Source organism: Martes martes (assembly GCF_963455335.1).
Source record: "Martes martes genome assembly, chromosome: 12".
NCBI classification, from domain to species: Eukaryota; Metazoa; Chordata; class Mammalia; order Carnivora; family Mustelidae; genus Martes; species Martes martes.
The window spans coordinates 31,714,396-31,786,484 of NC_137900.1; the positions used below are offsets into that span (position 1 = coordinate 31,714,396).

The 72,089-nt window shown below is 39.1% G+C and overlaps 1 protein-coding gene across 1 annotated transcript; it reads left to right on the top strand.

The window, feature by feature from the left end:
* Nucleotides 1-14,331: 14,331 nt before the first annotated feature.
* Nucleotides 14,332-38,217, top strand: ZNF658 (zinc finger protein 658). The gene is made up of 5 exons (XM_080819870.1): nucleotides 14,332-14,518; nucleotides 16,834-16,892; nucleotides 21,965-22,091; nucleotides 22,422-22,517; nucleotides 34,187-38,217. The coding sequence occupies exons 2-5, from the start codon at nucleotides 16,878-16,880 to the stop codon at nucleotides 37,093-37,095; spliced, it is 3,147 nt and encodes a 1,048-aa protein (XP_080675996.1). The 5' UTR covers nucleotides 14,332-14,518; nucleotides 16,834-16,877; the 3' UTR covers nucleotides 37,096-38,217.
* The last annotated feature ends 33,872 nt before the right edge of the window (nucleotides 38,218-72,089 follow it).

A 72,089-nucleotide genomic window follows, 5' to 3' on the forward strand; every position in this document is an offset into this window, starting at 1 on the left:
GCTTCTGCACAGCAAAAGAAACAGTCAACAAGACAAAGAGGCAATCCACGGAATGGGAGAAGATATTTGCAAATGACAGTACAGACAAAAGGTTGATATCCAGGATCTATAAAGAACTCCTCAAACTCAACACACACAAAACAGACAATCATATTAAAAAATGGGCAGAAGATATGAACAGACACTTCTCCAATGAAGACATACAAATGGCTATCAGACACATGAAAAAATGTTCATCATCACTAGCCATCAGGGAGATTCAAATCAGAACCACATTGAGATACCACCTTACACCAGTTAGAATGGCCAAAATTAGCAAGACAGGAAACAACGTGTGTTGGAGAGGATGTGGAGAAAGGGGAACCCTCTTACACTGTTGGTGGGAATGCAAGTTGGTGCAGCCACTTTGGAGAAGAGTGTGGAGATTCCTCAAGAAATTAAAAATAGAGCTTCCCTATGACCCTGCAATTGCACAACTGGGTATTTACCCCAAAGATATAGATGTAGTGAAAAGAAGGGCCATCTGTACCCCAATGTTTATAGCAGCAATGACCATGGTCGCCAAACTGTGGAAAGAACCAAGATGCCCTTCAATGGATGAATGTATAAGGAAGATGTGGTCCATATACACTATGGAGTATTATGCCTCCATCAGAAAGGATGAATACCCAACTTTTGTAGCAACATGGACAGGACTGGAAAAGATTATGCTGAGTGAAATAAGTCAAACAGAAAGAGTCAATTATCATATGGTTTCACTTATTTGTGGAGCATAACAAATAACACGGAGGACATAGGGAGATGGAGAGGAGAAGGGAGTTGAGGGAAATTGGAAGGGGAGATGAACCATGAGAGACTATGGACTCTAAAAACAACCTGAGGATGGGGCGCCTGGGTGGCTCAGTGGGTTAAAGCCTCTGCCTTCGGCTCAGGTCATGATCCCAGGGCCCTGGGATCGAGCCCCGCATCGGGCTCTCTGCTCCGCAGGGAGACTGCTTCCCCCTCTCTCTCTGCCTGCCTCTCTGCCTACTTGTGATCTCTGTCTGTCAAATAAATAAAATATTAAAAAAAAAATCTGAGGGTTTTGAAGGGGCGGGGGGTGGGAGGGTGGGGGAACCAGGTTGTGGGTATTAGGGAGGGCACAGATTGCATGGAGCACTGGGTGTGGTGAAAAAACAATGAATACTGTTACGCTGAAAATAAATAAAAAACTTAAAAAAACAAACAAACAAAAAACCTCTAGAGAACAAAAGCCTGAAAAACTGGTTTCCACAGAGCCCAGCCCCTTGATAGGGGGCAGAAGGACTCAACCCAAGCAAGACTGACTCAAAAACAACGTGGCAGGCCCCTCCCCTAGAAAGCCAGCCAAAAGAATGAGAGGACAACCACCACCGGGTCCCCATAAAAATGTGAAACACCAATATCAGGGGAAAACAAGCTATTAAGCTCCCGGTATTACCCTAAAACCTGTATATTTCATAAATACAACTTTTATTTTTAATTCATTCTTTTTATTTTTTTAACCTACTTATCATTACAACTAGAGATTCAATACAACATATCCCATAATAACCTTTTAACTTGAACTTTTTTCATACATATACCTGTGTTTTTCTTTTGCTTTTCTATTTTTTTAAATATATATATAGATATAGGCTTCAAGGTAATCCTCTTTCCCTAATCAATACTACCCCATATATAAACCAGTTTTAATCTCCCTTTATCTCTGGAAAGTTGAGTCTTTTAACAAAGATAACAAGATACAATCAGGAAGAATCAAAATAACCTTCCTCACCCACATCGAGGATTTATAACCACTGTCCCATCTTTTTCTTCATTCAGTGTTTCTGCGTTTTTGTTTTTGTTCTGGTATTATATAAATCTTATCCTTGAGGTTCATTTTGGCTGGGTTCTTTTTTTTCTTGTCACTCACTTTTGTCAGTCTTTTTGTTTGTCCATTTTTTATTGTATACCTTATAAATCTTACCTGTGGGGCCCATTCTAACTGGGTCTTCTCTCTCTTTCTCTTTGCGTATGGGTTATGGCAAAGGCAGTCCTAAGGGGGAAATACATAGTCATCCAAGCCTCAAAAAAAAAAAAGCAAAATCCAGAATGCACCAGCTCCCTTTATACCTTAAAGCACTGGAGAATCAACAACAAATTAAGCCAACCCCACACACAAGAAGGGAAATAATCAAGATTAGAGCAGAGATCAATGAGATAGAAACTAGAGATATAGTAGAAGACATCAACAAAACTAGAAGTTGGTTTTTTGAAAGAATCAATTAGATTGATAAACCACTGGTCAAACTAATCCAAAAGAAAAGAGAGAGGACCCAAATTAATAAAATTATGAATGAAAAAGGAGACATCACAACTAACACCAAGGAAATAGAAAAATCATCAAAAATTATCATCAACAGTTATATGCCAATAAGGTAAGCAACCTAGACAAAATGGATGCATTCCTGGAAACCTATAAACTTCCAAAACTGAATCAGGAAGAAATTGACAACCTGAATAGAGAAATATCTAGTAACAAGATTGAATCAGTGATCAAAAACCTCTCAAAATAACAAGAGCCCAGGACCTGACGGATTCCCTGGAGAATTCTATGAAACATTCAAAGAAGAAATCATACCCATTCTCCTGAAGCTGTTTCAAAAGATAGAAACAGAAGGAAAACTTCCAGACTCTTTTTATGAAGCCAGCATTAATCTGATCCCCAAACCAGGCAAAGACCCCATCAAAATAAGAATTTCAGACCAATATCCCTGATGAATATGGATGCTGAGATTCTCAACAAGATCCTAGCTAATAGGATCCAACAGTACATTAAAAAGATTATCCACCATGACCAGGTGGGATTTATCCATGGGATACAAGGGTGGTTCAACATTTGTAAATCAATCAGTGCGATAGAACAAATCAATAAAAGAAGAAAGAGGAACCACATGGTCCTCTCAATTGATGTAGAAAAAGCATTTGACAAGATACAGCATCCGTTCCTGATTAAAATGCTTCAAAGCATAGGGATAGAGGGAGCATTCCTTAACTTCATAAAATCTATCTATGAAATATCATCCTCAATGGGGAAAAGCTGACAGCCTTCCCTTTGAGATCAGGAACATGACAAGGATGTCCACTCTCACCACTATTGTTCAACATAGTACTAGAAATCCTAGCAACAGCAATCAGACAACAAAATGAAATTAAAAAAATATTCAAATTGGCAAAGAAGAAGTCAAACTCTCTCTCTTCACAGTTGACATGATACTTTATATGGAAAACCCAAAAGACTCCACCCCCAAACTACTAGAACTCATACAGCAATTCAGTAATGTGGCAGGATACAAAATCAATGTACAGAAATCAGTTGCTTTCTTATACACTAACAATGAAAATACAGAAAGGGAAATTAAAGAATCGATTCCACTTACTATAGCACCAAGAACCATAAGATACCTGGGAATAAACCTAACCAAAGAGGTAAAGGATCCGTACTTGAGGAACTATAGAACACTCATGAAAGAAATTGAAGAAGACACAAAAAGATGGAAGACCATTCCATGCTCATGGATCGGAAGGATAAACATCGTTAAAGTGTCTATACTGCCTAGAGCAATCTATACTTTCAAAGCCATCCCAATAAAAATTCCACCAGTATTTTTCAAAGAGCTGGAACAAACAATCTTAAAATTTGTATGGAACCAGAAGAGACCCCAAATTGCTAAGGAAATGTTGAGAAAGAAAAACAAAACTGGGGGCATCATGTTGCCTGATTTCAAGCTTTACTACAAAGCTGTGATCACCAAGACAGCATGGTACTGGCACAAAAACAGACACACAGACCAGTGGAACAGAGTAGGGAGCCCAGATATGGACCCTCAACTCTATGGTCAAATAATCTTCGACAAAGCAGGAAAAATATCCAGTGGAAAAAAAGACAATCTCTTCAATAAGTGGTGCTGGGAAAATTAGACAGCTATGTACAGAAGAATGAAACTCAACCATTCTCTTACACCACACACAAAGATAAACTAAAAATGGATGAAAGACTTCAATGTGAGACAGGAAGCCATCAAAATCCTAGAGGAGAACATAGGCAGTAACCTCTTTGACATTGGCCACAGCAACTTCTTGCTAGACACATCTCCAAAGACAAGGGAAACAAAAGCGAAAATAAAATTTTGGAACTTCATCAAGATAAAACATCCGCACAGCAAAGGAAACAGTCAACAAAACAAAGAGGCAACCCACAGAATGCGAGAAGCTATTTGAAAATGATACTACATACAAAGGGCTGATATCCAAGATTTATAAAGAATTTCTCAAACTCAACACCCCAAAAACAGTCAAGTCAAAAAATGGGCAGAAGACATGAACAGACACTTCTCCAAAGAAGACATACAAATAGCTAACAGACACATGAAACAATGTTCATCATCACTAGCCATCAGGGAGATTCAAATCAAAACCATGTTGAGGGGTGCCTGGGTGGCTTGGTGGGTTAAACCTCTGCCTTCGTTTCAGGTCATGATCCCAGGGTCCTGGGATCGAGCCCCGCATCGGGCTGTCTGCTCAGCAGGGATCCTGCTTCCTCCTCTCTCTCTGTCTGCTTCTCTGCCTTCTTGTGATCTCTGTCTGTCAAATAAATAAATAAAATCTTGAAAAAAAAAGTTCTCTTTAAAAAAAAAAAGAAACCACATTGAGATACCACCTTACACCAGTTAGAATGGCCAAAATTAACAAGATAGTAAAGAACAAGTGTTAGAGAGGATGTGGAGAAAGGGGAACCCTCTTACACTGTTGGTGGGAATGTAAGTTGGTGCAGCCACTTTGGAGAAGAGTGTGGAGATTTCTTAAGAAATTAAAAATAGAGCTTCCCTATGACCCTGAAATTGCACGACTGGGTATTTACCCCAAAGATACAGATGTAGTGAAAAGAAGGGCCATCTGCACCCCAGTGTTTATAGCAGCAATGGCCACAGTTGCCAAACTGTGGAAAGAACCAAGATGCCCTTCAATGGATGAATGAATAAGGAAGATGTGGTCTGTATACACTATGGAGTATTATGCCTCCATCAGAAAGGATGAATACCCAACTTTTGTAGCAACATGGACAGGACTGGAAGAGATTATGCTGAGTGAAATAAGTCAAACAGAGAGAGTCAATTATCATATGGTTTCACTTATTTGTGGAGCATAACAAATAACACGGAGGACATAGGGAGATGGAGAGGAGAAGGGAGTTGAGGGAAATTGGAAGGGGAGATGAACCATGAGAGACTATGGACTCTGGAAAACAACCTGAGGATTCTGAAGGGGCGAGAGGTGGGAGGTTGGGGGAGCCAGGTGGTGGGTATTACGGAGGGTACGTATTGCATGGAGCACTGGGTGTGGTGCATAAACAATGAATTCTGTTACACTGAAAAGAAATTAAAAAAAAAAAAAGATTTAGCCACACACACACACACACACACACACACACACACACAGGAAATAATCTCACTTACAATTTCAGTAAAAACAATGAAATATCTAGGAATCAACTTAACCAAAGAAGTGAAAGACATGTACTCTGAAAAATTACAAAACACTGATGAAAGAAGTTCAAGATGACACAAAAAAATGGAAAGGCATTCCATGCTCATGGACTGGAAGAACAAATGAATTCCACATATGAGTGAAATCATATGGTACTTGTCTTTCTCTAACTGACTTATTTTGCTTTGCAGTATACTTTCGACCTGCATCCACATAGTTGCAAATGGTAAGATTTCATCTTTTTATGGCTAAATTATATTCCAGTGTATATATATACACCATTCCTTCTTTATCCAACTATCTATCCATGGACACTTGGGCTGCCTCCATGATTTGGCTATTATAAATAATGGTGCTATGGGGATACATGTAACCCTTTGAATTAGTGTTTTGTATTTTGTGCAATACCTGGATCGTAGGATAGTTCTATGTTTAATTTTTGAGGAAACTCCATACCTCCATACTATTGTCCATAGAGGCTGTAGCAGTTTGCATTCTACCAACAGTGTACAAAGCTTCCTTTTTCTCCACATCCTTGCCAATGCTTGTTGTTTCTTGTATTTTGGGTTTTAGTCATTCTGACAGGTGTTAGGTGATATGTCATTCCAGTTTGATTTGCATTTTCCTGATAATGAGTGATATGCAGCATCTTTTATTGAGTCTGTGGGTCATCTGGATGCCTTTTTTGGAGAAATGTCTCTTTGTTTCTTCTGCACATTTCTAATTGAATTATTTGGTTTTGTGCTATTGAGTTATATAAGTTCTTTATATATGTTGAGTTACATAAGATATATATATGCACATATATACATACACACACACATATATATGCATGTATGTATCTTTATCAGATATATCATTTACAAACATCTTCTCGCATACTGTAGGCTGCCTTTTACTTTTGTTGATTGTTTCCTTCACTGTGCAGAAGGTTTTTATCTTGATGAAGTCCTAATAGTTCATTTTGGCTTTAATTTCCCTTTCCTCAAGAGACATGCCCAGAAAAATGTTGCTATGACCAATGTCAAAGACATTATTGCTTAACCTCTCCTCTAGGATTTTTATGGTTTTAAGTCTCACATTTATGTCTTTAGTCCATTTTGGGTTTATTTTGGGGTATGATGTAGAAAGTGGTCCAGTTCCATTCTTTTGCATGCAGAAATGAGTTTTTCCAACACCATCAGTGGAAGAGACCATTCTTTTCCCCATTGTATATTCTTTCCTATAATTTACTATAATTTTTAAAGCATGTGTTTTAATTTTAAAATTTCAGTAAAAGTTGATTATCTAATATAAAGTAGAAATACCTGTATTTATGAGTCAGGAATTTCAGTTTCCAAGTTTACTTTCCTTTATATTTAATACTTTTATTGATGATATAAATTGTGACTCAGCTTGTATTCAGACCTCTTTCTATTTCATGAGTGTATATATCCAAATGTTATTAAATGTTTAAATGAAAAAAATATGAAAAAGCTTTTTTCTAATTACAAATTGATCATATAGAAATAGTACACAAGATGTAATTCTGAGACAAACAGGGGCACTTTTTTCTTGTCACTTTAGTCTTTTGTGTTAAAAAACTTCAGTCTTTTGTGTTTTGTTTCTTGGCACTTTAGTCTTTTGTGTTAAAAAACTTTAAAAATGTACTTAAAGGAGGCCAAGTAGCCAATCTTTCAGCCTCAATTCCTGTTTTAGTTTATATTTGAAGACAAATCCCTTATTTTTGTTTTTGTCATTTTGTTGCATGGGTATTTTTCTGTGTGCTGGTTCTAGGGTATCATTCTAATTCTAAGGCATTATCATTAGCATAAAACAATGACAAAGTATTTAATCATTTCCTTCTCCTAATAACCACAGAGCTATCTATACCAAAAATACCAGTAATGATAAAAATACTTTATACTACTTTTTTGAAATATGGAAAGTTAAGAAAAGATACCCTGAGAATTACTTTAACACTTGTAAAGTAAGCACAGAGCATCATCTGTAAAGTCTGACTAAATTTCAGATGATATATTCATATAACTTAAGAGCAATAAACAAAATGCAATGTTTATTGCTTGAAAATTCAATAAACAAAAATAAACTTCTGCTTTCTGGTACATAAAGAACTTGGCAGTCATCACTTACATCTTTACAATAAGAATAAAGCTGAACAAGGGTGCCTGGGTGGCTCAGACGTTAAGTGTCTGCCTTCAGCTCAGGTCATGACCCCAGAGTGCTGGGATTGAGCCCGGCATTGGGTTTTGTGTTTGGCAAGAAGCCTGCTTTTCCCTCTCCCACTCCTCCTGCTTGTGTTCCCTTTCTCGCTGTGTCTCTCTCTGTCAAATGAGTGAATAAAATCTTAAAAAAAAAAGAATAAAGTTGAACAAACTGAAATCCAAACTCTCTTAGACTCATCAAAGAATTGAGATCATAAGACAAACTATTGTCATGGAAACTGAAGAAACAGACAGTTATAGAGAACTACAACCTAATAAGGCACAGAAGCCCATAGCCTAAGTCAGTATATTTAAAGTGTAATTGATGAATTTCTGGACTCTCTCTGTGGACTAGATTAAGATCTTAAAACTTGGAAGGAGCACACTCTTAAGGAAGTGCCTGCACTTTCCATAGATTTTCTTGAAACAACCCTACCAGTTTTTTACTATGAATATCAGAGAAAAATCCTGTAGTGCTTCCCACAAGGGAAGAAGAAAACTAACCATTTTCAAAAAAATATCTAGAGCATTCTTCCCCTTAAACAAGGCCTACCCTCAAAGAAATTATTCTACCATAGCCTAACATAAGAGGATTTTTACCAAAACCTAACCAGTCTCGGGAAGGAAACACCCAAGTCCAGCCCTCTTTAGATTTTGACAAAGAGAAAGGAAAATACATAATTCAGCCCCACTAAAAGACTAAAACCTAATTATAGGACTGCAAAAGGCCTGCTCTCTCCTATGCATTATTACCACATTAATTAGGCTCCTGCACAATAGCAGGGGATTAGAGCTGAAAGAATTGAAACTCTCAGACCATATTTATGGAGTCTATTGATAACCAAAGACAAAAGAGGAGACAAAAACAAGGACAGAAAAAGAAATTTTAGCCTCTAACATCACAGCTACAGCAAATAGTAAACAGTCTTACTCTTAGCCAGATAAACATAAAAGCTTACACTAAAGACCAATCCACCTCAGCATCTTTCATCTACTATAAGAATAATAATTTTATATATATATATATATTTACTGTTAAAAAATTACAGGCAAAAATGGTCTGATGAAACAAAGTAAGCATCTGAACTAGACTCACAATGGGCAGAGATTTTGGAATTTATCAGACTTTGAGTTTGGTTAACATACTAATGGCTTTAATCAGTAAAGTTGAACATATGCCAATAGAAACTTCCAAAAGTTAAATGCAAAGACATAAATGAATAAAAACAATGGAATAGAATATACAAGAACTGTGGAATAATTACAAAAGGAATAACATACACATAATGGGGATATTAGAAGAAGGAAGAGAGAACAAATATTTGAAGAAATAATGACTCAGAATTCTCTAAATAACAGACACTTTAGATCTGAAAGCTCAGAAAACATCAACTATGAAACATGCCAGAGAATGTACACGAAGGTGTATTATATTCAAACTTCAGAAAATCAGAGGCAAAGAAAATATCTTGAAAGAAGTCAGTGGTAGTGATGGTGAATGTGAAACCTTAGATATAGAGAAATAGGGTGGGTATTAAGGAGGGCACGTATTGCATGGAGCATTGGGTGTGGTGCAAAAACAATGAATTCTGTTCCGCTGAAAATAAATATAAATAAATAAATAAAACAAAACAAACAAACAAACAAACAAAAAAAGAATTACTTTGGACTTCTCTTCAGAAACCATTTAATCAAGAATAAAGTAAAATGAAATATTTAATATTGAAAGAAAAACCTCACCAAAATAGATTTTGCATATAATATACAACTTTATGCCTACAAATTTGATAACCTAGATTCAATGAACCAATTTCTTAAAAGGTGCATTCATTAAACACACACAAAGATAAATATATAATCTAAATAGGCCAATATCTATTAAATTAATTAATCAATAATTAATAATCTTTCCAAAAACTGCTCCAGGCCAATATGGTTTCACTGGTGAGTTCTACCAAAAAAATTATGGTGGAAATGACACCAATTCTATACAATCTCTTTCATAAAATACAGCAGAGAAAATAATTCCTATCTTGTTCTCTGAGGCCAGCATTAGCCAACTAAAATCAGGCAAAGACATTACAATTCAGAAAAAGTACAGAAAATGTGAATGTAAGTGCATGATCCCCTTAACAAAATACTAGCAAATTGAATCCAAAAATGTATAAAAGAAATTATGTGTCATAACCAAGTGGGATTTATGCCTAGTATGGGGCGACTTCAATATTGAGAATCAACTGATGAAATCAATGACATTAACAGGTTAAAGAAGAAAACCATACAATCATATCAATAGATAGATAGGGTGCCTGGGTGGCTCAGTGGGTTAAAGCCTCTGCCTTCAGCTCAGGTCATGATCTCAGGGTCCTGGGATCGAGCCCCGAATCAGGCTCTCTGCTCAGCAGGAAGCCTGCTTCCTCCTCTCTCTCTGCCTGCCTCTCTGCCTACTTGTGATCTCTGTCTATCAAATAAATAAATAAAATCTTTAAAAAAATAGATAGATAAAATGCATTTGACAAAATCCAACATGCATTCCCACACAAAAAACTCTCAGGAAATAAGGTATAGAGGGGACTTCCTCAACTTAATAAAGAACATCTATAGACAACTGACAGCTAACTTCCCACTTAATGCTGAAACTAAATGATTTTTCTCAAGAACTGGAAGTCCCAGCTAAATGCATCAGAACAATCAATCAATCAATCAGTCAATAAATGGCACATAGATTGGGAAGGAAGAAATAAAGTATCTTTTTTCATAGATACTATTATTTTCTGCATCCAATAACTGACCAAAAAGAAGCATCTGGAACTAAAAAGTGAATATAGCAAGATTGCAAGATACAATGTTATTACATAAAGCTTAATTACCCAGGGCGCCTGGGTGGCTCAGTCATTAAGTGTCTGCCTTCAGCTCAGGTCATGATCCCAGGGTTCTGGGATCAAGCCCCACATCGGGCTCCCTATTCAGTGGGAAGCCTGCTTCTCCGTCTCCCACTCTCCCTGCTTGTATTCCTTCTCTCGCTGTCTTTCTCTTTGTGTCAAATAGACACAAATGTGTCTATATTGTGTTGTGTTAAATAAATAAAATCTTAAACACACACACACACACACACACACACACACACACTTAATTACCCTCCTAAACCAGTAATGAACAACTGGAATTTGAAATGAAAAACACAGGGGTGCCTGGGTGACTCAGTCAGTAAAGTGTCTGATTCTTGGTTTCAGCTTTGGGTGATGAGATTGAGCCCCATTTCGGGATCCACTTGAAACTCTCTCTCCTTCTCCCTCTGCCCCTCCACAACCCTCCCTTTAAAAACCAAACACCAAAACCCAAAAACACACAGTAGTATTTACAATGAAATACTTAGGAATACATTTAACCAACTATGTACAACTATGTACAAAATCTATGTGAAGAAAACTACAATATTCAGATGAAATAAATCAAAGAACTAAACAGATGGAGATATTCCATGTTAATAAATATATAATTCTCAATATTGTTAAGATGTCATTTCCAACTGATTTGATCAATAGATCCATTCAGTCTCAAACGAAATCACAGAGAGTTATTTTGTAGATACCACCAAATTGATTCTAAAATTTATATGGAAATGTAAAATGTCCAAAATAGTCAACCCAATATAGAAGAACTAAGTCAGAAGACTAGCACTTATCTAAGGCCAAAAATTGCTGCAATGCTACAGCGATCAAGCCAGTGTGATGCTGGAGAAAGAATCAACCAAAAAATTAATGGATCAGCATACAGAGCCCAGAAATAGACTCATACAAACATTGTCAACTGATTGTTGGCCATGGAACAAAGACAATTCAATGAAGAAAAGACAGTCTTTTCAACATTGTTAATAGAATATTTAGACAACCACATGCAAAATACATTATATATTTGTATAAACACACACACACCTTACACATCTCACGAACAACTCAAAATGGATCATAATTCTAAAAACAAAATGTAAGCTTTATATAAAACTTCTATATTATAACATGAAAGGCAATCTAGGTGATTTTGAGTTTGGTGATGAATTTTTAGAAACCTCAAAGCACAATCCATGAATGAACAAATTGCTCAGTTTGACATCATTAAAATTAAAAACTTCTGCTATGTGAAAGAATGTCAAGAGAATTAAAAGACAAGTCACAGACTGAGAGAAAATATTTGCAAAGGTCATATCTAGTAAAGGAATTTTACCTAAAATAAACAAGAACTCTTAAAAGTCAACAATAAGAAAATAAACAATCCAGTAAAAAATGGATGAAAGAGTTGAACAGATACTTCACAAAATAAGATATACTTATGGCAAATAGGTATATGAAAAGAAGCCCAGCATCACATGTTATTACAGAATGCCAATTATGAGATGCCACCACATACCTATTAGAATGGCCAAAATCCAATGCACTGACCACATCTAACGCTGGTGAGGATATGGAGCAAGGGAAACTCAGTCATTTTAGGTAAGAATGCAAAATGATACATTCACTTTTAGAGGACAGTTTGACAGTTTCTTATCAGCTTAAACACAATTTCCACTATATAATCCAGCAATTGCTCTCCTTGCTACTTACTCAATTGATTTCAAATCTTATGTTCATACAAAAGCCTACACACACACACACGCACACACACATGCACACACACGAGTTTTATTTTGTGATTGTAAACACTTGAAAGCAACCAAGATGCTTTTCAATAGAAGAGTGTATAAACAATCTGTGTACATCCATATAAAGGAATTTTATTCAGCTATAAAAAAATAAATGAGGTATTAAGCCACAAAAAGGGAAAAAGCTTAAATGCATGTTCTAACTGAAAGAAGTCAGTCTAAAAAGACTAATCACTATATGATTTTAACTCTATGACATTCTGGAAAAGGCAAAACTATTGAGACAATGGAAAGATAAATGGATGCCAGGAGTTCAGGAGGGGAAATTCAGAAGGGAGAGGCACACATTGTTAGGGCAGTAAAACTGTTCTTTATAGTTTAGGGCTATGAGACTGTGATGATAATGTAATAGTAGATGACATTATTCATTTGCCAAAATCCATAGAACTGTACAACACAAAAAGTGACTGCTGGTATCAATGTGGGCTTTATGTAGTAATACTATATCATTCATTAATTGTAGAAAATGTACAACACTAATGTAAGATGTTAATAATAGGGGATACAGTGTGTGGAGTGATGAGAAGGGATATATGGGAACTCTGCTTTCTGCTCAATTATTTTATAAACCTAAAACTACTCTTAAAAAGTCTACTGGAAATTTTTTTGTGTCCTTAGGTCTCAAATTTCTTAAAAATGTGAGGTATGCATGCATTAATTTTGAAAGGAAATTTACTGGTGGAACTCCAAAATTAACAATAGTGATTTTCTTATTTCGGGTTGTATGTATTTTCATGTATTAGTTGTGTAATTTTGAGCAGCTAGCTTACCCCACCTCTACTCCCCAGATAAACTCTGCCAAGATATGACTCTTACGTTAATTCTTGCTCCATTTTCTAGTATTTGTTATATTGCACAAGCAGTATTCACAAGAGATACTTGTGTGTACCCGGGAAACTTTATTTTAAAAGGTATACTTCTGGAGGGGCAGTTAATTCTCCCTAACCATCTTTCCATCACCACCACTACCACCTTGCTGCTCCAGTTTTTATACTACGCATTAAAAATAAACTCAAACATTCAGAATACTAGTAAAATGAACATCATATACATATTACAACAGTTTTAACAGTTCTTAACTTAGCCATATTTTTTCTAATTGTTTTGCTGAATTTTAGAAAGTAAATTATAAATATGATTTAATAATCGAATATTTATTTTTAAAAATGTTTTTAAGTTTTTATTTAAATCCGGTTAGTCAACATATAGTGCAATACTGGTTGGAGGAGAAGAATCTAGTGACTCATCACCCACCCACACCCACCCACCCTTCCCCCAACACGCAACACCCAGTGCTCATTACATCAAGGGCCCTCCCCAACACCCATCACCTATCCAGGCCATCTCCCGCCCACCCCTTCCTCGCCCCCGCCCCCACCCCAGCAACTCCCAAATCTGCTCTCCATACTCGAGTCTCCTATGGCCTGCCTTCTCTCCCTTCTTCTTCTTCTTTTTTTTTTCCCCCTTCCCCCGTGCCCTTCAAACTCCACATGATATTTCTGTATGTATCTTAAAAAATAAGAACAATTTCCTCCATCCTCCAAAAATTAAATACACTAACCAAAGTAATGGTAATTCTCTTCTGTATTTCTAATATCTAGTCTATATTCGCTTCTCCAATTGTACTCTCTTGCAACTGTTTTTTCCCCACTAGCATCCAATCGAGAACCATGCATGCTTTGCAATATGTTGTCATGTCATAAGGTTAAAGTCTAAACCACAACATCTGAGGATTCAGGAAAAGTTTCCAACGTTCAGATCTCATTGTCACGTCCCAAATCACTAACTGAGGAGGAAACGCTTCTAATATTACTTCCTGCGGTCTCAAAGTTTTATGGGAAATGTAGTCTTAAATGTCATGGGCCTACCGCACAGCACTCTGGGAACGGGACCTGGGCTTTTTCTGCGCAAGCGCATATCCAACCTTGTTTCTTTCGGCCCGTCTTCTTCGGTTGAAAAAGGATACGAACTGGGCTTCTTTGGCTGTCTTCGGGAGTGGAGGCTTCGCACTGGGGGGTGGGAGCACTGGGAACACGGCTCCGGGAGGCCTGGGGCCCTGCCAAATCCGGTAAGTTTGTGTGCAGCTTGCGCGAGAGGGAAGTCCGGGAATTTCCGGGCGGATCCTCCCCTCCCCCAGTCTCTGTGTGCTTGGGACGTCGGCTCCCGCTTGCTTCCGTGGCGCAGGTGGGGCTGCGGCCCCTGTCTGGGGAGGTACTCCTCGCGGACGCCGAGTGCGAAGACTGCAGGCAGTGAGAAGGGAATCCACCTTTATAAAAATGTTTTCGACGAACATGAGGCTACTAACAGCTTTTGGATTACTCTGAGAAATAAGGTGTCATCTGCAAAGCTCTTTGTCAAGTGCTTGTAAAAATCGGTGTGTAAACTGCTATCACAAGACATTTTGTTTCCCTTGGTATTTTACTTAAGCCTCACAATTTCCCTTATAATTATGCCGTTTTAAAAAGTGAAAGTTTACTGGAGGCCGAATAATATACACCAGGGCACAAGCTAGTAGGTGGGAGAGGTTGGATGTAATTACAAGTAGGTTGTACTCCCTACAAAGTCTTGCTCTTCCCAGCATCCTTTCTGGCCCAAACCCAGATTTGCAACCTTCGGAGCTCTTAGAAGCATAGCCTGCCCCTAGATTTCCAGAGATGTGATTGTGAAGTGAATATGGACAGAATCTCACAATGTGGTAAAATACATCCTGGGATTTGTGGATTCTTTTTAGAGTCCTTGGGTCAGAGACCCGGTGGTAAAATATATTCTGGGATTTGTGGATTCTTTTCAGAGCCCCTGGTCGAGAGATTCTTGAACTTTATGGCACCATGTAAGCTGTCTCCATCCTCAAAGGCACAGTCTGATAATCTAATAATGCAGTGCTGGCCAATAGAAAGATAATGGAAACTATAATTTTAAAAAACTTTTCAGTAACAACAATAAAAAGAAAGAGATGGAATTAGTTCTATTGATGTGTTTAACTCAGTATATCCGATACATTATTATCAACCACACTTCAGGTGTAGTAGTTGCATTCAGCTAATGGCTACGTTACTGGGTAGTACACTTGTAGTGGATCCCAAAGTCAGGTTTAGAGTGCTAAATGGAAGTTTCAAATATGGTGAATTTGTTTCTCAGGCCCAGATCCCAGCCCCTCTCTAGTAAAGTAACTTAAGACTTGAAAAAAGGGCCCTAAGAACAACCATCGTTTAGAAGAATAGCTCTTCTGACAGATTCCTCACTGGAGGTTCAGAGCAGAGGTAGAAATTTCAAGAAAGGCACAGGTCCTGACTTGCTCCACCAGAAGCAGTTTTGATCCCTGTTAAGCATGAGATGAGTCAGACTTGATGATCACACACAGAAATCATCACAAACTGTGTGACAGTGGGCACTGGACCAGCTTGCAGAAGGTGGTAACCTGAGGTTGAAAGGGATGGGTGGCTCTCAGTTTGTGCAGGAAAAGGCACTTCACTGGATGGCAGGTAAGGACATGATGCCCAGGGAAGGTATAAGCAGCCAGAGCTGATGAAATCCTAAACAGCACCCAGTTTCCTTCATTCTCCCCTCATTCTTTCCAGATTCTGATCTGCCGTCATACCATGTCCATTACCACATGTGGCATCTAGAGTTACACTGATGCTCCCTCTTTCCTAAGTTTAGGGAATGACAAAAGGATAGTAGAACAAAAGTTTTCTTTTCTTTGGAAGCTCAAAATTTTGGGCCTGAAATGAATGATTTTTGTAAAGAAACCCAGGGTAGAATTAAGCACTTAAGCACAGTCCTGTTTATTTACACAGGTAAGTACTATAGGCATCTTGCTAAGAAATCTGTTTTAGAATTTGCAGCCAAGTTAGAACAAAAGGTTAGGAAAAATATTTCTTTCATAAAGCATCCCATCTTTATTTTGAAATTTTCTGGGGAAGCTCTAACTCAAGGTGTAAAGACAACACAAATTTGATTAACAATCGCATCTAATGGGTTTTTTTTAAAAAACAAACAAACAAACAATTAGTTTAAATGAAGGTAGAAGGTTTTACCTTTGTATACCTGAATTTACTTAACCAATATCCTCTTGTTTTATTTTGTGTTTTTTGTTTTTGTTCTTACTTAGTCAGAAGGGGACATAAATTGTTAATTCATTGACTTACGAGTTTCCCTGCAGTGAAAATGCAAGGTCAAGCCTCTATAATCATATCGCAGATGCAGTTGTTCAGGTATTACCTCTGTGTGGTCTTTCTTGTTCCCTCTCAAGAATGTCAAAAGGATATTCTTCTATAGGGAAACCTTTTTTCCAGCTGATGTTATGAGATTTTTAGGTAAATGAAAATAGTTGTAAGGCAGACCAGGTTTCTTATGACCCTATTTCTCCTTCCTCTTTCCCAGCTGAGCCTTTTCATTTCTTTACATTCTTCAAGGAGCAGCAGAAAATGAACATAGTGCAGGTAAGTTCTATTTTTAATAATCTGTTTTATAGTGGATTTTATAAGGGTTTTAGAGTCTATTAACGTGAAAAAGAAATAGAAATGAATCAGATGCATTTAGTTGCAAAGGTGGCGTGTGGATATGAAATTGGAGCTCCAGATTTATTTCTGAATTTTGGTAGCCATGTCAGACAGACTGTACTGCTTTAAAGGTTGGCATGGATGAGAAGATTAAGCAAACCAATACCTCATAGAATGTTAAAACATTTCAAGTTAAAAAAAGATCTCTATTTTTTGAGTAGGTGATTTAATTAACAACTTTTCAGTAATAATTCTAAAATAATATAGAACATTGTCTCTACTTGTTCTTCAATAAAAGTAGATGCAATGCTAAATGTGAACTTGGTCAGTTCTTTGTTTTCCAGAAACTCAAACATTTCTTCTGTTGAATCAGCTGAATATCCCTTAAAATTACTCTCCATAAATATTTTGAGTGCCCATGATATTCAGGTTTCTCAGGAGTTTAAAATCATGATGCTTTGGTTTCTCTCCCCACTTGCCTGTTATATCTGGTGACCAGAGACTTGATTATAAGCAACTCCATTGGGTCTTGTCTAATTATTTCTGTACCTGACATCTCTGTAGCATTTGCCTCTACTTCTCACTCTGTCCTTCTAGCAAGTTTCTTTGTTAGTGACTATGATACACTCCACTGGCCCCATCCTTACAGTGCTGATATCTTTTTGAAGTCATCTCTTTCCCTTGTCATTTTACGTGGATCATTCCCAGTTTCTGACCTTGGCCCTTTAATCTGCTCTGTTGGTTTCATTGTCTTTATTTTTTTTAAGCTTTATTGAGATTCAGTTCACATGCCATGCTGTTCACCCATTTAAAGTGTAGAATTCAGCAGTGTTTTAGTATACTCACAGACTTGTGCAAATACCACCAGAATCAATTTTAGAACAGTTTCATCATCTTAAAAAGCAACTCTACATTTTATCACCTCTCATCTGCTCATTTCCTCCAAGCCCCAAGCAACCACTAATCTATTTTCTATCTGTATAGATTTGCTGAACCACTCCCTGTATTATTTCTTATAGGGCAGTTCTGCTGTGATAAATTTTATCTGGGAAGGTTTTAATTTTTCTGTTTTTGCTGGATATACAGTTCTTGGTTGACAACTTTTTTTCCCCAGCACTTATTTATCATATATTTATCATATATCATTTCACTGTCTTCTGTCCACCATGGTTTCTGATTAGTAATCTGCTTTTAATACTTCTGTACGTGATGAGTTACTTCTTTCATGCTGCTTTCAGTATTGTTTCTTTTTTTTTTTTAATTAAATTTTTTATTTATTTTCAGCGTAACAGTATTCATTGTTTTTTCACCACACCCAGTGCTCCATGCAATCTGTGCCCTCCCTAATACCCACCACCTGGTTCCCCCACCCTCCCACCCCCACCTCTTCAAAACCCTCAGGTTGTTTTTCAGAGTCCATAGTCTCTCATGGTTCACCTCCCCTTCCAATTTCCCTCAACTCCCTTCTCCTCTCCATATTGTTTCTTTGTCTTTATTGCTTGATACTATCCCATATTTTATTTTTTTGTCATTATTTTTCTTTCTGTTTTCTCACACTATGTAATTTCAATGGGCATATTGTCCAGTCTGTTCATTCTTTCTTTCACCTGCTCAAATCTGCTGTAGAATCCCTTTGGTGGAATTTTGATTTAGTTATTATTGTTATCAACTCTTGAGTTTCTATATAATTTCTATTTGTTGTTAAAATTTCTGTCTCTTTATTGATACATTTAGTGAAATATATTTTATTTTCCTTTAGTCCTTGGACTTTTTTTTTCTAGATATTTGACCATATTTAATATGGCTGATTTAAGGTTATTGTCTAGTAAATTCAGTGTCTGCTTCCTTAAGAGCAGTTTCTATTGCTTATACCTTTTCTGCATATGGGCCTTACTTTCCTGTTTCTTTCCTTGTTTACTAAACTTTTTGGTTGAAAATAGGACATTTTAAATAGAAGAATGTGCCAGTTCTAGAAATCAGAATTTCTCCCCTCCACTGGGGTCATTGTTGAAATTTATTTGTTCAGTGACTTCTTAAAAAATTCTGTAGAGCCTGTGTTTCTTTCATCTGACAGTTGAAGTGTCTACAGAAGTTTCTCTAAATGCCTAGAACCAGTGAGTCTCCCAGTCTTTGCTAAGGGGCTCTGTGCCTGTCAAGGAATTCTTCAACAGTGAGACAGATGGTTTATAACTCTGCATTAGCTTAGACTTCCTTCTAAGGACAAACCTCAAGGTCACCTATGGGTGACAGCTGAGAGCCTTCTCATAGCTTTCTTGAGTATGCTCATAACCTTAGGCATATGCACAGCCCTTTGCAAGTTTGCAGCCTCCTTGATTCTCAGGAATATATCAGAGCTTTTCAGAAACGTTTATGGACATCTCGTTGTCCAACTTTTCCTTTCAATCTTCTTGGTTAAGTCATTATTTGCTTCAGCTGTTATCTACCACCTCAGGTAGCCATTAAGTTAAACAAATGCCTTTAGTTTTTGACAAATGATGAGTGAGGATAAGGCTTTTCACACTGAGCTCTGAGTTAGCTCAAATAAAGGCATCCTGATAAGTGGGGTCTTTCAGGAAATCACCAAACTGGCCAAATAATGACAGTTTTCTGTGAATGAGGCTTTGATGGGTCTCCAGTCCAGTTCTGCTGTTGTGATTGCCAGGCTGCTGGCTGCAGACCATTGGTTGTCAAACTATTGGAGAGTTGGAAAGAGAGGGATGGGAACAGGGTATCACCATTCTTACTATGGTTCAGCTGTTTTGTTTTTGTTTGTTTTTTATAAATGTTTTGAAGATAGCCTTTGTTAATTTTTGTAATTTTTGCTAGTTTCTTTTTAAAGATTTTATTTATTTATTGAGAAAGCAAAAGAGTGTGTGAGTGTGGGGGGGCGGGGAGGGGAAAGAGAGAGAGAATCTCATTGCAGACTCTGCTCTGAGCATGACATGGGGCTTGATCCGACAGCCCCGAGATCATGACCTGAGCCAAAATCAAGAGTTGGACACTTAACCAACTGAGCCACCCAGGCACCCGTTTTTGCTAGTTTCTTCATAGTTTTTATGAAGGAGAGAATTTTTTGGATCTTTACTTAACCAGTTTGATTTATGTCACTTGTTAGCTTTTTTTTAATCTGATTGATCTTATTAAGTCATATATTAAAGAGATAAAAATGAAAGCAGTGCAACTTTTCTAATTTTTTTAGTTTTGGAGAATATAATTACCTTTTCTTTTTATCTTTTTTAGATTAAATTTTATAAGAGATGTTCCTGTTCTTTTATTTATTTGTTTTAGTTACCAGCTACTACTACTGAGTTTCACATGCAGGAGGTACTCACTTAGTAATACTGAAGACATGAATGAACAAATAATTGGATACATAACATTGAGGGGAAAAAGAAACTTGTTTCTGTCCTATTATCTCTTGGTTTTCTTCCCTTTCTTTTCTACTTTTAATTGTGATAAGAATACTTAACATCTACCCTCAGCACATTTTCATGTGTATAATACTGTACTGTTAACTGTAGGGATGATGTTATACAGCAGATCTCTGAAACTTAATGACTTTGCATAACTGAAACTTTATACCTGTTGAATAGCAACTCCCCAATTCCTCCTCTTCCTAGCCCCTTTGAAGTCTTTTGTTGTGGAAGTTTTCCCTTTTTGCATTTTCCAAGATTCTACCCTTTCCTGACTCTTACTACTTTTCAAAAAGCTTTTTCTTTGGCTTTGTGGCCTATCTATACTTTTTCTGCCAGCCTCTTTAATATTCATGCTTCCCTGAATGCTTTTTGGTATTTTCTTTCTTCAGTTCATATAGGATGTATAGCATGTAGCTCGAGTTGCTGTCTGATTGCCTCTTAAAATTTTACCACCTAAATTGCTAGTAATTCCTAAATGCTTGTCTTCATCCTTAGACCTCCCTTCTGTAGTCTAAAACCATATGTATATTAGTTTAAGGGATGGTTCCAGCTTTATGTTCACAGACCATTCAAGAGCAACATGAACAGATCTGTCTCACTAGAACTTCTAACACATTTTTTTTCCTTTTGTTTCCTAAATGTCAGTGTTTGGCATCAACATTCCAGAAGCTGCTCATTTAGTTAAACTGGGTGGTTGTACAGGAAAGTAATTATAAAATTGTACAAATTGTAACAGTTGTACAGTTGTACAACTTGTACAACTTGTACAGTTGTACAAGTTGTACAAGGAAGTAGTAATCAAATTGGTTGCTGCTGCTACTCTGTAATTAAAGCCCTATCCTTATATTCATTGCTGTTACTTCAGTGTAAATAATATCACTTATATTGGCCTCTGTAATTCCAAATCCTTGGTAAGTTGTTCTTTGCTCTTCATGAGCTCTAGAGTTATATATCTTTATATATGTATTTATACCTTAGTTTGATCATGTAAAATATCTCCAAAGCTTACATGTGTCTTCTTTGTCTCCCGTTATTTACAATGATGATGTCTGAGGAGGGAGTGAACATCTTAGAATTCTCTAGAATACCCACAGTACCTTGGGATGAAGAGGAAGAGTTGTAGGAACACTTTACATTGAATTTTTTGGTCTTAAAAAATCTATAGTTCATAAACATATAAGGAATTAATAAACATATAAGGAATTATAGTACATTAAAAACCTTTTTTTTTTTTAATTTATTTATTTGTTAGAGAGAGAGCGAGCAAGCACAGGCAGACAGAGTGGCAGGCAGAGGCAGAGGGAGAAGCAGGCTTCCCGCCGAGCAAGGAGCCCGACGCCGGACTCAATCCCAGGACGCCGGGACCATGACCCGAGCCGAAGGCAGCCGCTTCACCAACCGAGCCACCCAGGCGTCCCCGTTAAAAACCTTTTTAACTGAGCACCTCCCCAGTTAAAGACAAAATTAGGTCAGAAATAGGTGTATTTGATAACCATATCTTTTAGAGCTTAAGAGTAAACAGGAAAAGTAGTTGTTCTCAAAGATATTTTCCTTGTCATATGATTCTGAATCTTTGAACAAACTGTGTTGTTACAGGGATCCATGTCATTTGGGGATGTGATTGTTGAATTTACCCAGGATGAATGGCAGTGCATGAGCCCTGCTCAAAGGACCCTGTACAGGGATGTGATGCTAGAGAACTATAGCCACCTCATCTCAGTGGGTAAGCAGACCTTATTATGGGACTTCGTCTAAATTAAATTTCCATTTTTTAAGTTATCAAAATACATGGACTCCTTGTAGAGATTAATATTGTACTGGCTTTTGAGCAGGAGGTCTAAGGTACCTGAAGCCTTTAGGAAATAGACCCAATGTTTATGTTATTATTTTCCCATGGGGTACTTCAAATATGCACATTTATTTTGCTGCTCTTGTTGCTATATCTTTCACCACTTTTAGAAACCAAAAAGCCCATGGATCTGGTGTGTGTGTGTGTGTGTATATATATATATATATACATATATATATATCTCCTCAATTGTCACATTTACAGGGTGTTGCACCACCAAACCTGAGATGATCTTCAAGTTGGAGCAAGGAGAAGAGCCCTGGTCCTTAGGGGACGAATTCCTAAACCAGAGGTACCCAGGTGCGTGAGCACTGACAGAAGGAAACACTTGGGGTAGTTAAACTTTTAGGGGAATACCTTTGAAAGTTTTGTTTGGTTGGTTGTTTTACCCTTTTAAACAGCTCTATTGAGATACTATTTACATATCGTACAATCCACCCATTAAAGGGTACAATTCAGTGGCTTTTCATGTATTCACAGATATGTGTAAATATCACCACACTCCATTTTCATCACCTCAAAAAGAGACCTCATACCTTTTAGTTATTACCTCCATATCCTCCCTTCCTCTGCAGCCCCATCAATCACTAATCTACTTTCTGTCTTTATAGATGAGCCTGTTGCAGACATTTCATGTAAATGCAGTCACACATTATATGGTCTTTTATGATAGGTTTCTTTCACGTAGGATTACAAGGTTCTTATATATCAGTACTTGATTCATCCTTTGTATGGCAAAATAATGTCTCATTGCATGTATTTGCCACATTTCTTTGTCCATTCTTCATTCAGTTGACATTTAGGATTCTACCTTTTGGCTATTGAGTAATGCTGATAGAAACATTCATTTACAAGTTTTTGCACAGATTTTTTTTTTTTTTTGACCTAACGTTTTTATTTCTCTTATTGAGTTGTACTTGATTCAAATGGCTGGGTTATGTCATAACTGTTTCAAGAATTTCAAGACTATTTTCCACAGTGCCTGCCTATTTTTTTTCATTCCTAGTGACAGCATATGAGGGTTCTAATTTTTCTACATCTTCACCAACACTTAGTATTATCTGACTTTTTTATTCTAGCCATCTTAGTAGATGTGAAGTGGTATATCATTGAAGTTTTGATGTGCATTTTTGTACTAGTCATTTGGCCTGGCATAATAAATATCATAGTCTGGGTGGCCTAAATAGTAGAAATTTATTTCTCATAGTTCTGAAAGTTGAAAGTCCAACATCAGGCTGCCAACATGATTAATTTCTGGTGATGCTTCTTCCTGTCTTCTACTGACCATGACCCCTATGGCCTTTCCTCTGTGCTTTCATGGAGAGAGAGCTGTGGTGTCTCTTCCTATTTCAAGGACACCAAGCCTATAAGTTCATCAAGCCCCACCCTGATGAACTCATTTATCCTTAATTTCCCCAAAGGCCTTACCATCAAATACAGTTACATTGAGGGCCAGGGCTTCAACATAGGCATTTGGGGGGGAGGTATAATTCATTCCATAACAACATACCTGGTCACTAGTGATGTCAAGCATTTTTTCATATACTTTACTGTTATTTTGGTGTAAACTGATAAATTCAGGAACTTCAAAAATTAGAGTTTCAAAGAATTCTTAGAGCAAAAGAGTGAAATCATCCTAAATGTGTTTACTGAAAGTTTTTGTTGTGAAGCTGTTGAGCCAGACAGCATAATTTTTAGATTAAGCATATTTCCTAGTCAGTGTATATAAATGATTTGATCGTATTGGTTGCCTAAAAGAAATAAGTATGTTTGAAAGATTGCAGTAAAAGAATAGTAAAGTTATTAAGTCAAAAATGAAATAATTTAGAGTTTCATGTTATTCAGGCTTGAATGTAGACAGTACATGCAGTAACTTAGGAGTGCCTGGATGGCTCACCAGTTAAACATCTGCCTTCAGCTGAGGTCATCCTCTCAGGGTCCTGGGATTGATCCCCATGCCAGGCTCCCTGATCAGTGGGGAGCCTGCTTCTCCCTCTCCCTCTGCCCCACACCTTCCTCATGCTTTCTGACTCTCTCTCAAATAAATAAATAAAATCTTCATAAATAATAAACAAGTAAATGCATTAACTTAAAAGAAGGCCCTTTTTTCAATAGCACAGGTGAAAGTAAACTCTTAAGCATTTGAATGACTGCACCAAACAGTATCATACCAGCTATCATAAAACACAAAATAATGAGGTCTAAGAATTTAAAATTCACCAGGGTTAGGAGATAATAATGTACCTCATCTGATTAAAGATACTATGAACACTAAGTAAGTATGCCTATATGGGATGTAAATGATATTTATATTAGAGTGAACCCGGGGTGCCTGGGTGGCTCAGTCAGTTAAGCATCTGCCTCTGGCTCAGGTCATGATCTCAGGGTCCTGGGATGGAGCTCTGTGTTGGGCTCCCTTCTCAGCAGGGAGTGTGCTTCTCCCTTTCTCTCTGCTCCTTCCCCATGCTCCTTCTCTCCCTCTCTCTCAAATAAATAAAATCTTAAAAAAAAAAGTGAACCATGTATTTGTACGTGTATCCTGATCAAAGAACAAGCCTTTCACCTTCCCATAGGTTAATCATAAGATAGTGAAAATGTATTGTTAATCTATAAAGAAAACCAGTTAAGTTTAGAATATAAGTTTAGTTTAGAATCCCATAAGTAGTATTCTCAACATATTTTGATAAAGCTAGAAATTAATAAGATGAGTAAACAAAAAACTCTTAACATGGATATTTTTAAGTTATCTCTTTTAAACAATGTATAAAAAAGGCCATCAAGTCCAAAATTGTGTGACATTTATAAAATAAATGTGTGCATTATAAACCTTAGGCTATAGCTAAGTTAGTGAACAGAGTTAAAATGGTAGTCTTGTAATTAAGCAAGAACAATAAAAATATACTAACACAAGGAGAATTTAAAAGTGAAGTTAAAAATTAATAAACTGGAAGACTGAGAAATTATAGAATGTTTCTTAGAATAAAAAAAACAGTGAAAGGGATGAAATTTTAGCTAACCCTAACAGACAAAAGAAGCACTTATATAATAAATTCAAAATTATAAATAGTTAATTATTTGATATTCTTATCAAAGAAAATTTCATTCATAGGAATGTTGTAGTAGGATTTGCTCTATCTCATATGTAAAGCTCTGAGAGTTAAGTAGTATGGAACTGGAAGTGGGACAGTTTAATAAATTAGCGAAACAGAAAAGGAAGTTCAAGGAAAAAAAATATACTTCATAGATAATTGGTCTTGTTAGATGGCACTATCCCCACAAAACAGGGGAGAAGGAATCGCAAAGTAACCTTATGGGTCTAAACGAAAAATGGGATTCAGGTGGCTTAAAGGCCTGATTTTTCTTCAAAGCAAAACTAGAAATATTCTATAGGATAATAAGGAGAATGTGTTTGTGACTCTGCTTGGGGAAGGAATTAATAAGATATAAGAGTATTAACCAGGGGAAGGATGGAGTGAATGTATTCCATGTTAACTCTCCACTAAGTACAGCTAAATGTGTGTGTGTATTTATGTGTGTATTTATATATGTGTGTGTATTTATATATATAAATATATATATGTATACATATGTATATATATGTATTTATATATATGTGTATCATGTCAATACATATGGTGCCTATATATAGAATAAATGTAATATTCTGAAAGATTACAAAACAAAGAAGGTGAGCTAGGGACCGTGGTACCTGATGAAATACAGGGTGGTTACTGTTAGGAGAAGGATGGTAGGGACCCTGATATCTCACCCCTCCCCATTGTTAATTTGGTAGCCTACTCCTCCAATTCCCAAAGGTGTCAGTGGAGGTTTAGTGGGGAATGTGGACTTTTGTCCACCCTTGGCAGTAGTGAAACTGCATTGCACTTCTTTTATTGGCGTGATTTCAGAGGAGGTTGGCTAAAATTGAATGTTAATTTTGATAAGTTCAATTTATTAATTTTCTCATAAAGATCATGCATTTGTTGTTTTGTCTAGAAATATCCAAACTCAAAGTAAGACAGATTTATTCATGTTTTCTTCTAGAAAATTTTACATTTCACATTTTACATTTTGTGATTCATTTGGTTTTAGTTCTCATAGACAGGATGGGATAGTTGTCAAGTTTAAATTTTTGAAAAGGAGAGTCCAGTTATTCTAGAACCATTTATTGAAAAGATTATTCTTTCTCTACTGAATAGCATTTCCATTGTTCTTAGAAAATGGGTAAATTTATATTTTGTATATGGTACCTAAGTTTATGTGTGTGTGTATATTTGTACTTATATTCTATACATGTGAGACTATATTTCTGTGTTATCTGTATTTTTAAATTCATCTACCTATCCTTATGTCGATACATTAACTTTATTATTATAAGTTCTTTTTTTTTTTTTAAGATTTTATTTATTTATTTGACAGAGATCACAAGTAGGCAGAGAGGCAGGCAGAGAGAGAGGGGGAAGCAGGCTCCCTGCCAAGCAGAGAGCCAGATGCGGGGCTTGATCCCAGGACCCTGAGATCATGACCTGAGCCGAAGGCAGAGGCTTAACCCACTGAGCCACCCAGGCACCCCAGTTATTTTAAGTTCTTAATTAGACCTTGAAATCAGCTAATGTCCACCAACTTTCTTCTTTATAAATTTTAAAATGAACTTTTTGCTCTTTACAAAAAGCATGCCAGCTTTTCAACTGGGATTTTATTGATTATAGATCAAATTAAAGAGGTTTAACATCTTTTTTTTTTTTTAAAGATTTTATTTATTTAGTTGACAGATCACAAGTAGGCAGAAAGGCAGGCAGAGAGAGAGGGGGAAGCAGGCTCCTTGCTGAGCAGAGAGCCCGATGTGGGGCTAAATCATGACCTGAGCCGAAGGCAGAGGCTTAACCCACTGAGCCACATAGGCACCCCCAGAGGTTTAACATCTTAAAATCCAATCCATAAAGAAGTGCACAACTCCCTTTATTTGTAATTTATTTTATTCCTTTTATCAGTAGTTCTTGGAATATAGATACCACCTAATTTGGGGTTTGTTTTTAGCACCATGGTAAATTATATTCTTTGTCTGATTTAAAATTCCAGTGATAATTGTTTGTACATGATTGGCTTTTGTGTATCAGCTTTGTATTTTGCCTTTGTATTTTGCCCTTGCCTTTGTATTTTGCTACTTATTAAGGAGCTTTTTTGAAGATCTTTCTGTGGTTCTCTCTATAGATTTTGTATCTTTATTTCTATTCTTGCCGTACTGCATTGGTGGGAAGTTCCAGTACAGTCTGGAATAGAGGTGCTGAGGCTAGACACCCATATTTTTCCAATCTTAGGATTTAAGTATTCAAACTCTCTCTCTTTTTTTTAAGATTTTTTTTTTTTTTTTTATTTGACAGAGAGAGATCACAAGTAGGCAGAGAGGCAGGCAGAAAGAGAGGGGGAAGCACCTCCCTGCCGAGCAGAGAACCCAATGTGGGGCTTGATCCCAGGACCCTGAGATCATGAGCTGAGCTGAAGGCAGAAGCGTAACCCACTGAGCCACCCAGGTGCCCCAAGTATTCAGTCTCTTAACCATAATGTTAGCTATAGGCTCTTTTTAAATTCCCTTTACAGTAGGTTAATGGATTGATTTTGAAACTTGTGAAATATCTTTGCCTTCAGTTATCTGATTATGTGGTTTTAATTCTTTAGATGATTAATATGGTAGATTACGTTGACTTTTAAATATATCAACAGTTTGTATTCTTGGTATGAATCCCCCTTGATCCTGATATATCATTTCTTTTTTACATCTTCTACATTGCTCTATTGTTTTTTTAAATTAATATATAATGTATTAGTTACCCCAGGGGTACAGGTCTGTGAATCATCATTCTTACATAATTCACAGCACTCACCATAGCACATACCCTCCCCAATGTCCATCACCTGTCCACCCCATCCCTTCGCGCCACCCCCCCACCCCAAGCAGCCCTCAGTTTGTTTCCTGAGATTAAGAGTCCCTTATGGTTTTTCTCCCTCCCTGGTCCCATCTTGTTTCATTTTTCCCTCCCGTCCCCACATGAACCCTGACCCTGCCTCTCAAATTCCTCTTATCAGAGAAATCATATGATAATTGTCTTTCTCTGACTGACTTATTTCACTTAGCATAATACCCCCTAGTTCCATCCACATCATTGCAAATGGCAAAGTTTGGGTTTTGTGTTTTTTTTAAAGACTTTATTTATTTACTTGAGAGAGAGAGAGAATGAGAGGGGAAGGTCAGGGGGAGAAGCAGACTCCCCGTGGAGCTGGGAGTCGGATGCAGGAAGCGACTGCCTTCCTGCAGTCAGGATCATGACCTGAGCCGAAGGCAGTCGCTTAACCAACTGAGCCACCCAGGTGCCCTGTGGTGTTTTTTTAATTGCTGCATAGTATTCCATTGTGTGTGTGTGTGTGTGTGTGTGTGTGTGTGTGTGTGTACATTCATTTTCTTTATCTTCTTTATCCATTCATCTGTTGATGGACATCTAGATTCTTTCCATGGTTTGGCTATTGTGACACCTGTTGTTTCCTGACTGATTAATTTTAGCCATTCTGACTGGTGTGAGGTGGTATCTCACTGTGGTTTTGATTTGTATTTCCCTGATGTGGAGTGATGTTGAGCACTTTTTCATGTGTCTGTTGGCCATTTGGATATCTTTGCAGAAATGTCTGTTCATGTCCTCTTCCCATTTCTTGATTGGATTATTTGTTCTTTGGGTGTTGAGTTTGATAAGTTCTTATAGATTTTGGATTCTAGCCCTTTATCTGATATGTCATTTGCAAATATCTTTTCCCATTCTGTCGGTTGTCTTTTGGTTTTGTTGACTATTTCCTTTGCTGTGCAAAAGCTTTTGATCTTGATGAAGTCCCAATAGTTCATTTTTGCCCATGCTTCCCTTCCCTTTGGTGATGTTTCTAGGGAGAAGTTGCTGTGGCTGAGGTGTGGTGTTTTGTTTTGTTTTGTTTTTGTTTTGTTTTTGAGAATTTTTACATTTATGCTATGAGAGATATTGGTCTGTAGGTTTCTTGTATTTTCCAGAAGAGATTATTTAACATTGTTTTTTTTTTTTTTTTTTTTTAAACATTTGGCAGAATTCATTAGTTACTGCCTTCTAATCCTGGAGCTGTTTCTTGGTGCAATGTGTTTGTTGACCACATAATTCAATTTCTTGAATAGATACTGATCTGTTATATCTTATATCAAGTTATATCTTTCTTCTTGAATGAATTTGGTAGTTTTTGTTTTTTTAAAGAAATTTGTCCATTTCACTTTAATAGTCAATATATGGGCACAGAGTTTCCCCTAATATTCTTTTATTATCTTTTTAGTATCTGTTGTATCAGTATTTATATCCTGTCTTCTATCTTTTCTGATATATATACTGTGTGTCTTCTCTTTTTTCCTCTTTTCATTTAAATCATTAAAAAAATCTTCAGTGAACTAAGCTTTGGTTTGATTGAGTTTTCTCTGCTTCCCATTTTCAATTTCATTTTCTTTAGTTTTTATTATTTTCTTCCTTCTGCTTTTTTTAGATTTAATTTGTTCTCTTTTTCCACTGGATATTTTTTCCTGTTTTGTCGAAGATTATTTGACCATAGAGTTGAGGGTCCATATCTGGGCTCTCTACTCTGTTCCACTGGTCCATGTGTCTGTTTTTATGCCAGTACCATGCTGTCTTGGTGATCACAGCTTTGTGGAAAGCTTGAAATCAGGTAACGTGATGCTGCCAGTTTTATTTTTGTTTTTCAACATTTCCTTAGCAATTCGGGGTCTCTTCTGATTCCATACAAATTTTAGGATTATTTGCTCCAGCTCTTTGAAAAATACAGGTGGAATTTTGATCGGAATGGCATTAAAAGTATAGATTGCTCTGGGCAGTATAGACATTTTAACGATGTTTATTCTTCCAATCCAAGAGCATGGAATGGTCTTCCATCTTCTTGTGTCTTCTTCAATTTCTTTTAGGAATGTTCTGTAGTTCCTCGAGTACAGATCTTTAACCTCTTTGGTTAGGTTTATTCCGAGGTATCTTATGGTTCTTGGTGCTATAGTAAATGGAATCGATTCTCTAATTTGCTTTTCTGTATTTTCATTGTTAGTGTATAAGAAAGCCACTGATTTCTGGACATTGACTTTGTATCCTGCCACATTATTGAATTGCTGTATGAGTTCTAGTAGTTTGGGGGTGGAGTCTTTCGCGTTTTCCATATAAAGAATCATGTCATCTGCGAAGAGAGAGAGTTTGACTTCTTCCTTGCCAATTTGGATGCCTTTTATTTCTCTTTGTTGTCTGATTGCTGTTGCTAGGACTTCTAATACTATGTTGATCAAGAGTGGTGAGAGTGGGCATCCTTGTCGTGTTCCTGATCTCAACGGGAAGGCTGCAAGCTTTTTCCCATTGAGGATGATATTTGCTGTGGGTCTTTCATAGATAGATTTGATGAAGTTCAGCAATGTTCCCTCTATCCCTATACTTTGAAGCGTTTTAATCAGGAACGGATGCTGGATTTTGTCAAAAGCTTTTTCTGCATCAATTGAGAGGACCATGTGCTGCTTCTCTCTTCTCTTATTGATTTGTTCTATCACATTGATTGATTTGCGAATGTTGAACCATCCTTGTAACCCAGGGATGAATCCCACCTGGTCATGGTGGATAATCTTTGTAATGTGCTGTTGGATCCTGTTTGCTAGGATCTTGTTGAGAATCTTAGCATCCATATTCATCAGTGATATTGGTCTGAAATTCTCCTTTTTGGTAGGGTCTTTGCCTGGTTTGGGGATCAGGGTAATGCTGGCTTCATAAAAAGAGTGTGGAAGTTTTCCTTCTGCTTCAATTTTTTGAAACAGCTTCAGGAGAATAGGCATTATTTCTTCTTTGAAAGTTTGATAGAATTCCCCAGGGAATCCGTCAGGTCCTGGGCTCTTGCTTTTTGGGAGGTTTTTGATCACTGCTTCAATCTCGCATTACTAGATATCGGTCTATTCGGGTTGTCATTTTCTTCCTGGTTCAATTTTGGGAGTTTCTAGTTTTCCAGGAATGCATCCATTTCATCTAGGTTGCTTAGCTTATTGGCATATAACTGTTGATAATAACTTCTGATGATTGTTTCTACTTCCTTGGTGTTAGTTGTGATCTCTCCCTTTTCATTCATAATTTTATTAATTTGGGCTTTCTCTCTTTTCTTTTGGATTAGTGTGGCCAATGGTTTATCGATCTTATTGATTCTTTCAAAAAACCAGCTTCTAGTTTCATTGATACGTTCTACTGTATCTCCGGTTTCTACCTCATTGATCTCTGCTCTAATCTTGATTATTTCCCTTCTTACATGTGGAGTTGGTTTGATTTGTTGTTGATTCTCTAGTTCTTTAAGGTGTAGAGACAGCTGGTGTATTCTGGATTTTTCAATTTTTTTGAGGGAGGCTTGGATGGCTATGAATTTCCCCCTTAGGACTGCCTTTGCTGTATCCCATAGGTTTTGGTGAAGTGTCTTCATTCTCATTGGTTTCCATAAATTGTTTAAGTTCTTCTTTGATCTCCTGGTTGATCCAAGCATTCTTAAGCAAGGTGGTCTTTAGCTTCCAGGTATTTGAGTTCCTTCTGAACTTTTCCTTGTGATTGAGCTCCAGTTTCAAAGCATTGTGATCTGAGAATATGCAGGGAATCATCTCAGTCTTTTGGTATCGGTTGAGCCCTGATTTGTGACCCAGTATGTGGTCTATTCTGGAGAAGGTTCCATGTGCACTTGAGAAGAATGAGTATTCTGTTGTTTTAGGGTGGAATGTTCTGTATATATCTATGAGGTCCATCTGGTCCAATGTGTCATTCAATGCTCTTATTTCTTTATTGATTTTCTGCTTCGATGATCTGTCTAGTATTGAGAGAGGCGTGTTAAGATCTCCTACTATTAATGTATTCATATCAATATGACTCTTTATCTTGATTAATAGTTTTCTTATGTAATTGGCTGCTCCCATATTGGGGGCATAGATATTTACAATTGTTAGATCATCTTGGTGGATAGTCCCTTTAAGAATGATGTAGCGTCCTTCTGTATCTCTGACTACCGTCTTTAGTTTAAAAAATCTAATTTATCTGATATGAGAATCGCTACCCCGGCCTTCTTTTGAGGCCCATTGGCGTGAAAGATGCTTCTCCATCCCTTCACTTTCAGTCTGGGTGTATCTTTAGGTTCAAAATGGGTCTCTTGTAGACAACATATGGATGGGTCCTGTCGTTTTATCCACTCTGCAACCCTGTGTCATTTTATGGGCGCATTTAGGCCATTCACATTGAGAGTGATTATTGAGAGATACGTTTTTATTGACATTGTGTTATCTTTGAAGTCTTTCTTTCTGTCGATTGTCTCTGTATTTCTGTTCAATGCTATTCTTAGGATTTTTCCTCTTTTATAGAACCCCCCTTAATATTTCCTGCAGTGTCGGCTTGGTGGTTGCATAGTCTTTTAAGCCTTGCTGGTCTTGGAAACTCTTTATCTCTCCATCCATTTTGAATGTCAGTCTTGCTGGATAAAGTATTCTTGGCTGCATGTTCTTCTCATTTAGTGCCCTGAATATATCTTGCCAGCCCTTTTCAAGTTTCTTAAGGTGGAACTGGCTAACTGATTGGAGTTTTTTCTAATATAAAAAATTTTAAGCTATAAATTTATCTCTAAGCACTACTTTAGCTCCATCCCACAAATTTCTGTATGTTCTAAATATTATTTGTTTTCATTCAGTTCTGTATTAATTTCCTGTGAAATTTTCTCTTTGACCAGTTGGTTAATTAGAAGTATACTAATTTACACATATTTTGTGTTTCTCCGGGTGACTTTGTGTTACTGATTTCTAGTATAATTTCTTGATGGCCTGAGATTATACTTTGATTTCTGTTCTTTTATATTTGAAGATTTTTCTTGCAGTATAGAATGCAGTCTGCTGTGATGAATATTTCATGTGAGAGAATATGTAAAGAATATTGAGAGTAATGTAAATTAAACTTTTTTAAATGTACTGCATTCTTGGGTTTTGAGAGCCTAGTTATTCCAAATGCTGTTTCATCCCTTGTAGCTGTAATATTGTAGTATTCCTGCTTCTTTTCCCTTCTTTCCTTCCCCTACCTGCCTTGTTGCCATAAGTGCCCTAAAACAACAGATTTATTGCTGTTGCTATCATGGATCCCATAGAATTGATAGGAATGTGGTTCCAGGAAGAATTTTGGGTGTGGTTGCTATTAACATCCCTGAATGTCCTGTGAGTCGAACCTTCTAGGATTTTTCATGATCTTTCTAGTGAGCTCTTAGTTTTGGCTCATGGAAAGAAGTTTTCTAAGAGTATCCAGTCTTAAATACCTGTGGCAGTGGAACTTTCATTCCCAGTTACACCTATTTTTGTTTGGCTTGAGCAGGGTGGGTATTGTCAAAGATTTTCTGTTAAACCACCTTTTTTTTTTTTCCAGACCTTTGGCTAGAAGGAACAGACTTTTCTTGTAGTTTTTTTTAATGTATATTGTTGACTTTGGATTGCATGCAGCCTTTTCCAACACTCCAGTGCCCCATATAAGATATATGGGAAGCAGAGAGAACAGCCTTGGAATCCTCTACTCTGTCATTTCTTGAGTTCCAAAGTACACATTCCATTTTGTAGCATCTTACTTACTTACTTATTATTGATTTAGTTACTGATTTATTGATTGTCCAGGGATTTGTTAATTGTAAAAGGGAGGACTTGGGAAGAAAGGAGCTATCTACTCATTATTGGCCAGCACTGGAAATAATACCTGTTTTCCTTAAACAACATGGATGTGGAAGAAGTATATCTGTCTTTTCTCTATGTGTGTGAATTATTGATCTTTGGAAATGTGACCTGTAACAGAATACAGTACATAACAAACATATGGCTGTAAGTTACTCTCCATAAGAAATACAGGATAAAAAGATGTTTCCAATTTTTCTCATTTTAGGGTATTTCAGTGTTGATATTCACATTGAGGGGAACCAGGAAAAACAAGAGAAACCTCTGTGGCAAGTAATATTCACTGATAACAAAACATTGAGTAAAGATGGGCAGAAAGTTTTAGAAAAACCATTTATTCTGGATATAATTCCAAATTCTTCTGAAAAAATGCCCTGTAAATGTGACTCATGTAGAATGAATTTGCAAGTTGTTTCTGAATTAATTATTTGTGATAGAAACTATTCAAGAAAGAAGGCTAATTACATGAATGTTTGCAAAAAGTTGCAGCTTGATATTAAAGATGAGAAAACTCGTACTAGAGAGAAACGTTATGATTATAATAGAAACATGAAACCTCTCAGTAATAGGAAAGATCATCAGAAACTTCAAAGCCTGGAGCAGTCTTGTGAATGTAATGAATTTGGGAAAGTTTTACATGGTAAGACTCTCGTTATTATAGGAGAGGAATTGTATAAGGGTGATGAATTTAGAAAAAACTGTGATAAAGCAACTTTATTTAACTACACGAGAACTGGCACAAGAGAGAAGTGCTTTGATCTTAATGAATGTGGGAAATCCTGTGACAAAACCACCACTGTGAATTACAATAAGGTTCACATGGCTGTGACAAACTCTGAATATAATGAGAGTGGGAATAACTTCAGCAGGATCTTGTCTCTCACTCAATCTCAGAGAACTATTAAAGAACAGGGTGCTTTTGCAAGCAGTAAATGTGATGAAAACATGATCCCGAGCTCAACCCATACAGTACAAAAAAAGACACAAATTAAAGATGAATCTTGTGCATATAATGGATGTATAAATGCCTTCTGCCAGAAATTAGACCTTATAGTATGTGAGAGAACTCACACAGAAGAGGAATCCTACCAATGTGATAAATATGGGAGGTCCTTCCTTCAAAACTCAGCTGTCAGTGTACATCAGCAAAATGAAACTGGAGAGAAGTCATTTGAATGTAATGAATGCAGGAAATCCTTTTACCAGAAAGCACAACTCATTCATCATCAGAGGACCCAATCAGGGAAGAAACCTGAGGAATGTGGAGACTCTTTCTGTTCAAGTTCATACCCTATTCATTATCCTGGAACTGATATGAGGGTCAGTCTCTATGATTGTAATAAATGTGGGAAAACTTTCTGCCAAAAGTCAAACATCCATGAAAATCTGACAATTCGCACAAAGGATTATGATAACAGTGGATGTGGGAAACCTTACAAGAAGCCTGCTCTCATAGTACACCAAAGAACATATACAGGGATGAAACTCTGTCAAAGTAATACACATGGGAAAACATTCTCCAAGATAGTACATTTCAAAGAACATCAGAGAATTAACACAGGGGAGAAATCCTACAAATGTATTGAATGTGGGAAAACTTTTTCTAAGACATCACATCTCAGAGCACATCAGAGAATTCACACAGGCGAAAAACCATACAAATGTACTGAATGTGGGAAAACTTTCTCTCACAAGACACACCTTAGTGCACATCAGAGAATCCATACTGGGGAGAAACCCTATGAATGTAATGGATGTGGGAAAACTTTTGCTGATAATTCAACCCTCAGAGCACATCAGAGAATTCACACAGGGGAGAAACCCTATGAATGTAATGAATGTGGGAGGTCCTTTGCCCATATATCTGTTCTCAGAGCACATCAGAGAATTCATACAGGGGAGAAACCCTATGAATGTAATGACTGTGGGAGATCTTTTGCCCATAATTCAGCCCTTAGAGCACATCAGAGAATTCACACAGGGGAGAAACCCTATGAGTGTAGTGACTGTGAGAAGACTTTTGCCCATAATTCAGCTCTCAGAGTACATCAGAGAATTCATACAGGGGAGAAACCATATGAATGTAATGAATGTATGAAAACATTTGCCCATAATTCAGCTCTCAGAGCACATCAGAAAATTCATACAGGGGAAAAACTCTATGAATGTAATGAATGTAGGAAAACTTTTTCACAGAAAACGCATCTCAGTACACATCAGAGAATTCACACAGGGGAGAAACCTTACGAATGTAGCGAGTGTGGGAAAACCTTCTCTCAGAAATCATACCTCAGTGGACATGAGAGAATTCACAAAGGGGAAAAACCTTATAAATGTAATGAATGTGGGAAAACTTTTATCTATAAGGCAGCCCTCATAGTCCATCAAAGAATTCACACAGGAGAGAAACCCTATGAGTGTAATGAATGTGGGAAAACTTTCTCCCAAAGAACACACCTCTGTGCACATCAGAGAATCCATACAGGGGAGAAACCTTATGAATGCAAGGAATGTGGGAAAACTTTCGCTGATAATTCAGCCCTCAGGGCACATGAGAGAATTCACACAGGGGAGAAACCGTATGAGTGTAATGAGTGTGGGAAAACGTTCTCCAAGACATCACACCTCCAGGCACATCTGAGGACTCAAACAGGGGAGAAACCCTATGAGTGTAATGAATGTGGGAAAACTTTCTCCCAGAAGTCATATGTTATTGCACATCAGAGAATTCATACAGGGGAGAAACCGTATGAGTGTAATATATGTGGGAAACCTTTTGCCCATAATTCAACCCTCAGAGTCCATCAGAGAACTCACACAGGTGTAAAATCCTATGAATGTAATGAATGTGGGAAGACTTTCTCCCAGAAGTCACACCTTAGTGCACACCAGAGAATTCACACAGGGGAGAAACCCTATGAGTGTAATGAATGTGGGAAAGCTTTTGCACAAAATTCAACTCTCAGAGTACACCAGAGAATTCACACAGGAGAGAAACCCTATGAATGTAATGAATGCAGGAAAACTTTTATCCGTAAGGCAGCTCTTAGGGTACATCATACCAGAATGCACACCAGAGAGGAAACCCTTACATGTGGTGAATTTGGGAAGTCCTGAAGGGGTTCATACCTTAATTGATAACACACAGTAAAAAAGCTCATGTCACACACTGGCAGACTGTGTCCCTCAAACATTTCCTTTTCCACTAGGCACATAGTTTGTCTAATTTCCCAGTCTTTCATTTGAGTGATACTGGTCATGGAATATGACACTATTACATTTAAGCTAAGTCTAGACTGCAAAAGTCACCTTATATTTTTTCTGTCCTGTTATGTTGGGATAGAGGTATTTCCAGGGCAGACTTGGCATGTGTATTAAACATGATAAAGCACAAGGTGAAAGAAGCCAAAATCTGAATAACTGGGTGAAACAGTTATCCACTAACAGATCTTCACACGTTGGCTTAAAACACACACACACACACACACACACACACACACACACACACACCCCTGTACTCTGTTGAACTCTTTTTTTTTTTTTTCAAAGATTTTATTTATTTGACAAGAGAGTGAGAGAGGAAATACAAACAGAGGAAGACAGAGAGGGAGAAGCAGACTTCCCAAGGAGCAGGGAGCCCAATGTGGGGCTCTATCCCAGGACGCTGAGCTGAAGGCAGATGCTTAATGGCTGAGCCACTCAGGTGCCCCTGTACACTGTTAAACTCTTAAGGATTTTGTTCTGTTGGTTAAATGCACATAGCTTAGTTAACTCTGTTACTGTGGGACAAAACCCTATGAATATCATGTCATTCAGCTTGTCATTGTACATTGGAGACTTCACATGAGGAAGAAAACTGTCAATATCCTGATTGGAAGCTTTCATTAAAAATCAGAGAAATCTCAGGGAAAAATACAAAACCCTTTACCACATACTAAATATCAGAGAGTTAAGATTTGACCAAAATCTTATATTTTAATAAATGATATTTTTAAACAAATATTGAAAGTTTGCTTCAGATAATTTTTTTCCTGAGGAAATGTATATTTCAGAATTGAAGATAAAATCTTCACCTAGAACTGATGTACCTAAATTTGTGGTTTATATGTAACACAAAGTTTTATAGAAAATATATAATAAAATATTCTATACTTGAATTCACCTTGGAATGTGAAGCTTTAAAAATGGAGGAATAACTTGAATTCTGTGGACAATACCAATAAATGTTTGTGGCTAGTCTCTGGGCTATGTGGTATATCTGTATCAGTTTATGTAACAGAATTCATTACTGCTGCTGAGTTCTAGTAGAAGGCAGCAGCCAAACCTTCTCTGGAACCTGTCCATTTTCCTTTTTTGAGTTATGGTTTAGGTCCTGTTGGCTTCCCTCAGCTTGATGCTGTTGATGCTATGAAATTTTGGCCTGCCTGCTCTGTCTGTCTTGATAGTATGGCCCTGTTTTTCTAGGATATTGGAGATCCATAAGATTTCCTGTTTCCTTGTGTATTTGTATCTACGGGTAGGTGGGCTGGATGATTCTTACATGTTTTTTGGCCTTCATTATATCCCACTAATGGTTTTTGGCCTTCATTATATCCCACTAGTGGTGGGATATATCCCACTAATGGTTTTTTGGCCTTCATTATATCCCACTAATGGTTTATTTTGTACTGTGTAATTATAAAGGACAGCATATTTTTACTCTTCTTGTATTCATATAGCCTACACATCTTGTGTAGGATCTTTTTCCAACCTCATAATGTGTGCTCACATTATGCACCTTATGCAGCATTGCAAACTATTGTTCTTTTTATACTGCTTGGACAGCAGGTTTTGGAATTGGAATGAAAAAGGCTACTTTCATGTTGTAAGTACCACATTAGAATTAAAAAGCAGACTAACTTTTTAGGGGCGCCTGGGTGGCTCAGTGGGTTAAAGCCTCTGCCTTCGGCTCAGGTCATGATCTCAGGGTCATGGGATCGAGCCCCGCGTCGGGCTCTCTGCTCGGCAGGGAGCCTGCTTCCTCCTCTCTCTCTGCCTGCCTCTCTGCCTACTTGTGATCTCTCTCTGTCTGTCAAATAAATAAATAAATCTTTAAAAAAAAATAAAAATAAAAAGCAGACTAACTTTTTTTTTTTTCAAAAGATTTTATTTATTCATTTGAGAGAGAGAGTGAGAGGGAGCATGAGAGCTGAGAAGGTCAGAGGGAGAAGTAGACTCCCCCTGGAGCTGGAAGCCCAATGCAGGACTCGATCCTGGGACTCCAAGATCATGACCTGAGCTGAAGACAGTCGCCCAACCAGTTGAGCCACCCAGGTGCCCAGACTAACTTTTGAGGGAATAATTTAGTGTTGTGTAGTTTTAGCCAAGAAAATATTGGTCAGTCTGTCATCATTTGAGGCTACATGGTTTGGTCAATAGAGAAGAAAGTAAATGTAGTTCTCATTTTTAAAAACCTGAACCACAAAATTTCTCAGCTCTGGGTATGTTGCTTTCTGCAAGTGTGATCTGGCAGATTGAGCATGAGGACAATAAATCGGTTGATTGCCTGAGTGATTTCTATTCCCAATCCCCTGCTGATACTGTGTGAGGGGAAATGGTGGCATACATTTAGCATTAATTGGAGAACAGGTACTTCTTTGAGACTGGGTTGTTACCACTTAGCAGCATCACTGCCAAGGAAAAGAGCCCCTACTAAGAGCTCACCGTTGGATAAAGGCTGTAATATCACACCACCAGGGCTAGTACACCAGGCACTGAATCAGCACTCCTTGTGGCAAGGAGGTTCCCCCAGATAAGAAAGTGTTTGCATCTCCTCGGTCTCTGACACTTTGATGCAATTTGAGCTTAGTGGACAATGTTCAAGGGTAAATGATAGGAAAAAAAAATCTCTTACTCATGCCTGATTTTTATATATGAAAGAGATGATCAAACCTGGAGTACTGTTCAGAAATTAACTTCAGTTTAGAATAGTTTGAGATTTAAATAAAAATTACCAATACTGGGGTGCCTGGGTGGCTCAATGGGTTAAGGCCTCTGCTTTCGGCTCAGGTCATGATCTCAGGGTCCTGGGATCGAGCCCCGTGTTGGGCTGTCTGCTCAGCAGGGAGCCTGCTTCCCTTCCTCTCTATCTGCCTGCCTCTCTGCCTACTTGTGGTCTCTGTTTGTCAAATGAATAAGATCTTTAAAAAAAAATTACCAATGCTTTATACTTCTCATCCACTTTCTCTTATTAACATTTTACTCTGGTATATTTGTCTTAACTAAGTAATGACACTGATCCATTATTAACTAAACGTCATTTTTCAGATTGCACTGGTTTTTCCCTAATGTTTTTGTTTATTTGAGAGACAGCAAGTGGTAGGGAGAGGGAGAGAGAATCTGAAACAGGCTCCACACTGGCTGCAGATCCTGATACAAGGCTCAATCCCACAGCTGTGAGATCATGACCTGAGCCGAAACCAAGAGTTGGATGCTCAACTGACTGAGCCACCCAGTCACCCCTTTCCTGAATACTTTTATATTTCAAGATCCTATTTTTATATTTCAAGATCCCATCCAGGATACCACAGTGCATTTAATAGTCTTGTCTCCTTATCTTCCACTGTCTGTGACAGTTTCATAGACCTTTGGTGTTTTCGTATCCTTGACTGTTTTCAGGAGTACTTGTCATGTATTTTATGGAATACCCCTCAATTTAGGTTTCTCATATTTTTTAAATGATTGCAATGGCATTACAGATTTGTTTTGTGTTATTTTGTAGGAAGACCACAGAAATAAAAAGCTATGCTCATCATATTAATAGTATATGCTGTCAATATGAGTAATCACTGGTAATGCTAAGCTTGATCACTTGGTTCAGGTCATATCCCACAAAAGCATGGGTAGGTGAGAACTGTGCTACTTGGTAAAAAATTTTAAGATATTAGTGTATCACACTGTACGTAATCTAAGAATCCTTTTTTATGTATTTCTGAATTTAATGTTGGAAACAATATAAATGTCGATAGGTTAAAAATTATAACACCCAGAATTTAAAAACTTCACACTGATCCAGCTCATAGTCCAGTTTTTTTTTTATTTTTAGTGTTTATTAGAATATTAATGAATCATTGCCCTTTGCCCCCAAAGATCTAGCTTCAGAAGTTTATCTTCATATTCATTGGCATAGTGGTGCCCAATTCTTATATTCCATTTAATTCCTAGAGTTTGGACTTTGAGTAATAAAAGGACTGAAAGAAACTGTATTTCATGAGCTAATTAACACAGATCATTACATTAACCCATATAACAATAGGAGGTATAACATGTCTAGTCATCATAACTAAAATCTATGATAGTAGAAGAAATAGGTAAAACTTAGAAGGGTGGAAAATTAAAAAGCTATATATTTGTATAGGGTTTTTAAAAAGCTTTGATAAATTGTTATGGTACTAGTCAGAAGATTTAAAAGGAATGGGTGTTTTAACAGAAAGATAAGTTTAGACATATAGGCTAAGTTGATAGGCAGATGACATGGATATATAAAGATGTAGGGGCAGATGGTCACTCTCAGGTAATAGCTTGCTAGCTGAACTATGAGAGGATTATGGGGAAGCAAGAGTTACTGGGGAAGCAAGAACACATCGGCATGTAAATGCACACATAGGATCCATATTGTCCAACATAAATGTGAGTGAAAATCTAATAGGACCTCATAAAAGCAGCACTTCTGGGAGAGATTGGAGTACATGTGGAAAGCCATTTTGTTGATAAACTTGTTCTTAAAACATAGGCGTACACCTCTGGTAGAGAATAATAATGCAACAACACAGGTAGCATATAATCATGTCCCTATTGAGATAACAGGAATAAGATATTTGTTAGACTACTCAGGAAACCAGAGAAGACTTTTGATGACCAGAGTGCAGTAAATCCAAGAGAAATAGATCAGAAACAAGCAAGCACAGTGAGAAAGTCATTAGCACAGAAAATAAGGAAACAAGGAATTATTGAATAAACTGAATATGGAAAAAGAGCTAGATTATACATCCCTTATAGATAGACAACTCAAGAGAAAGAAAAAAAATACATAATGAGAAATGGACACAAGGCCTAACACTACAGAACTGCCACATTGCCAGAAAATGTGGTGTATTAACAGTGATAGTTAAACAGGATTAAATTGTTAAGACTGATAGGACCCAAAATGACAATGCTGACACGTGTTACAATTTATTAAGGGGAAAAGGTGGAATATCATTAAGGATTTGCATACAGCCAAAGGCTGCTTCATACCATGGGGTTTGGATAAGGGCCAGGCATGAACTCCCATTTTCCTCTATTATATGAACATAATTTTATTGTCAGATAAGAACCACTGAGCACAGAATCACTCAGAAACCCAAAATGGATTTACTGTTGGGGTTTCTTAAACCCTGCCAGATGTGTGGGCATATTCTTACTATGTAGCTAGCCCCTGTTGCAGAGGATTCTGAAGGTTTCAGTGAAAACAGGTATAAATCATCAATCGCACTGTTATTAATAAACACTGTTGATAAGCTCTTAAAACCTGCCCCCAAACATCCTGTACTGCTGGTTACAAACACTATTAATATATTTCATTCCTTAACCAACAGATAATCATGTGCAGATATTTTAGCTCCAGCCTATTTCAGGTCTGCAGGACTTAATCCTCACAACAAAGTCCACCCACCCCGATTTTGCGTCAAAGCATTTTATAACAGCAGCAGCACCACCACCACCACCAGCAACAACAAAATTCACTCTTAGTTTGACAGCAATCGTGTCAAACGTGTCTTTCAACAGCATATATTCAAATAGATGATCAAAATGCATGCACATATTTCAAAGAGTTGTAATAACCAGTGAGGAATTGTACCATTTAAACTATCCTGTAATGCTACACAAATTTCCTGATATTTTTATATTTTTGCCTTTTGTTTTTGCCTACCTGTTCTGCACTTTACGGTATACATCTTTTGAATAATTAAGAACCCTAATTAATCTGTCATCATTTAAGTCTAAATATTTAGGCCAGTTCTATTTCACAGACATAGTATTCTGTGAAATGAAAACCCTAGCCACATTAGTATTATTCCAGATAGTCATTGTCTGAGCTCTGATCTGTTCTTTCATTAGGAGGACAGAAAATAATCCTAGAAGTATGTTTATTAAGTTGGCCATCGTACAACTGCTTCATTTCTTTAAAAGTGGAGGAATTTTGGCAGTCTCTGGCCCCAAGGGACATCTGAGTCTAAGCTAAAGGAGCGTATTATTCACTTGTTCTAAACCTTTCAAAAGGCATCAGAGTTATCTTTACCCCTTTGTAACACCCAAATGTTGGCTCTTCTCCACTCAGCAACAATCTCACATTGCCCTCATTTACCATTAATTTTAAAATAAACCTTTCTCCTCGAAGTCAGTGATAGTTGTGGTAACAAGACAAAATGACCAGGGTTTATTCTTTGGGCCATTCCCAGTCATATAGAGTTGGATTGGATAACTACAGAGAAATATAGCTACTCAACCCCCATAAGCAACATAACATTTGCATAGTTAAGCCCAACTATGTGAAATATAAAGAAAAGGTTGTCCAAAATGTTGTCCATCCCATCAATATCTTGGAATTCTTTCCATTACTCAATAGATATAGTTTCTGTTTTGTTGTTGTTGTTGTTTTAAGATTTTATTTATTTATTTGACAGAGATCACAAGTAGGCAGAGGCAGGCAGAAAGAAAGGAAGGGAGGCAGGCTCCCTGCTGAGCAGAGAGCCCAATGCGGGGCTTGATCCCAGGACCCCGGAATCATGACCTGAGCTGAAGGCAGAGGCCTCAACCCGCTGAGCCACCCATGCTTCCCTAGTTTCTGTTTTTGAAATGTTTCTTGGACCTTAATTTAAAAAAAAAAAAAAAGTTGTATGTAAATTTCTTTTTCATACGCTATGCTATGGACTGAATGTTTGTGTCCCCCCCATTCTGAATCCCCCAGTGTGATGGCATTTGAGGTCTCGAACTTTTAGGAGTTAATTAGGTTTAGATGAGGTCATGAGGATGGAGTCCTCATAATAAGTTAATGTCCTTATTAGGTAAGGACACCAGAGCCCTTGTTCTCTACTTCATATAAAGATGTAGCATGCAAGGAAGCTATCTGTAAACCAGGATTAGGACCTTTACCAAGAACCCCCACCATGCTGCCAAAATGATCTCAGACTTCCAGGCTCCAGAACTGTGAGAAATAGATATTTGTTATTTAAGCTACCACATCTGTGGTATTTTGTTATAGCAGTCTAAATTAAGAATCCATATCTTATCTTCCAATACCACCAATAAAACACAGTGATTTATCTAATGAAGACTCACCCTTAGGTTCCTCATGTTAAATGGCAAAACAGCACTAAAGATTTGTAGATTAGCACTCCCGTCCTTTGTCACCCTCTATTTATTGAAGCAGGTATTTTAGTTGCTAATTCCAATTGTTTATTAAATGGTAACTTTGAGGTTAATAGAGAATATAATGTTTCTTACCCCATTGCACTATATGAGCAGTCTAGTGAATACCTTCACCTGAAGAAATGAAACTAGGAGGATAAAGTGATAGAATATATTCTACACGAGCCATTGATAATATTAAAATTATTGGCTTCAGTCATTGGGCACTTGAAGACAAACCCAAAAAATTTAACAAGTTATGTCAATATTCGTTTGATTATATCCAGAGCCTGTAATAATTGATGACAATACTGGACCTTCTAATGAATATTCAACTGTTAATCTTAAGTGGGTTCTCCCATATGCAGTAAGTCATTTTCTTACACCACTTTCAAAATTTCTTTTTTGTTGTTAGCTTTCAACATTTTTACTCTGATGTATCTTTGTGTGGATCTCTATGTCCTTATCCTATTGGAATTTTTTGAGCTTTGTAGATGTATAGATTAGTATTTTGTGTTCCTCATATTTGGAATATTTTCAGCCACTATTTCTTCTTTTTTAAAAAATTATTATGTTAGTCACCATACAATACATCATTAGTTTTCGATGTAGTGTTCCATGATTCATTGTTTACATATAACACCCAGTGCTCCATGCAATATGTGCCCTCCTTAATACCCATCACCAGGCTCACCCACCCCCAACCCTCTCCCTCCTAAAACCCTCAGTTTGTTTCTTGGAGTCTATAGTCTCTCATGGTCTGTCTCCCACTCCAATTTCCTGCCCTTCATTTTTTCCTTCCTTCTCCTAATGTCTTCTGTGTTATTCATTATGTTCCACAAATAAGTGAAACCATATGATAATTGACTTTCTCTTCTTGACTTATTTCACTCAGCATGATCTCTAGTCCCATCCCTGTCAATGCAAAAGTTATGTATTCATCCTTTCTGATGGCTGAGTAATATTCCATTGTATATATCCATTTGTCTGTTGAAAGGCATCTTGGCTCTTCCCACAGTTTAGCTATTGTGGCTATTGCTGCTATGCACATTGGGGTACATATGGCCCTTCTTTGACTACATACATACCTTTGGGGTAAATACACCAAAGTGCAATTTCTGGGTCATAGGGTTGCTCTATTTTTAGTTTTTGGAGGAACCTCCACACTTTTCCAAAGTAGCTGCAACAACTTGCATTCCCACCAACAGTGTAAGAGGGTTCCCCTTTTTCCACATCCTCTCCAAAATTTGTTGTTTCTTGCTTTGTCAAATTTTACCATTCTAACTGATGCAAGGTGGTATGCCAATATGGTTTTGATTTAAATTTCCCTGATGGCTAGTGATGATGGACATTTTTTCATGTGTCTGCTAGTCATTTGTATGTCTTCTTTGGAGAAGTGTCTGTTCATGTCTTCTGCCCGTTTTTTGACTTTTGACTTGACTGGTTTTGGGGTGTTGAGTTTGAGAAGTTCTTTTTAAATCTTGGATATCAGCCCTTCGTATGTAGTATCATTTGCAAATAGCTTCTCACATTCCGTAGGTTGCCTCTTTGTTTTGTTGACTGTTTCCTTTGCTGTGCAAAAGCTTTTTAACTTGATGAAATTCCAAAACTTCATTTTCACTTTTGTTTCCCTTGTCTTTGGAGATGTGTCTAGCAAGAAGTTGCTGTGGCCAATGTCGAAGAGGTTACTGCCTATGTTCTCCTCTAGGATTTTGATGGCTTCCTGTCTCACATTGAGGTCTTTCATCCATTTTTAGTTTATCTTTGTGTGTGGTGTAAGAGTAGCTGTCTAATTTTCCCAGCACCACTTATTGAAGAGATTGTCTTTTTTCCCACTGGATATTTTTCCTGCTTTGTCGAAGATTATTTGACCATAGAGTTGAGGGTCCATATCTGGGCTCCCTACTCTGTTCCACTGGTCGGTGTGTCTGTTTTTGTGCCAGTACCATGCTGTCTTGGTGATCAGCTTTGTAATAAAGCTTGAAATCAGGTAACGTGGTACCCCCAGCTTTGTTTTCGTTTTTCAACGTTTCCTTGGCAATTTGCGGTCTTTTCTAGTTCCATACAAATTTTGGGATTGTTTGTTCCAGCACTTTGAAAAATTCCGATGGTATTTTGATCAGGATGACATTGAATGTATAGATTGCTCTGGGCAGGATAGACATTTTAACAGTGTTTATCCTTCCGATCCATGAGCATGGAATGTTTTTCCATCCTTTTGTGTCTTCTTCGATTTCTTTCATGAGTGTTCTGTAGTTCCTAGAGTATAGATCCTATACCAGTTTGGTTAGATTTATTCCAAGGTATCTTATGGTTTTTGGTGCATTGTAAATGGAATAGATTCTCTAATATCTCTTTCTACAGTTTCATTGTTAAGTGTATAAGAAAGCAACTGATTTCTGTGCATTGATTTTGTATCCTGCCACATTACTGAATTTCTGTATGCTTTCTAGTATTTTGGGGGTGGAGTCTTTTGAGTTTTCCACATAAGTTGTCACGTGATCTGTGAAGAGGGAGACTTTGACTTCTTTGCCATCTGAATACATTTTATTTCTTTTTGTGGTCTGATTGCTGTTCCTAGGACTTCTAGTACTATGTTGAATAATTTAGTGGTGAGAGTGGGCATGATTGTCGTGTTTCTGATCTTAAGAGAAAGGCTCTCACCTTTTCCCCTTTGAGAATGATATTCACTGTGGGTTTTTCATAGACGAAGTTTATGAAATTGAGGAATGTTCCCTCTCTCCCTATTCTCTGAAGAGTTTTAATCAGGAACGGTTGCTGTATTTTGTCAAATGCTTTTTCTGCATTAATTGAGATGACCATATGTTTCTTCTCTCTCTTTTTTATGTGTTCTGTCACATTGATTTGCCACTGTTGAATCCCAGGGATAAATCCCACCTGGTCCTGGTAGATAATCCTTTTAATGTACTGTTGGATCCTATTAGCTAGGATCTTGTTGAGAATTTGGTATCCATATTCATCAGGGATATTGGTCTGTACTTCTCCCTTTTGATGGGGTCTTTGCCTGGTTTGGGGATCAAGGTAATGATGGCCTCATAGAAAGAGTTTGGAAGTTTTCCTTCCATTTCTATTTTTTGAAACAGCTTCAGGAGAATAGGTATGATTTCTTCTTTGAATGTTTGGTAGAATTTCCCAGGGAATCTGTCAGGTCCCGGACTTGTTTTTTGGGAAGTTTTGATCACTGCTTGAATCTCATTGGTTATTTGTCAATTCAAACTGTCAGTTTCTTCCTGATTCAGACTTGGAACTTTCCAGGAATGCATCCATTTCTTCTAGGTTGCTTAACTTATTGGCATAGAGCTGTTGATAATAATTTCTGATGATTGTTTCTATTTTCTTGATGTAGTTTCATTCATTCATAATTTTACTAATTTAGGTAATTTCTCTTTTCTTTTGGATTAATCTGGCCAGTGGTTTTATCAATCTTATTAATTCTTTCAAGGAACCAGCTTCTAGTTTTGTTGATGTGTTCTACTGTATCTCTGGTTTCTAGCTCATTGGTCTCTGTCTGCTCTAATCTTAATTATTTCCCTTCTCATGTGTGGGGTAGGCTTAATTTGTTGTTGTTTCTCCAATTTTTTAAGGTGTAAAGAGAGCTGGAGTATTCTGGGTTTTTTGTGTGTTTTGTTGTTGTTGTTGTTGTTTTGTTTTGTTTTGTTTTAATGAGGCTTGGATGGCTGTATATTTCCCCCTTAGCACCACTTTTGCCATATCCCGTAGGTTTGGGACCAATGTGTCTTCCATTTTTATTGGTTTTCATGAGTTGTTTAAGTTCTTCTTTGATTTCCTGGTTGATCCAAACATTCTTGAGCACGATGGTCTTTATTTTCCAAGTGTTTGAATTTCTTCCAAACTTTTTCTTCTGATTGAGTTCCAGTTTCAAAGCATTGTGGTCTGAGACTATGCAGAGAATAATCTCAATCTTTTGGTATCAGCTGAGACCTGATTTGTGACACTGTATGTGGTCTATTCTGGAGGAAGTTCCATGTGCACTCGAGAAGAATGAGTATTTCTTTCTTTAGGATGGAATGTTCTGTACATATCTAAGAGTTCCATCTGGCCCAATGTGTCGTTCGAAGCTCTTGTTTCTTTGTTGATTTTCTGCTTAGATGATCTGTCTGCTGCTGAGAGTGGCATGTTAAGATCCCCTACGATTAACATATATTTATCAATATGTCTTTATTTTGAATAACAGTTGGCTTATGTAGTTGACTGTTCCCATGTTGGGGGCATAAATATTTGCAACTGTTAGACCTTCTTGTTGGATAGACCCTTTAAGAATGATGTAGTGTCCTTCTGTATCTCTGACTACAGTTTTGAGCTTAAAAACTAATTTGTCTGATATGAGAACCACTACCCCAGCTTTCTTTTGAGGCCCACTAATGTGAAAGATGGTTCTCCATCCCTTCCTTTTCAGTCTGGATGTATCTTCAGGTTCACAGTGCATCTCTTTTAGACACAGTATGGATGGGTCCTGTATTTTTATCAAGTCTGCAACCCTATGGCATTTTATGGGAGCATTTAGGCCATTCACGTTGAGAGTAATTATTATTTTTTTAAAGATTTTTTATTTCTTTAACAGAGAGAGATCACAAGTAGGCAGAGAGGCAGGCGAGAGGTGGGGAAGCAGGCTTCCTGCTGAGCAGAGAGCCCAATGTGGGACTTGATCCCAGGACCCTGATATCATGACCTGAGCCAAAAGCAGAGGCTTAACCCACTGAGCCACCCAGGCCCCCTAGAGTAATTGTTGACGTTTTTATTGACATTATGTTGCCTATGAAGTCCTTGTTTCCATAGATTGTGTCTGTAAATTTCTGTTCTATGTCACTCTTGGGTTCTTTCTTCTTTTATAGAACACCCCCCCCCCCTTAATATTTTTTGCAAGGCCACCTTTGTAGTCACATATTCTTTTAGTCTTTGCCAGTCTTGGAAGCTCTTTATCTCTCCATCCATTCTGAATGTCAGCCTTGCCAGATAAAGTATTCTTGGCTGCATGTTCTTCTCATTTAGTGCCCTGAATATGTCTTGCCAGCCCTTTCTGGCTTTCCATGTTTCTGAGGACAGGTCTGACATTATTCTGATGGTCTTCCCTCTGTACATAAGGAATCTCTTCCCCCAGCTACCCTTAAGACATTTTCTCTGATTTTATGATTCATGAATTTCACAATCACATGCTGGTAGGCCTCTCTACCCTCATTGATCTTGGGGGTTGTCCTCCCTGCCTCTAGAACATGAACACTTGTTTCATTCCCCAGATTACAAAAATTTTCAGCTGGGATTTGCTCAACTATATCTTCTAGTCCTCTCTCTCCACCCCTCAGGGATCCCAATAATTCTGACATTGGAACATTTCATGGCATCACTTATTTCTCTAATTCTGTTTTCATGGCTTCTAAGCTGTTTGTTCTAGACCTCCTCCTGAACCTTCTTTTCTATCATTTTGTCTTCTAGATCACTAATTTGATCTTCTGCCTCATTTACCCTAGCTGTTAGAGTATTTGGATTAGATTTGATCTCATTGATAGCATTTTTAAGTTCTGCCAGATCAGCTCTCACTTCTGCCCTTAGAGATTCTATGTTGCCACTAATGGTTTTCTCCAGCCTAGCCATTGCCTGCGTAACTACTACCCTGAATTCTATTTCCAACGTCTTGCTTATGTCCATATCCAATAATTCTGTGGTTGAGGTCACAGTCTCTGAATTTTTCCTCTGTTGGGGGTTCCTCCTCCCACTCATTCTGGTGAGAAGTGGTTGAGGGGATGTATAGCTGAAAATATCAACCACAGTCCAGGCAAGGTGCACCCTGGAAAGTCTCAGAGCAATCGGAAGTCACCACCAAAAAGAAAGAAAGAAAAAAAAAGCCAAAATGAGCCCCAAGAGTAAGGTTTATAAAGTACAAAACCAAAAATGGACAAACAAAAAGACTGACAAAAGAAAAAGAAAAAAAAAAAACCCAGCCAAAATGAACCCGAAGAATAAGAATTATAAAGTACAAAAACAAAAACAAACAAAAAGACTGACAAAAGAAAAAAAAACACAAAATAAAAAGGGGGGGTGTTGGGAGGGTGTTTATAATCTCTTGATGTGGGTGAGGAAGGGTATTTTCAGTTTTTCCTGGGTGTATCTTGTTATCTTTGTTAGAGGACTTAACTTTCCAGAGATACAGGGAAATCAAAACTGGTTTATGTATAGAGGTAGTATTGAATAAGGAAAAGAGGACTACATTGAAGCTTATATCTATATATATATTTTTTAAAAGAAAAAGAAAAGAAAGTATATGTATGAAAAAAGTTCAAGTTAGAAAGTTACTATGAAAAATATGTTGTATTAAACATCTAGTTGAAATAATAAGTAGATTTAAAAAAAAAGAACAGGAATCATTAGGACAAATAAAAAGAGAGAGAGAAAAGTTGTATCTAAGAAATATACAGGCTGTGAGGCAATACCAGAGCTTAATATATTGTTTTCCTCTCATGTTGGGGTTTTACCATTTTAATGGGGACCCTGAGGTTGTTGTCCTCTTGTTCTTTCAGCTTGTCTTCTGGGGGAGGGGACTGCCCTATTGTTTTTTAGTCAATCCTGCTTGGGCAGAGTTGCCCTGCCCCCTATTAAGGGGCTGGGATCGTTGGAAACTGGTTTTTCTGGCTTTTTTCTCTGGAGGTTTTTGTTCTCTGGCGGCTTCTCATGCCTTTTCAGAGGGTCAGAGCAAAGTAAACTGACCGTACCCAGACCTCCATCTCAGAAGCCACAGACTGCTCCTCTCTGAATGTTCCAGAACACAGAATCCCCCTCTGCAAACTCTGTTGATCACTGCATCCTCCCACAGGTGGTGTGCACCCCCAGCCACCATCTCAGTGGTCACCTTAGGCCCCCACTTGTCCCTGTACCCCAGTGCCACCAAAACCATGAGTGATACTGGTCCAGGCAAGCCCAATCCTAGAGGCTGCCATTCCCAGGACCACAAACTCAAGCCCGCTGTGGTAGCAGTGATAGCTAGCCCCAGGAACCGCTGACTTAAGCCCATGCAGGCAAGCAATGGCTGCTGCCATCCTGGGACCATGGGCTTAGGTCCTCGCCCATGCCGCCCTGGTACCAGAAATTGTCCCTTAATTCCCTTTGTTCTGTTAGAGTGCTATTATCATTTCCTTCCCATCTCACAGCCACCAGTCTCCAAGCTATTGCTGGTCCCCAAGCACAGAGCACTTTCGCATTGGAGTATTACTTTCCAATGACTCACTTCTCGTGGCTCCCTCCCCCCTTCTGTTTATCCTCCAATATCTGTCCACACACTCCCAACTCGTCTGTACCTCTCCACTGATGATCCTCTGTCCCCATAGAGATACAGGAGTGTATAGTCTTATGTAAGACATCTCAGAATGATTTCACGGGTGTTCAGAGTGCTTTGGTAGATATCTAGCTCAATTCAGGGGACCAGTTAAAATAGGTTCTCCTACTCTTCTGCCATCTTGCCCCTCATCCCCCCTCCCCAATATGTTTTTCCTCTCCTTTCTCTGTCATCCTGTTACTCCACTATGCATTTCATAGTATCCCAAGTATCTCTGAAGTTCTGTTCATTTTTGTTCTTCGGATTACATAATTTCTGTCAATTTGTTTCAAGTTTGAAGATTATTTCTTCTGCCAGTCCACATCAGTTAAGCCATTCTAGTAAATTTCTTATTCCATTAATGTATTTTTTTAACTACAGAATTTCCCCTCTTTCTTTTTTCAAATCTCTTTACTGATATTCTCTATTTCATGAGATATTGCAGTATCTTCCTCTACCTCTGTAAGCATGGTTTTCTTTAGTTCTCTGAACGTATTTATCATAGCTTCTTTGACATCTTTGTCTAGTAGATCCCACATGGACCCTTCTCATGGGCAGGTTCTAGTACTTGCTTCTGTTTTTCCTCTGTGTATGAGTAACACTTTCTTCTTTGCATATCTTATAAATTTTTGTTGAAAGTGGGTATTTTAGATAATATATCTAAAATATCCAGCCAGTATCTCTGGCTACTGATTCCCTCATACATAGGACTTATTTTTTGTTTGTTTGTTTGCTTTTTTGTTGAGTGACTTTACTGGACTATTTTAGTGAACTCTATTTTCCTGTGGTCTCTGCTGTCATGTCTGATGTTACTCCTCAGAAAGCATAGCTTTAGGCATGTGCACAGTAACCCTGGGATGGCAGTGATTTCAGCAGGATTCCCTTTGACTGTCTCTTACCTGGATTTCTCTGTGAAGCTGTCTGCCTTCACTGATGCCATATCCAATTGTTACCCACCAGTTGTTTGTTTCATTGCTTGTGACACTGTCCTAGGGCATAAATTGCTCTATGGCCTGATCCCCTTTCCAGGGATAGTTCTTAAAGCCAATCTTTGATGTTTGTTCTGACCCCAGGAAGATTCTTCTTATATGTCTCTTTTCCTGATGTTCCTTACTAAATAAGCTGGACTGTAGTTGAGCTGGTTACAGTCATGGAACTACAAGCTTCCTCTAAATTATTTACCACCAAAATCTTCACTGTTTTCAAGAGTCCCTTTAGGCTTGAGCTTTCCAAAACTCTGTTACAAATAAAGTGAGGATGGGGAGGGCAAGATGGTGGCAGAGTAGGGGACCTCATTTCATCTGGTCCCTTGAATGTAGCTGGATATCTATCAAATTATTCTGAACCCACATGGATTCAACCTGGGGTGTAAAAAGATTTATCTGTATCTCTACAGGCAGAAAAATTACTACTTTTTGCAAGGTAGGAAGTGTTGAACCTTGAATCTTGGGGGGAAATATTGGAAAATAAATGGAGGTGGAAGGGAGCCTCCATCAACTGGCCACTGGGAAGTGGTATAACACTGCTGTAATATAACATAGCAAAAGATCAGAACCCTTGGAAATCTGCTCTAATGAAAGACACCCCTTTCTGAAAAGAGCACAGGAGATGAATAAGGCAGGATTCTAGATGGATCACTATGGTCTCAGGATCCCAGGAGACTCAGAAAGAATGGGGGAGCCTAAACTGATAGATTCCCCAAGTAGTGCAATGGGAGACTGGTTATGGTCAGTGAGCCCAGAAGTGATTCTCAGTTCCGATCACCATAAACCATGAACCAAGCTGGTAGGGAGACTGCTCTCTGACTGAACACCCTGAAAAGGTGCGGGCTGATTAACATCCGAGGGGAGATATAAAATGGCTTGTACCCATGATAGGGCAACAGCTCTCATGGCAGTGTGGCCAATGGAAGGACACTGGGGCAATACCCAGCATGACCTGGGAGATGCAGAATAGGGCGCATGCATAAGCCCACAGCCACTAGCAGTTGCAGAGTCACAAAGTAGAGAGACACTCGCAGGTCCCCATAACTCCCCAGGGAGGTGCAGCAGGCATGAATAGCACAATTTATTGAAAAAAGGGGACCAAGACTCTTTGGTTCTAGGCCAGAGTTCCTGCATGGCCATATTTGCTCTGGCCCTCTAAAGAAGAATGGAAAGACACCAGGGGGGAAAAAGCCACACAGCCAACCAGCTTACATTAAGCCCATCTCCCTGACAAGGGGTGGGGGAATTCCACTCAGGCAAAACCTCTGAAGAAGCCAAGCAGCAGTTCCCTCCTGCAAAAGATAGACTGGAAGAACAGGTGAATAATAAGTTTATTTTCCACAGGACTGCAAAACTCCACTGGAAAATAATATAGGGAGCTCCAAGTGTTCTCTCATAACTCGTTTATACTTCAGGCTAAAATTTTAGATTTCTTTTTTGTTTCTTTTCTGAATCTTTTTTTTTTATTAATCCTGTTCCCATTCCAAATAGATTCTTATTTCACAACTTATGTTTTTAAGTCAGTTTTTAACTTTTTTTTTCACATCTATGTTTCACATTTAAATTTATGCCCCATACAGTCCATTTTTTCACGTTCCATTTTATATATATATATATAATATATAATATATATATATAAAATTGCAAAGTCAGAAATAAATATATATATACACATATATATGTGTGTGTGTATATATATACATATATGTATATGTATGTATATATTTATTTATTTATTTATTTATTTATTTATTTATTTATTTCTGACTTTGCAATTTGGGGATATAGGGTCTTCAAACACACAGTGCAAAAATCCACCAGTAACAGGCAGATCACCCTGCTTTGTCCACCATGAGAGATTATAATCTCTCTCCCCCACTTTTTTCCTTTTTTATTGTTTTGGATCATCTTGGTTTTGGTTGCATATCTGTGGTAGCTTTCAACCAAATTGGTTTTTTCTAGGGTGCATTTGGCCTGGGTCATGGTTGATATTTTGGACTCGGTTCATTTGCAACCATCCCTTGACAAAATGACTAGGAGGAGGAACTCACAACAAGAAAACAACCAGAGACAAGGTTCTCTGCCATAGAACTAATGGATATGGATATAAACAAGTTGTCAGAGATAGAATTCAGGATAGCAATCATAAAGACAATAGCTAGGCTTGAAAAAAGCATTGCTGACAATATAGACTCTCTGAGGGCAGAAATGAGAGCTAATCAGGCTAAACTTCAAAATGCTATGAATGAGATGCAGTATAAACTGGATACTCTAACAGCCAGGATAAATGATGCAAAAGACTAAATCAGTGATCTAGAAGCTAAGCTCATAGAAAGGAAGGAAGCTGAGGAAAATAGGGATAGGCAGATAGTAGCCCATGAATATAGACTTAGAGAGATCAATGATGCCATGACTTTCCAATGTTAGAGTTATTGGGATCCCCAAGTGGGTAGAGAGAGAGAGAAGACTAGATGGAATATTTTAGCAAATAATAGCCAACAAGTTCCCTAATCTGGGGAAGGAAACAAACATTTGTGTCCAAGAGACAGAGAGAGAACCTCTCAAAATCAATAAAAGTAGATCAACACACTGACATATAATAGTAAAGCTTGCAAATCTTAGAGCCAAGGAAGCTATCCTGAAAGCAGCTAGGGGGACAAGATTCCTTATGTATGGAGGGGGGAACATCAGAATAACATCAGACCTATCCACAGTGACCTGACAAGCCAGAAAGGGCTGGCAAGATATATTCAGAGTACTAAATGAGAAGAACATGAAGGCAAGAATATTTTATACAGCAAGGCTGTCATTCAGAGTGGATGTAGAGATAAAGAGCTTCAAAGACCAGCAGAAACTGAAAGAATATGTGACCACCAAGCCAGGACTGCAAGAAATATTAAGGGGGATTTTATAAAAGAAGAAAGACCCCCAAAGTAATATAGACTGCAAATTAACAGAGACAATCTATAGAAACAGGGACTTTACAGGCAATATGATGGCACTAAATTCATATCTTTCAGTGGTTACTTTCAACATGAACAGGCTAAATGCTCCCATCAAGAGAAACAGGGTTTCAGATTGGATAAAAAATCAGGACCCATTCATGTGCTGTCTACAAGAGTCATTTTGAATCTAAAGGCACATCCAGTTTGAAAGTGAGAGGATGGAGAACAATTTACCATGCCAACGGACCTCAAAAGCAAGCTGGGGTAGCAATTCTCACTTCAGACAAATTAGATTTTAAACCAAAGCTCTAGTAAGAGAAGTAGAAGAACACTCCATCATACTTAAAGGGTTATCTAACAAGAAGATCTAACAATTGTAAATATCTATGCCCCCAACATGGGAGCAGCCAACTACATAAACCAACTAATAACCAAAATAATCATATCGATAGTAATACATATAAACACTCCACTCACAGCAATGGACAGATCATCTAAGCAGAAGATCAACAGAGAAATAATTGCTTTGAAGGACACATTGGACCAGGTGGACCAATGGAATATTGGTGGAACATTCCTTCCTGAAACAACGGAATATTCATTCTTCTTGAATTCACATGGAACTTTCTCTAGAATAGACCACATACTGGGTCATAAATCAGGTCTCAACTGATACCAAAAATTGAGATTATTCCTTGAATATTTTCAGACCACAATGCTTTGAAACTGGAGCCCAACCATAAGGAAAAACTTGAAAGGAACTCAAACATTTGGGAGTTAAAAAGCATCCTGCTGAAGAATGAATGGGTCAACCAGGAAATTAAAAAAGAACTTTAAAAATTCATGCAAATCAATGAAAACGAAAACGCATTGCTTAAGAATCTATGGGATACTGCAAAGGCAGTTCTTAGAGGGAAGTGCATAGCTATTGAAGCCTCTCTCAAAAAATTAGAAAAATCCCAAATGCACAGGGTAACCTTACACCTAAACGATCTGGAGAATGAACAGCAAATAAAGCCTAAGTCAAGCAGGACAAGAGAAATAGTAAAGATTAGAGCAGAAATAAATGAAATAGAAACTAGAACAACAAAACAGATCAGTGAAACTAGAAGCTGGTTCTTTGAAAGAATTAATAACATTGATAAAGCTCTGGCCAGACTTAGCCAAAAGAAAAGAGAAAGGACCCAAATTAATAAAATCATGAATGAAAGGGGAGAAATCATGACCAATACCAAGGAAATAGAGATAATTATTGTAAGTACTTATTACCAGTAGGTATATGCCAACAAACGAGGCAGTATGGAAGAAATTGATGCATTCTTGGACACTTACAAACTACCAAAACTGAAACAGGAAGAAATAGAAAATCTGAATAGACCAATAACCAGCAAGGAAGTTGAAGCAGCAATCAAAAACCTCCCCAAAACAGAGAGTCCAGGATCAGATGGCTTTCCAGGGGAACTCACTTAAAGAAGAAATCATACCTATTCTGCTGAAGCTGTCCCAAAAAACAGAAATGGAAGGAAAACTTCCAAATTCGTTCTTTGAGGCCAGCATTACCTTGATTCCAAAACCAAAGACTCCATCAAAAAGGAGAATTACAGACCAATATCCCTTATGAACATGGATGCCAAAAACTCAACACAATCCTAGCCAGTAGGATCTAATAATATATTAAAAGGGTTACTCACCACCACCAGGTAGGATTTATTCCTGGGATGCAAGGGTGGTTCAACATTCTCAATCAACATGATAGATCACATTAATAAAAGAAAAAACAAGAACTATATGATCCTCTCAATTGCAGAAAAGGCAATTGACAAAATACAGCATCCTCTCTTGATCAAAACTCTTCAGAACATCGGAATAGAGGGAACATACCTCAATATCATAAAAGCCATCTATGAAAAGCCCACAGCAAATATCATTCTCAATGGGGAAAACTGAGAGCTTTTCCCTTAAGGTCAAGAACACGACAGGATTGACCACTGTCTCCACTTCTGTTCAACATAGTACTAGAAGTTGTAGCCTCATGAATCAGACAACAACAACAACAACAACAAAAACCAAAAGGCATTCTGTGAAGAGAGAAAGTTTGACTTCTTCTCTGCCAATTTGAATACTTTATGTGGAAAACCCAAAAGACTCCACCCCTAAGTAGCTAGGCTCTGGACTCTGGCAAACAAACTGAGGCTTGTGGAAAGGGAGGGGTGTAGGAGGATGAGGTAACTGGGTGATGGGCATTATGGAGGGTATGCGTGGTGATGAGCACTGGGTGTTATATGCAACTAATAAATCACTGAACATATATCAAAAACTAATGATGTACTATATGTTGGCTAATTGAACATAATAAAAAAAAGAAAATAGAAATCAAAACCACAGTGATGTATCACCTCACACCAGTCATAATGGCTAAAATTAGCAAGTCAGGAAACAACAAATGTTGGCAAGAATGTGGAGAAAGTGGAACCCTCTTATACTCTTGATGCAAGCTCATACAGCCACTCTGGTAAACAGTATGAGGTTCCTCAAGAAGTTAAAAATAGAGCTACCCTACATCTCAGCAAGCAATTTCATTACTACATTTTATCCTACAATGCAAATGTAGTGATTCAAAGGGCACATGCACCCCAATGCTCATAGCAGCAATCTCCACAATGGCCAAACTGTGAAAAGAGCTTAGATCTCCATCAACAGATAACTGTATAAAAAAGACGTGGTGTATATATAGCTATGGAAGGATATGGACAGTGGAGTATTACTCAGCTCTCAGAAAGGATGAATACTTACCATTTAATCAATGTGGATGGAACTGGAGTGTATTATTCTGAGTGAAATATGTTAGAGAAAGAAAATTATCATATGGTTTCAGTCATATGGAATATAAGAAACAGAGCCAGAGGATCATAGGGGAAGAGAAGGAAAACAGAATGGAGAGTAATTGAGGAGACAAACCATGAGAGACTCTTAATTATAGGAAACAATTTGAAGGTTGCAGGATGGGGGTGGATGGAGTAATTTTGTGATGGGCATGAAGGAGGACATGTGATGTTAGTGTTTATAGACACAGGAAAGTAGTAAGTGCAGGAAGAAACAGTCATAGAGCTAGTGCATCTGAATGCACTGAAAGTCTCCCTGGGTGCTTTCCAAGGCTTTTAGCAGTTCATGACAGTCTGTTTGAGACTTACCACCTTCAGAAACAAGGCTCCTCTTCAACTTTTCCAGATCTCTCCTGATCTTGGGGAAATACGTATGTGCTCTGAATCCAAATCATGTGAGATGTGGGGCTCAGCCAGAAAGATCTAGGGCCAAATCTCATGAGATATCTAAACAAAATGCCCAGACCTCAGTAGGACCTGGCACACCCCAGAAGAGACTGCTTTGTGTTATGTAAGTAGGTAGGGATGGCACATCCCAGGATTGGGCATAACTGACAGTATTTGCAGTTCAATGAATAACCTCAGATGTGACCTGAATAATGACCAAGGTGTCTCACTCCTATATCCCTGGTGGGAAAAGTCGGGGTAACAAGATAGCACTGAGTTCAGGATTAATGGGCCCTGTGTGCTATTATTTACACTAAAATTGGTGTAATAGAAACCAGAAGGCAGTGGGAGAAAAGATTAGCATTTAGCCCATGAGCTAGACATCTGAGCACACAGGCAGCCTTCTGGGGCTTTCCCAGTCCTTTTTTAAAATTTACATTCAATTAGCCAACATGTAGTATATCACTAGTTTCAGGTGTAGAGTTCAGTAATTCATCAGTTGTGTATAACACCTGTTGCTCATTACATCATGTGCCCTCCTTAATTGTTATTGCCCACCACCCAATTATCCCATCCCCCCAACCAGTTCCCATCCAGCAACCCTCAGTTTGTTTCCTATAGTTATAAGTGGAATATAAGAAACAGATTTCCCAGTCTTTCAACAGGTTAATGTTGTCTGTGTGTGTCTCACCCCTCCCCCACCACACAATAAGATAAGCCTCCTCCTGCCTTAGCCAGATCTCACATCTTGGGTAAAATCTCTGGAATTCTCAGATTACCTCTCAGGAATCTTTGGACCAAATCTCACAGTATCTCTGGACATATCTCAGGAGATCAAAAGTCACTGCTTGGAACTCCACAAAAATCTCCTAAAAGGTTGGGACTAATCTTACAAAATCTATGGCCAAACCTTGACAGAACAGGGGAGAAATCTCCCAGAAATTCTGAAGGGCTGGGAACTCCTTAGCCTTGACTCCTGTGCTGCAATAGTGAGCACTGGGACATTCCTTTTTGGGGGAACCCTGGGAACACCTGGCATTCCACAAATGCCTACAGATGCCATTCTGATGTTGGGGTCAAAATGGAACACTGATATAGGGATGAATGGCCTCCAAGTCCCTTATTGACATTACCTTAGAGGTGACAGACACAAGAGGGCATTAGGTCCAGGAAGAGGCAACGAGCCTGGATCCTGGCTATCTGAACACACAGGAAGGTTCCCTGGGTGTTTTCCCAGGCTTCAGTAACTCAAAGCAGTCCGTCTAAGACTTGCCACCCACAGAAACAAGCCACCTCTTTCCTGTGTCTGATCTCATGTCAACTTGGAGAAAATCTCATGTGATCTGAGCCCAACTCCTGTGAGGACTCATCCAAATCTGATGAGATCTCACACCCAGCCAATGAAATCTAGGGCCAAAACTCATGAGATCTCTGGCCAAAGCTCCTGCACATTCAGAAGGACATAGCACTACCTGGCAGAGCCTGCTTCATGAAACTTAAGTAGGTAGGGATGACACATTCCAGAGTTAGGCACAGCTGTGAATACTTGCAGTTTGACAAGTGCGCCCAGATATAGCAAGCATGAAGACTCAAAGTGTCTCCCTCCTATGTCCTTCATGTTTCAGCATCCTGGATAAAGTGGGGGAAAAAAGATTGTGCTGAATTCAAAATGAATGAGCCCTGCTTCCTCTTCATCACACTTAAATGGAGGTAACGGAAACTGGAGGGCAGGGGAGAAGACAGAAGCAATATGCCCCTAAGCTGGATATCTGGGCACAAAGGCAGGTTTCTGACTGCATTCTCAGTCTTTCAAAACCTTAAGGCTGTCTGTATGCATCTCTTCATCCCCCAAATAAAGATAAACCTCCTTTTGCCTTAGCCAGATCTCATGTAATCTTGGGGCACATCTCGCTAATTATCAAGCTACCTCTCAGGAATCCTCAGAATTAATCACATGAGATCTCTGGACAAATCTCAGGTGACCAAAGATCTCTGCTTGGAACTAGGCCCAATCTCCTGACGTGTCAGGCCTCAGCTTCAGGATCTATGGCCAAATCATGCAACACCTGGGGGGAAATCTCCGGGATTATTGGCAGGGCTGGGAACTTCCTAAGCATGACTCCAGTGCAGCATAATAACTAGCATTGGGACATACCTGGTTTGGAGAACCCTGGGAACACCTGGGATTCCACAAACTTCCATTGATGCCATTTTGATGTTGGGGGTCAAAACAGAGCACTGAATAGCAAGGAATGGCCTCCAGGTCCTTTACTGACATTACCTTAGAAGTAATACACACAGGAGGCAATTGTGCAGGAAGAGGCAACAAACCTGGGAGCTGGCTCATCTAAAAACACAGGACCATTCCCTGGATGATTTCCCAGGATTTTGACAATTTAGGACAGACTGTTTGAGACTTGGCACCCACAGAAACGAGCCACCTCTTCCCTTTGCCAGATCTCACATGATCTTTGAGCAAATCTCATGTGATCTCAGTCCAACTCTCATGGTATCTTATTCAAATTTCAGGAGATTTTGACTCCAGCCATCAAGATTTAGGGCCAAAACTCATGAGATGCCTGCCCAAAACTCTGGCACCCTCAGGACCTGGCACTACCTAGCAGAGACTGCTTTATGCTACTTAAGTAGGCAGAGATGGCACATACCAGGATTGGCCACAACTTCCAATATTTCCAGTTTCACAAATGCTCCCAGACATGACCTGCACAAAGACACAAGGAGTCCTCCTATATCCCTAGTGTTTCAGCATTCTGGGAAATGTGGGGGTAACAAGGTAGCATTGAATTCAGGATGAATGGGCTCTGTGCCCTCTTCACACTTAAATGGAGGTGATAGAAAGAGGAGGGCAGGGAAGAAGGCAGAAGCAATATGCACCCAAGCTGGACATCTGAGCACACATGCAGGCTTCTGGGGGGCTTTCCCAGTCTTTTAATACATTAAGGCTGTCTATGTGTGTCTCACTGACCCCAAGCCCCCAAGCAAAATAAAGATAAACCTCCCTTTGCCTTAGCCAGCTCTCATGTAATCTTGGGGAAAATACCATAAATTTTCAGGTTACCTCTCAGGAATCATCTGATCAAATCTCAGATCTCTGGACAAATCTACAGAAATCAAAGACCAAATCTGGAACTGGGCCAAAATTCCCTAAAACAAAACAAAAAACAAACAAAAAAACCCAAAAACAAACAAACAAACAAACAAAACCTGAGAGGTCAGGCCTTATCTTGTGAGGTCTATCAACAAATCTCCCAAGTCCTTGGGAGAAATCTTATGGAAACTCAGCAGTGGTGTGTACTCATAGCCTGGAGTCCTGTGCAGTACAGTAGATAGCATTGGGACATTCCTGGTTTGGGGAACCCTAGGAACATCTAGCATTCCACAAATGAGCACAGAAGACATTCTGATGTTGGGATCAACACGGAACACTGAAATAGGGATTCCTTGCATGCAGATCTGTACAGACATTACCTTAGTCATGATAGAAACAGGAGGACACTGGGTGTTATATGCAGCTAATGAATTGTTGAACACTACATCAAAAACTAATGATGGGGGCACCTGGGTGGCTCAGTGGGTTAAAGCTTCTGCCTTCGGCTCAGGTCCTGATCCCAGGATCCTGGGATCGAGCCCCGCATCGGGCTCTCTGCTCGGTGGGGAGCCTGCTTCCTCCTCTCTCTCTCTGCCTCCTTCTCTGCCTACTTGTGATCTCTGTCTGTCAAATAAATAAATAAAATCTTTAAAAGAAAAAACTAATGATGTACTACATGGTGGCTAACTGAATATTTAAAAAATTATTTTAAAAATAATAACAATAAAATAGAAACAGGAGGACATTAGGTGCATGTACAGGGAACAAACCTGGGAGCTGGCTCATCTGTGTGTACAGGAAAGCTCCTTGGGCATTTTTCCAGTTTTTCCATTTTTCAGGACAGTGTGTTTGATACTCCTCATCTTCAGAAACAAGTCACCTCCTTGTGTCGCCAGAACTTATGTGATCTTGAAGAATTTCTCACTCTGGTGTTTCAGTTTCCTGGATAAAATGGGGAGAACAAGTTTGCCCTGAATTCTGGAAGTGTGTCCTGCTACCTCGTATTCACACTTAAATGGAGGTGATAGAAACAGAAGGTCCAGGGAGAACACAAAAGCAGTATGCCCCTGAACTGGATATCTGAGCATACAGGCAGGCTCCCTGGGTGATTTCACAGGTTTTCAAAACGTTAAGGCTCTCTGTGTGCATCCTCCCACACACCTCAAAGTAAAGATGAACCACCTCTTGCCTTAGCCTGATCTCATGTAAACTTGGGGCAAATCTCTCAAACTCTTAAGCTACGTGTCAGGAATCCTCAGACCAAATCTCATGAAATCTCTGGAGAAATTTCAGCAGGTCAAAGGCCACTGCTTAGACCTAGACAAAAATTTCCTGAGAGGTCAGGCCTAACCTTGTGGGACATAAGGCCAAATCTTGTAAGACCTGGGGAGAAATCTTCTGGAAAATTGGCAGGGGAATGAACTCCCCAGATTTGACTCTTGTGTAGCATAATAGCTAGCATTGGGACATTCCTGGTTTGGGGAACCCTGGAAACATCTGGCATTCCACAAACTTCCACAGACATTCCACATCATTCTCATGTTGGAGTCAATATGGAACCTGAAATAGTGATGAAATGCCTCGAGGTCCCTTATAGACATTATCTTAGAGGGAAGAGACACAGGAGGACATTAGGTGCAGGAAGAGGCAAGGATCCTGAGAGCTGACCCACCTGAACACAGAGGATGCCAGGCTGTTGACACTTCAGGACCATCTGTGTAAGAGTTACCACCTGCAGGAGTAAGCCATCTCCTACCTTTGCCAGATTTCACTTGATCTTGTGGCAAATCTCGCGTGATCTCAGTCCAAAATCTAGTGAGATCTCATCCAAATCTCATGAGATCTTGGACACGGCAAGTGAGATTTAGGGTCAAAACTCGTGAGATCTCTGGCCAGAACTCTGGGATCCTTGGGAGTAACTGGAACTCCCTCAGGAGCCCGCTTGGGCTCCTGAAGTAGATTGGGATGGCCCATGCCAGGATTGGGGGCAGGAATCTCATATTTCTGGTTTCAGAAATGTGTACAGACATGACCTACAGGAAAACAGAAGGTTTTTCACATCTTAATCCTTGGTGTTTCAGCATCCTGGCTGAAGTGGGTGTAATAAGGGAGCACTAAATTCAGGATGAATGGGGCCTGTGAACTCTTATTCACACTAAACCAGAAGTGATAGAAACAGAAAGGCAGGAGGAGAAGAAGTAAGAAGCAATATGCCCCAGACCTGGTCATGGAAGCACACAGGAGGCTCCCTGGGAGATTTTCCATGCTTTCAACATGTTAGGGCTGTCTGCAATTGTCTCACAAACCCCCAGAGAAGTAAAGATAAGGCACCTCTTTCCTTAGGTGAATCTCATGTAATCTTGGGGCAAATCGTGAGAGTTTTCTGACTCCTTCTCAGGAACCCTCTGACGAAATTTCATGAGATCTCATCCAAGTCTCATGAGATCTTGGGTCCAGGTGTGGAGATCTAAGATCAAAATTCCTGAGATTTCTGGCCAAAGCTCTTGGGTCCTTGGGAGGAACTGGAACTCCCTAGAGAGCCTACATTGTACTCTTAAGTGGTAGGGATGACACATGCCAGGATTGGGATCAACTTCCAGTATTTCTAGTTTCAGAAATGCTCCCAGACATGACCATCAGGAAGACCCAATGTGTTTCACACCTCAGTCCCTGGTGTTTCCTCGTCCTGGGAAGAGTTGGGTAACAAGGGAGCACTGAATTCAGGAAGAATGGGTCCTATGGATGCTTATTCACCTAAACTTAAGGTGATGGAAACAGTAGGGCAGGAGGAAAAGGAAGAAGAATTGGGCCCTGGAGCAAGACATGTGAACCCACAGGAAGGTTCCCTGGAATCTTTCTAATGCATGCAACACATTAAGGCCATCTCTTTGTCTCAGAAACCCCCAGATAAAAAAGATAAACCACATTTTTCCTTAGCTGTATCTCATGTAATCTTGGAGCAAATCTTGCAAATTCTCTGGCTACTTCTCAAGAATCCTCCAACCAAATACCACAAGACCCCTGGACAAATCTCCCTAGATCAAAGTTCACTCCTTGGAATTGGGCCAAAATGCCCTGAGAGGTTGGCTCAAATCTCTCCAGATCAATAGCAATCTGAGACCTGGGAAGAAATTTCATAGGAACTTGGCAGGGGTGGGAAATTCTTATCCTTGATGTCTTCACAGAAATATAGCTACCTCTTGGACATTCCTGCTTGTGGAACCCTGGAAACACCTGGCATTCCAAAAGCTGACAAATGCCATTCTGATGTTGCAGTCAAAATGGAGCACTGAAATAGGGATGCATGGGCTTCTAGGTCCCTTACTGACATGACATAAGAGGCGATAAAGATAGAAGTGTATTAGGTACAGGAAGAGGAAATGAGCATGGGATCTGGCTCATCTAAATACACAAAGAAGGCTCCCTGGGTACATTCTCAGTATTTCAGTATTTTAGGACAGTCTGCGTGAGAGTTGCCACCTGCAGGAACAAACCACCTCCTGCCTTTCCCAGATCTTACATGATCTTGGGGCAAGTGTCACATATTCTCGGTCCAAACCTCCTGTGATCTCATCCAAATCTCATGAGATCTTTCCCAGCCAAAGAGATCTAGGGCCAAGACATAAAAGATCTCTGCCCAAATCTCCTGAGCCATTAGGAGGTACCAGTATAGCATAGCAGAGCATGCTTTGTTCTCCTGAGTAGGTAAGGATGGCACATGCCAGGATTGGCCACAACTTCCAATATTTCTGGTTTCAGATATTCACCCAGACATGACCTGCAGGAAGACACAAAGTATCTCACACCTAAAGCCTTAGAGTTGAAGTGTTAGGGTCTGTGATCAAAGGAACGAGACTGATGCAAAGCAAAAGTCAAGCAAAGCTTTATTATGCGCCAAGCATCAAAAACCAAACCAACCGGTAGGGGCCATCTCTTATGAAGAGACGACGATGATGACCCCGATGAGGCCGCTCCCCAGACGAGGCTGCTCCAGACGAGGCTGCTCTCGAGGATGAAGAGGCGATGATGACGAGGACGACAACCCCGACGACACAGACTCTGCTCCCCATGATGCCACGCTGATGAGGCCGCTCCCCAGATGAGGCCGCTCCCTGGACAGTGCTGCTCCCCAGAATGAGGCCGCTTCCACGAGGCCGCTCGGGCGAGGCTGCTCCCCAGATGGGGCCGCTCCCCGGAATGATGCCGCTCCAGCGAGGCCGCTCGCAGCGGGGCCCTGGCTCGGCGCGGTGAGGCTGCTGGCAGCGGTGAGGCTTCTGGCGGCGGTGAGGCTTCTGGCGGCAAGGCCATTCTTTGGGGCGCCGCTGCTGACGACTATGACCACCAGGAGGACCAGGACACTCCCGCCGACCATGACGACCACGACACTCCAATGACTACCCTAACGGCTCCTGACAGATACTCTAACGGCTATTCTAACAGCTATCCTAACTCCTCCTACTACTCCCCCCCTCAGCCTCGCAGACTAACTTTTATAGAGGTGGTTGAGCCCGGCCCACACCAGGTGGCCAATGAGATTTCAACTCACCACAGTAATATATGTGCGCCCCACTGATTGGATATCTGCATCCAGCCTGGCCCGCCCCTATATCCGGGGTTTGCAACTAAGTTCCTCTGGCTAACCAGGCCCTTACAGAAGCATCCTGGGTGAAATGGGGGAAACAAGGGAGCTCCGAATTCAGGCAGAATGGGGCCTATGGACTCTTAATGACACTAAACCGGAATTTATAGAAACAGGAAAGCAGGAGGAGAAGTAAGTATCAATATGCCCATGAGAGGGACATTTGAGCACACAGGCAGGATCCATGGTGTCTTTCCAATGCATCCAACACATTAAGACCATCTCTGTTTGTCTGTCAAACCCTACCCCCCAGAAAAAAAGATAAGCCATCTCTTTATATAGCTGGATCTCATGAAATCTTGGGGAAATCTCAGGAATTAGCTGGCTACCTCTCAGGAAGCCTCCGACCAAATCTCATAAGAACTCAGGACAAATCTCGTGAGATCAAAGTCTACTCCTTGGAACCGAAAAATCTAGCCATATCTATATATAAATCTTATAAGGATTGAAGAGAACTCTCTCAAGAGAACTCAGCAGGGGTGGGAACTCTTCAGCCTTGATGCCTGTGCAGCATAATAGTTAACGTTTGGACATTCCTGTCTGGGGTACCATGGGAACACCTGGCATGTCACAGAGCCCATAGAGGCCATTCAGATGTTGGGTCCAAACAGAGCACTGAAATAAGGATATATGGGCCTCCAGGTCCCTTACTGACTTTCCATAAGAAGGGGAAACATGGGAGTGCATTAGTTATAGGAAGAGGCAAGGAACCTGGGAGCTGGCTCATCTGAATATGGAGGAAGGCTTCCTGGTTGCTCTCCCAGGCTTTTGACATTTCAGGACAGTCTGTGTGACCAATGCCACCTGCAGGAACAAACCACCCCCTGCCTTTGTTGAATCTCATATGATCTTGGGGGCAATTCTCACCTGAACTCAGTCCAAATTTCTTGAGATCTCATCCAACTTTGTTAACATCTCAGTCTGAAACAGCGAGATCTGGGGTCGAATCTCATATCTCTGGCCAAATCCATGGCCCTTTTTGAAACTGGCACTCCCTTGCAGAAGCTGCTTTGTACTCCTTATATAGGAAGGGATGGAACATGCCAGGATTGAATACAATTTCAACATATATATATTGAATAGAATTTCAATATATATATATTCAGTTTCATAATTGCTACTAGACAGGCCCTGCAGGAAGACTTAAGTTTTCTCACACCTAAACCCCTGGTGTCTCTGCATCCTGGGTGAAGTGGGGTTAAGAAGGGAGCACTGAATTCAGGATGAATGGGTCCTGTGGACCTTTATGCACACTAAACCAGAGGTGATACAACAGGAGGGCAAGATACCTCTTTCCTTAGGTGAATCTCATGTAATCTTGGTGCAAGCCTCGCAAATTCCCTGGATACCTCTCAGGGATATTCTGAGGAAATCTGATGAGAACTCTGACAAATCTGTGAGATCAAAGTCCACTCCATGGATGTGGGCCAAAATTCCCAAGAGTTCTGGCCAAATCTTCCCATATCTATAACTAAATCTCAAGAGACTTGGGAGAAATCTAACAGGAACTTGGCAGGGGTGGGAACTCCCTAGACTTGATGCTTGTGCAGCACAATAGCTAGCTTTGGACATTCTTGTCTGGGGAACCACAGGAAAACATGGCATTCCACAAACACCACAGATGGCATTCTGATGTTGGGTCCAAACATAGAAATGAAATAGGGATGAAATGGGCCTCCAGGTCACTTACTGACCTTAGAAGGGAGACTTGGAAGTGTATTAGTTAAGGAAGAGGCAGTGGGCCTGGGAGCTGGCACAACTAAACACAGAAGTCTCCTTGGGGGATCTCCCAGGCTTTTGACATTTCAGGACAGTCTCTGTGAAGAGTTGCTACCTGCAGGAACTTTTTCCTTTGCCAGATCTCACGAGCTCATGGAGCAAATCTCGTGTGATCTCAGTGCAAATCTCTGGAGGTCTCATTCAAATATCATGAGATCTCAGGACAAGCCAGGAGATATAGGGCCCAAACTCCTGAGATCTCTGGCCAAAACTGGGCCCTTGGGAGGGACTGGCTCTCTCTAGCAGAGCATGTTTCCACTCCTTATGTCAGTTATGAATGCACATGCCAGCATCAGGCAGAGCTTCTAATACTTGGGTTTTATCATCTCATCCAATTCTCTTGGGTTCTCAGTACAAATCTCATGAGATCTCATGTACATCTCATGAGATCCTATCCAAATCCCACCAAATCTCAGGCCATATCTTGTAAGATCTCGTCCAAATCTTTAATATCTCATCCAATTTTTGCCAGATCTCAGTCCAGATCTTGTGAGATCTCAGTCCAAATCTCATAAGATCTTATCCAACTTAAGAGATTTTGGTTGAGATTTCTTGATATCTCATTCCAAATTTCATGAGATCTCATCCAATCTCCTGAGAGCTCAGGTCCAGCCAAGAGATCTAGGGCAAAAATCCAGTGGTTTTGGGCCAAACTGGTGGATCCTTGGTAGAATCTGCAAATTTTGGCAGAGGCTGATTTGTGATGCTTATTTGGTTGGGGAGCACATAATGCAGGCTTGGGCAGAAATTCCAAATTTTCTGGTTTCATAATTGCTCTCAGACATGACCAGCAGGATGTCACAAGGTGTCCCACAGCTTAATCCCTGGTGTTTCAATATCCTAGGTGTCCTGCTAGGGGACACATGACTTCTTTCCCGACCAGCCCTTCTATTTCTATTGCCTCTGGTTGAATGGGAATAAGAGTTCACAGGGCTCATGCATCCTGAATTCAATTCTCCCTTTTTACCTGCTCTTCACCCAGGATGTTGAAGTGCTATGGATTTAGGTGTGAGACACCTTGCAACCTCCTGAAGGTCATGTCTGAGAACACCTATGAAAACTGAAGTTTGAGAAAATCTGCCCTTTCCTTAAATGTGTGGTCTTTACCCACATAAGCATGACAAACCAGGTTCTGCCATGGTTGAAGATTCTACCAAGAGCCCACCGGATTTGCAACAAAACCCCAGATTTGGCCCTAGATCTGGTGGCTGGAATTGAGATCTCAGGAGAGTGGATGAGATATTGAGAAATTTGGAATGAGATATCAAGAAATTTTGACTGAGATCTCTCAAGTGTTGCATGAGATGTCGACATTTGTACTGAGATTCCATGAGAATTGGATGAGATTTCATGAGATTTGAACTGAAATCTCACCAGATATTCCCCAAGATAATGTGAGGTCCCACTAAGAAACGGAACATTCCTTTTTCCCTTGTGGTGTTGCGAGGCTAACAGAGATAGCCTTCAGGTGTGGAAAGTCTGGGAATTCCCCCAGGGAGTCTGCCTATGTGCCCATTTGTCCTGCTAGAGGGCACATGGCTTCTTCCTACCACTCCTGACCTTCCGTTTCTATTATCTGTGGTTGAGTCCAAATAAGAGCCCACAGGGCCCATGCTTCCTGAATTCAGTGTTCCCCTTTGACCTGTCTTCCCCCATGATGTTGAAATACTAGGTATTTAGGTGTGAGACACCCTGAGATCTCCTGAAGGTCATGTCTGAAAACCTTTCTGAAATCTGAAATTTTGGAAATTATGCCCAATCCTGCTATGTGTGCTCCCTAGCCAAATAAGATTTGTAAAGCAGTCTCTGCCAGGGTTTGCACATTGTACCAAGGGCCTACCACTTTGGCAACAACACCCTGGGATTTGGCCCTATATTTGATGGCTGGACCTGAGATCTCAGGAGAGTTGGAATGAGGTCTCAAGGATTTTGACCAAGATCTTTCAAAAGTTGGATGAGAAAAGTGAAGGGGGAGGTGGAATCAGAGGGGAAGATGAACCATGAGAGACTGTGGACTCCAAGAAACAAACTGAAGATTTTAGAGGGGAGGGGGGTGAACTTGGTGGTGGGTATTAAGGAGGGCACATATTGCATGGAGCACTGAGTGTTATACATAAACAATGAATCTTGGAACATTACATCAAAAACTAATGATGTATGGTGACTAACAGAACACAATAAAATAATTTTTAAAAAATTTGATGAGATGTCATGGGATTTTCACTGAGAACCTGTGAGTATTGAATGAGGTCTCACGAGATTTGGACTGGAATCTTGAGGATTTAGATGAAGTCTCTCAAGATATGGGCTGAGATTTTGGATGAGCTTTCATGAGATGTACATGAGATCTCACAAGATTTGTACTAAGACTCAGTGAGAATTAAATGAGATCGCATGAGATTTGTACTGATCTCACCAGATATTCCCCAAAATAATGTGAGTTCCTGCTAAGAAAGAGGTAATACTTCTTTTTTTCTTTGGGAGTTTGGCCCTAGATCTGGTGGCTGGACTCAAGATCTCAAGAGATTGGATGAGATTTCATGAGATTTGGACTGAGATTTCATGAGAAAGGACTGAGATCCCACAAGATTTGGATAAGATCTCACAAGATTTGGACCGAGATCTCAAAGATTTGGATGAAATCTCATGAAACATGCATGAGACCTCATGAGATTTGGACTGAGATCCTGCAAGAATCAGATGAGATTTCATGAAATTTGGAATTAGTTCTCACATTTGAACTGAAATCCAACAAGATTTGGATGAGATCTCATGAGATTTGGACCGAGATCTCAGCAGATATTCCCCCAAGATAATGTGGGGTCCAGCTAGGGAAGAGGTAACATTCCATTTTCTTGGGGTGTGACAAGGCTAAAAATAGTCTTCATGTTTGGAAAGCCTGGGAAATCCCCCAGGGAGCCTACCTGTGGCCCACGTGTCCTGCTAGGGGGCAGATGGCTTCTTCCTCCCTCTCATTCCCTTTTGATTGATTCTATCACTTCTGGTTGAGTGTGAATAAGAATCTACAGGGCCCATGCAATCAGAATACAATGCACACTTTTGACCTGCTCTTCACGCAGGATATTGAAACACCAGGGATTTAGCTGTGAGACACCTTGTGACATCCTGCTGGTCATGTCTGAGAGCAGTTATGAAACCAGGAATTTTGGAATTTCTGCCCAAACCTGCCATGTGCACTTCACAACCAAATAAGCATCACAAAGTAGGCTCTGCCAGGATATGCAGATTCTACCAAGGATGCACCAGTTTAGCAAAAAAACAGTGGATGTTTGCCCTACATCTATTGGCTGGATCCAAGATCTGAGGAGATTGAATATGAGATCTCATGAAATTTGGAATGAGATCTCATGAGATTTTGACTGAAATCTCACAATATTGGATCATATCTCATAAGATTTGTACTGAGATCTAACAAGTTTTGGAACGAGATATCCAGATATTTTGACTGAGATCTCTCAATTATTGGATGAGGTCTTGTGAGCTTTGGACTGAGATCTCATGAGATTTGTACTGTGATCCCATACGAATTGGAGATCTCTCGAGATTTGGACAAGATCTTGAAGATTTGATGATATCTCATGAGATATGGC

What these genes read in the sequence shown, in the direction of transcription:
- ZNF658 (XM_080819870.1), top strand. An exon ending in TAGCCACCTCATCTCAGTGG is followed by an intron (nt 22,092 to 22,421) that starts GTAAGCAGACCT and finishes TCACATTTACAG; the next exon opens with GGTGTTGCACCACCAAACCT. An exon ending in CCTAAACCAGAGGTACCCAG is followed by an intron (nt 22,518 to 34,186) that starts GTGCGTGAGCAC and finishes TTCTCATTTTAG; the next exon opens with GGTATTTCAGTGTTGATATT.